General features: G+C 37.8%; 2 protein-coding genes across 2 annotated transcripts; both read right to left on the minus strand.

The window, feature by feature from the left end:
- Nucleotides 1-274: 274 nt before the first annotated feature.
- On the minus strand, nucleotides 275-59,412 carry LOC131547814 (rab GTPase-activating protein 1). Its single transcript, XM_058788495.1, has 17 exons — nucleotides 59,247-59,412; nucleotides 58,920-59,088; nucleotides 58,643-58,736; nucleotides 52,770-52,920; nucleotides 24,070-24,183; nucleotides 22,696-22,770; nucleotides 22,242-22,367; nucleotides 21,133-21,276; nucleotides 20,618-20,659; nucleotides 20,123-20,251; nucleotides 15,696-15,788; nucleotides 13,188-13,298; nucleotides 12,945-13,049; nucleotides 9,972-10,055; nucleotides 5,133-5,204; nucleotides 3,333-3,530; nucleotides 275-1,531 (listed from the first exon to the last, which is right to left on the minus strand). Exons 1-17 carry the CDS (start codon nucleotides 59,406-59,408, stop codon nucleotides 1,409-1,411), a joined length of 1,992 nt encoding a protein of 663 aa, XP_058644478.1. The 5' UTR covers nucleotides 59,409-59,412; the 3' UTR covers nucleotides 275-1,408.
- LOC131547817 (probable G-protein coupled receptor 21) lies at nucleotides 36,757-43,244 on the minus strand. The gene has a single exon (XM_058788501.1). The coding sequence runs from the start codon at nucleotides 42,533-42,535 to the stop codon at nucleotides 41,507-41,509; it is 1,029 nt and encodes a 342-aa protein (XP_058644484.1). The 5' UTR covers nucleotides 42,536-43,244; the 3' UTR covers nucleotides 36,757-41,506.
- Nucleotides 59,413-66,591: the final 7,179 nt, after the last annotated feature.

The following is a 66,591-nucleotide window of genomic DNA, read 5'->3' on the forward strand; positions in this document are numbered from 1 at the left end:
TAAGGTGATCAGACCACTGTAAATATCTGATGACAGTTGTTTAAATGTGATGACTAAAATAATTTAATCTTTTGTGAAAAGTCGCTGAAGTCTTGACATAAACTGACTTTTTAATGTTGATGTTTTGCAAAAGTACCATAAGCACAATGTTGTGAAATCATACATCAGTCCAAGAAACAATTAGTAATGCCAAAATGTAAGTCCTCAATGACTCTTATTTCAAAATGATCTTGTGAAAATGAAAACATAAAGAGCAGACACCAGACCAGAGGAGACGTGTTCATAGGTTTATACTGAAATTCATGGAGGTTTACACAATCCTACACTATTACCATGTCCACACGCATGAAATGCTGGGTAAAAGGTACATTTGGCATGTAATGATCAGACAGCAGTTTGAAATTCAGACAAAAGCAAAACATGAGTAATAATCTGTAGCACAGTACAATTAGGCAACATTAGTACAGTTACCAAAGTTGAAATATAAAATTAATCCAAAAAAAAACATATGCTATTTACAACCCAGTGCCTTTTAGAACGGCCTCATTTGTCTTCTTTAACAACGACAATAACTCTAGCAAGCCTGATATTAATATAAATATGTCTTTAAGGTGCAAACACCTTCCCCACAGAGAGTCCGTTACACAGTGACTGCCGCAGGTTTCTTTACCTCCAGATGTGCTTGCCAATCAAAGCGTGTGCTCACCGCGTAAGTGCTTCCTGTTAGTCATGATAAACAGCTACTGTAAAACCTTTCGCATACACAAGCAGACTTAAGATCTTCGCATATACACAATGCCTGTATCCCATCATATACCATTCACTTGTTTCGTTAATATCAGAAGGGCGCCAGCTAGTGGTTTGAGGAGGAATCTATTTAAAAGTTCACTGTACAGTCTATGTACAGTGTGCTACCTACTTCCTGTTTTTAGTTTTCCTCTGAGAACCACTACATTGGCCAACACATTCACACACACACTGTACAATAAAAGCAGACCTCAGTCGTACACATGCACACAATCAACACATTTGCCCTCTTATTACAATAACGAAAGTCACGCTAGAACGTAAGCTAGTTTTCTGGCAGCACTCGTACCGTCTGTTGACTTTGTGCAAGTAGTCTCGAGTAGGACAGCAGATAGAAATGTTAATATCCCCCAGAAGAGCGTTTTTGGTCAGCTACACGCCCCAGTCGTTTGTTTAACATCATCAGTAGTAGAAAGACTAGCGTTAAAGTCTTTTTCTTTCAGTAAGTACTCGTGTTTCAAATGGGGTAGCTGGTACCCTAGAAGGAAGGTTTTTGTTTATACAAAAGGAGAGGTGTTCGCACTGTTCCAGCTGTGGGGGGGCGAGCCGGACGGGGGGAGATGATGGGGCTGGAGTGTTTCGTCTCTGGAAGTGTGTCTTGTTAGACGCTCTCTTTGCCTTGAGCTCCTGTCACAGTCTTGATGGAGCTTAACGTCCTGTTGAACCACGTCTTTTTGGCGGCTTGGACTTCGTTCAGAGCCAGACCCAGATGATGCTCCAGATCCTAAAGACAGGAAGAGGTTTACATAAAAAGACTTTACCAAATAAGCCAGGCTTAATTCAGTTAGACTTATTGTCACTTGATTTGGTTTCCATAGCTCAAGCTCAGTCACTGTGGCAACTTATGCTGGGAAACTAACCTGGCAAGCTAATCGTCAGGCTAAGCTGAGTTCCTCTAACATTGACCAATAGGAACACAATGCTATTACCACTGACTCTCTCAACATACAATTATTTTACTTTATTATCAGTCCAAAAATAAAAGTATACAGAAAATGCAACTTAAATAAATCAAATATATATAATTTTTTTTTAAATTTAATTTTATTTTATTTTCTCTATAGCGCCAGATCACAACAGAAGTCACTTAAAGTTCCCTTTCCTATGGAACATAGGAACATATACCTTGTTCTTTTATTAAACAAACTAAATAGCCTTATGTTATTTATCTTAATTACACGACGGCATGTCATTTCTGTCTCTACATGGTCACGCGCTCTGCATCGCGCACAGCGGAGTTCCACCCCGATGCGCGCGCGCACACACACACAAACGTGCACACTCCCACTAGTATTTGTAAATATTAAGCAGCAAAACGACTATTAAAATATGAATTCTGCGTGTCTCTGTGTTAATGAAGGGCGCCGACATGCGGTTTTGTTTACTACTTGTACTGAAGCGCGTGATGCTTCCGGTGATATTTACATCTGCCGTCTCACTAATGAGGACATAAATACACGAACAACATCTCCAGAACTGCTCCGAGAGTCACTTCATGGGCATTTGACCGTTTCATTTTGAGTAAAAATATCATATACACGGCAACCCGTCAAAATAAAAGTTCGGTTTAACTTGAAGACATTGCAGCAGAAATATTACTATTGTTCAGTAGAATGTAGTCTACGTAATAGGCTACTACTGCTACTAAAATTATTAAAACCTTATTTTTAAGGAATGATCATACAATATTTCTTCAATGTTTTAATGGTAATATTAAATCCCCTTTATTTTCCAAAAAATAACATTTGTTTAATTTTCATTAAAAGATAAATCAAATGACTGTTTTATGCCTAAAAAACACAGAATTTCTGAGGAAAAAAATCTATTGAGGCTATTGTAAGAATAAATGAAACTTGTTTTTATGCTTTCAAATAATAAGACATGCTAAAACACAGAATTTGGTAACAATAAAACATAAGGTTGGAAAAAATAAAATATTTCATAGGGCCCAAAACATGTAATTTTTGTTAAACTTTGAATAAACTGATGTTAAATTGTTCAAATTTCATGATTTTAATTAATTAGACATGCATTTTGATTAATAAAATTTAATTTAACAATTAAAAAGGAGTCTAGAAGAATTTTAATGGGAAAAAAATGGAATTGGCTCTGTCTGTGTGTGGAATGAGGAAGCACCTCCCCGCTTATAATGTGCGTTTAAAAAAAAAGCAACACACGGCAAACATCTCTAATGACTTGCAATGAAAAGCTGTTGTCAATTACATTTTTACTCATAACATCAGTCGAATGAATGGCCAAAATGCATAAAGTTCTCCATTTTTAGTTGAAAATTGTGTTTTCTAAATAAAGCCAATGAACACATTGAAATTTGTTGTGTCTGTGAAAGAACTGAAAAGATGGAACATCCAAATACAGTAGACAACATTTGAAGTGGATCAAAAAAGTTCATCAAAGTTGTGCTAGGACAAGAACGCATTTTGGTTTTAGGACAACTTTGATCCACTTCAAATGTTGACTAGTGTGGTGATGTCTGGGATCAGGTAGGTGTCGAGTCGTTGTGGTACCTGGATCTTGCACTCGGCCTCCACCAGCTGTAGTTTGGTCTGCGCCAGCTCCAGCTCCATCTCTCTCAGCTGGTTCTTCAGTGCCTCCTTCTCCTCGTCTGTGTCCTCCTCACTGCCCTCCTTAGAAGCGCTGACTACCTTCAGACGGCCCTCCTTACTGAAGAGAATGCTGCACTTCTCACAGCCCTCCACCTTCATCTGTACAGAGGCACACGTTCACCTCGTAACCCTTCACCACAAGCCTGGAGATCACCACGTTAAGCTGCTTTGGCTGATTACAGGCGTAACTCTGCTCTCAATATCAGCTGCTTATTAACACTAAATAAAGCCCAGCAGGCTGATCAGGACCATCAGCAAAGCGCTAGTGATAAAGTGATAATGAGCAGCTTTTTTGTATATCAGCTTATAAGGCTAGGCTATCTACCAAATAAATAAATCTTGAAATGAAAGACATTAAACCGTATTGAAATTCTTACAGATGTTTTAGTTTCGTGCAGAATGACCAGCCAGAATGAGCACAAAATGTGTGTGTGTATTGAATTCTCTCACATGAGATCTGAACAGGATATTTTGAATGTCCATTTGAAACCTTGTTAGCAAACCCATTGTCAGAATAATCTTATAAGTCAAAAGCACTGAGGGAAAACTGAACATCAGTGACCATATCATTATGTGACAATAGTACACTTCGTATGAGTCTGATTAGGCTGATATTGGTAGCAGACATTGCTCTGGAAGTATTGATTCGGACTGGTCAATCGCAGCATGCGGTGGTCAAATATTACTGATTGTATAATTGATTGTCATTATGATTTACAACAACTGTGCAAGTTTCTGTGAGATCTTTCTCACATAAAATAATAGCTATATAATCGTTAATTTATAGCTGTGGAACATTATAATTTTTTAAGGCAAGATAATCCAGGTGAATGCTGTAAAAATTAACTTACAGACATCTTCCTCAGTTGATTAAGTAATTACATTCAACAACTGCATCTAATTAAATATGCACTAATTTGCATACATTTCAAGATCAGAAAGCTGAATAATGGATAAAACCTTCAGAAGACCGATATAGAATAAAAATGTAAAGTGTGGTGCATGCAAGTGCTACTGAAGTAAAGATTTCTGAGGTGGAGAATTCAGTAAAATAAACACTTAAAAGTGTATCTTGGGTTTTTTCCCAGTAGTCTATAGCATTATGAAAAACCAAATCGCCCAAAATCTCAAAATTGACCAGTGCATAAAAAAAGCATTGTTTTAGCTTGTAGTGTCTTGCCTTAAATGTTAGTTTAGGTTAAATGCTATTTCAAGTTTTATTTATTTATTTATTTTAAAACTATATTATAATGTTTTGATGCCCGACTTTAATAAAATTTGAGATTTAAATCTGTCTGTTAATGCTTTATATAAACACAAACATAATGTTACCATATATACGTATGGTAACAATTTATTGTAAGGACCAGTTCTCACTATTAACTTATTTGTATGCATATTACTAGCATATTGGCTACTTATAAAGCACATAATAATGTCTTATTAAGCATGACCATATTTTACATCCCTTAATATCGACCTAAACTTAACAACCACTTTACTAGTTATTAATAAGCAGCAAATTAGGAGTTTATTGGGGAAAACTCTTAGTATTGAGTAAATACGTGTTCCCTAATCTAAAGTGTTACCATATATATATATATATATATATATATATATATATATATTTTATTTATTTATTTTAAAGAATACATTTCTATATCAAGCCACAATCTGCTGTGTGTTTGAGTCATCACCCACCCGGATCTTCTCCAGCTCTCCTCTGTTGGCCGTCTGCTGTTTCTCCAGCCGCTCGCTGAGCTGAGAGCAGATCTGAGACGCAAACACACAGAGGTCAAGGGTCAGTAGTGCTCTGGCTCACACCAATAAAATACTGTTCCAGAGGAGGAGGGAGAACAAGGCTTACGGTAAAAGGTCAACCATCATGAGCAGAACATACAATCTTTCAATCAATCTCTCTTGTAACAGAATATCACATTCGCCCGGTCTCTATGTAATCCCATCACCCTCTTACAATAAGTGCACTAACAGCACCACAGAGCTCAGGTCAGTAGGAGATTTCTGACAGAGTGCTGACTTTTCACCCTTGATCAATGAGGTTCATGCGTTCTTTCCCAACCTGACATCAATCCTTTGGAGGTCGTTGTTAGATCAATATGGCCTGCATATCTTAATTTGGCGAAACACCCTCATTAGACATGCATTGATCAGCAGGGAGGATGTAGCCTCAAATGACCTAATGAATGAATGGGAAGGAATGATGCAGCCCCAGAATATTCCTAATGAAATATTCAGTTCTAAGCCATGGCACACTGGTTAAAGCCCAAAGTATAATTCAGTTTTGACATACACATGCAGCTGAATCCATAGCCTTAGGCACTTGACACAGAAAGTTTCACTCTTTTCCAGTGTTTCTCCAGAAGTTATGATCAATAAAAACGTCTTTGTATTCAAACTAGAGTTGCATGTTTGTCTAAACCTCCTCACACAAACAGTCATATACTTGGCCGGTTATTGTTGTTGCAGCTCCAGTAGTTTGTTGTTGTTGTTTCATCTCATTCCTTTCTTTTTTGCCTGTAAAACAACTGTAAAAGCAACGTGCATGCACTAAGCATTAAAGGGACAGTTTACCCAAAAACGAAAATTACCCCATGATTTGCTCACCCTCAAGCCATCCCAGTAGAATATGACTATTGCCATTCAGATGAATACAATCAGAGTTATATTAAAAAATGTCCTGACTCTTGAAAGCTTTATAATGGAAACTAATGGGGTAGAGATTTTGAAGCCCAAAAAAGTGCATCCATCCATCATAAAAAGTGCTCCACGTGGCTCGGGGGGTTAATAAAGGCCTTCTGAAACGAATCAATGCATTTGTGTTCGAATAATATCCATATTTAAAACTTTATAAACCGTAATCTCTAACTTCCGCTAACAGTCATACACGAGAGAGTGGCGTTCCAGTGGATGACGTAGGACGTCAGTGAAAATATGCTAATCTCGTGAGAACCAAATTTAGTTTCAAGCAAAGGAAAACCAGTCTTCTCTTGGCTTATCAAAATTTTCTGACATATTCCTTTACAAATCCTCGTTCTGTACTTCTAATTTGTGACCGATGTTTTGTTTTGCTCTCTCCTCTTCACTTCCGCATTCGTTACTTCTCACTGGAGCTTACGCTACGCCTACATCATCCGCTGGAACGCCTCTCTGTCATCAATGCGTGTACGACAGTTAGAAGTAGCTAGAGATTATGGTTTATAAAGTTTTAAATATGGATATTTTACTTACAAATGCATCGATTCACTTTAGAATGCCTTTATTCACCCCTGGACACATGTGGAGCACTTTTTATGATGGACGGACGCACTTTATTTTGCTTCAAAATCTGGACCTCCATTCACTGCCATTATAAAGCTTGGAAGAGCCAGGACATTTTTTAATATAACTCCAACTGTATTCATATGAAAGAAGAAAGTCATATACACCTTGGCTTTAGGGTGAGTAAATCATGGGGTAATTTTCATTTTTGGGTGAACTATTCCTTTAAGTGCTAAGCCCAATGTAGAGTTAAGTGTTATTTTTTTGTTTTTTTTTACTCGTACACTAGGGTATGTGAATAGTGCGCGACACAAATTTCATCAGTACATGCTTTGACATTTTTGCACTAATTAGTTTGTCCACAAGATGGCAACTCTGGCCTAGGCCATTGTTTCAGAGTCGGAAAAGAAACAGATGAGACAACAACAAGCTACTGAAGACAGAATCAACAACAGAGACCCACATTGACGCTTGTTAAACGAGTACAAACATTTTTATCCATCAAAACTTTTGAAGAGAAACAGCAGAGACACTGGACAAGGATAAGTTTTGCTAACGAGCATTTGTGGAACATAAAAACTGAAAGTATTTTTAGAGAAATCTGCTTGTGCGTGTTAAGAGCGTGCATATTATTCTAAAGTCACGGTCACAAGACATTGCAGGATTTTTAAAGTAATTTTTACGGCCACTGCAACGATCATAGGGCCAGATTTACTATCAGCTTGCGCAAACCCTCATTTGGCGTCAAAAAAAACTACTGTCAGGATTTACTAAAGACACGCAGTGGGAAATTAGCGACTCACCTTATTGAATATGTATTTGTAGGAGTTTCCCTTTCGATCGGTAAATTTATGAGAGGAGAGTATTTAAATGAATCACGCAATGCAATTTACTACGATTTGTGCTGGTCAATTTACTGGTATTTGCACCATTATTTAACACCCAAAAAAGCATGTCTTAAAACAGGTGTAATCTGCACTGCTCTTGGTAGATTGCGCTGGACATTATGGAAATGAGATGTTGCGTCTGTGTTCTTTAATGTGTACCTTGTCAGTAAATCACTTTTATGGAATTGTGCTCGAACACTAATTTGCCCTGTTTAGTAAATCTGGCCCATAATATTACGTAATACTCTGAGGTGCAGTTTTTAAAAACAATTTAAAGTTTGCAGATTTAAACAATGCAGATTTAAAGTTTGCATTCCTTTAATAAAGCTAAGAGGCTGTGTCATGACCTCTACCAAACAGATTCTTTATGCTGTACTGCAATGCCAGATGTGAATAATAATACAGGGCAGAGATTGAAAGGCCTTTTGAAATGAACATTTTATAGAAATACTCTTTTTCTCCCTTTTTACGTTCCAGCTTTGTGTTTTCTCAGCATAGTCTTCAGATGGCATATGTGTTAAACCATTCCTCGTCACACTAATGAGTGAATGTGTGTTCGTTTCACACCGGGAAGCCGTCCAGCATGATACCTGCAGGCCTCTGACGTTCATTGTGTGTCGTCTGGCTCATACAAGCAATAGGAGCGCGAGTGTGTGCGAGAGAGAGCTGGTTCAGCTCAGAGGACACCATTATCATGCTCCTCCATGAATCATGCTGTCAGCGGCCCCATTAAAATGAGCTCTGCAGGGACAGCAGCTCAACTATTTTTACAGAGAAGCTCTCATACTGCACTGAAAGTGCCACTTTCAGGCCAGCCTCTCCTCTACACTCAGATCAGCCCTTATCCATACATGAGCATGTTAAACTGCTCCAGTCTGGACATGAATGTTTACAGGAGCATATTGAGCCTTTTGGTCTACTTACTGTATTCTACTAACAGTTATTTGGGGTTATTTCTGAAAAAATCCTATGTAAGACAAAAAAAAGACAAAACGGTTGGAGCCATGCCTTAGTGGTTAGCTTGATTGACAGGCGATCTGACCAATCACAATGACGAATCTGCCATTTTGTCCAACAAACAAAGCAGACTGGAGAGTAGACTAACATCGGTGGACTTGAACTTGACATCTTTCCGCAGTTGAAACAACATACCCTCTGAAGTTCATTCATGTTTATTACATGCTATAAGTAGTAAAGAGAAAGAGATCGCTTCGCAGTTTAATGTGAGTGGAGACATTTTCTAGCATACAGTGAAATACATCTGAGTGAAACAGATTATTGTAAAAGAAAAAATGTAGGATGGGTTCTGGTTCATCCATTGATTAGATGGAGGCAGAATCTCGAGGCCAGCTTTTATTCAAAACCAAGAAAAATAGAGTTTAAGTGGACTACAGGACTAAATCTGGTATACGTCACCAGAGAGAAGACTGCCATTTCAACCAGAAGCTCAGTTATGATACTTTGATTAACAATTACTAGCCCTAAGGTTAAAAAAGGCAGCTTATGAAAAACATATGCATGGATGAATTGTTCACAATAAGACAATTGAGACGCATTTAAAAAATGGATAGGGTGAATTTCCATTTCATTCCATTTTAAAATGTTGGTAATGTAAGGCTGTTTGAGACAGAGATACCATAATTGCCAGCTGGGATACTGAAACCCACCCAAATCAGTGTGGCAAACTTTTAACTATATGGTTCAAAAGAGTTGCCATAGACTCCCACAAGAAAAAGATGAAAACTAAATACTGTATGTGGCCCCTTAAAACTAAAGATGTACCGTAGCGAGTCTGTTTTACGGGCTAATGGGCTCCTTTCCTTTAAGACGAACTTAAGTTACACTGTACAAAACAAAAGGAAAAGGAAAACAGAGGAACAAAAATAATGGTAGAGGGATGAAAAAAAAAAGAGCATAAAGTAAAAAGAAAAATATATGGAAAGGATTATTTGCTGTTCGAGTCCCAGGGAATGCATGAACTGATAAAATGTCTTTGGATACAAAAGCTGCCAAATGCATAAAAGTAAAGTAAGTAAAAAGTAAATTAAGCAAATATTTGGCAGAGCAGGAGAAAACTGTACAGTAAAACTGATGCACATTCATAGAGTGTCTCAGTTAAGAGTTTTATGAAGGTAATTTAATTGGACAATGGGGTGTTTTAAGATGAGACATGACAGAGACTGGGCCATTTAAACTGATTTAGGGTTTGATGCAGCCATAGTGACCTAATGGATGGATATTGGACTTCATTATAGTGATAGAAGGCCATTAGAATCAGAACGATCTCAAACAGAGACAGCAGACCATGCTTCACTGAAGACTTAAGGCGAGTGAGTCAGTGTGTGTGTGTGTGTGTGTGTGTGTGTGTGTTCACCTGTTTGTATTCTCCAATGATGGAGCCATTTTTCTTGATCTCAGACTCAGATTTATCCAGTTCTCTCCGACACATCTCCTTCAGCTGAAAACACAAATGCAGAGCCCAAGTTAAAAACTCTGCCACTTTTTCTCCTAAAAAGAAATCAGTCACATCACAACAATCCTATATTTAACCCAAGTGTCCCCTCCGGGAGACATCTCTCCTGTCTGTCTGAGGACTACTGTGTCCACAGGCCGTACTGTTGCAGTAATGTAAGAGCTGTCTCAGAGGAACCACAGCAATCGATTCAAACACACATCCAGAGTACCTTGGGTCTGCCTCCTCAGGGATCATTCCCTGATACCACTCCATCCAGAATACAGACACAAATACAGCACATGAACTTGAACTCATTACAGGGTTACTGGGAAATACACTTCGAATCATAAAACATAATGAATTTGTTTCCCATGCTTATATATATATATATATTATTTTATTTTTTTATTAATTTTTTTTAACTATTTGTTTTCTGCATAGGCATTTTTAAAACAAATCCAATAAAACTGAATTAATAATGGATTATATGTCTTGTTTAAAAGTAGTTTAAATTCAGAAAGCACCACACAAACCACAATTTTCATGGCAAATGTGACTTCTCTGATTGGTGGATCTTGTTTGAGGATTATGGGTAGTGTAGTCCTTCACTGGGAATTTGCAAACTTTTGTTGTTGTTAAACAAAGCTGAAATCATTGGAATTTAGTAGCTACTTCTGATGCACATGCATAGTTTAATTTTTATATATATATATACACACACACACACATAATATATATATGTGTGTGTGTGTGTCTATATATGTAATATATGTATGTGTGTCTATATATATATATATATATATATATATATATATATATATATATATATATATATATATATATATATATATATATATATATATATATATATATATATATATATATACACACACACACACAGTGGGTACGTAAAGTATTCAGACCTCCTTAAATTTTTCACTCTTTGTTATATTGCAGCCATTTGCTAAAATCATTTAAGTCATTTATCATTTTTTAAATCATTTATCATGTTTTTTCCCTCAATGTACACACAGCACCCCATATTGACAGAAAAACACAGAATTGTTGACATTTTTGCAGATTTATTAAAAAAGAAAAACTGAAATATCACATGGTCCTAAGTATTCAGACCCTTTGCTGTGACACTCATATATTTAACTCAGGTGCTGTCCATTTCTTCTGATCATCCTTGAGATGGTTCTACACCCTCATTTGAGTCCAGCTGTGTTTGATTATACTGATTGGACTTGATTAGGAAAGCCACACACCTGTCTATATAAGACCTTACAGCTCACAGTGCATGTCAGAGCAAATGAGAATCATGAGGTCAAAGGAACTGCCTGAAGAGCTCAGAGACAGAATTGTGGCAAGGCACAGATCTGGCCAAGGTTACAAAAAAAATTCTGCTGCACTTAAGGTTCCTAAGAGCACAGTGGCCTCCATAATCCTTAAATGGAAGGCGTTTGGGACGACCAGAACCCTTCCTAGAGCTGGCCGTCCGGCCAAACTGAGCTATCGGGGGAGAAGAGCCTTGGTGAGAGAGGTAAAGAAGAACCCAAAGATCACTGTGGCTGAGCTCCAGAGATGCAGTCGGGAGATGGGAGAAAGTTGTAGAAAGTCAACCATCACTGCAGCCCTCCACCAGTCGGGGCTTTATGGCAGAGTGGCCCGACGGAAGCCTCTCCTCAGTGCAAGACACATGAAAGCCCGCATGGAGGACTCCAAGATGGTGAGAAATAAGATTCTCTGGTCTGATGAGACCAAGATAGAACTTTTTGGCCTTAATTCTAAGCGGTATGTGTGGAAAACCAGGCACTGCTCATCACCTGTCCAATACAGTCCCAACAGTGAAGCATGGTGGTGGCAGCATCATGCTGTGGGGTGTTTTTCAGCTGCAGGGACAGGACGACTGGCTGCAATCGAGGGAAAGATGAATGCGGCCAAGTACAGGGATATCCTGGACGAAAACCTTCTCCAGAGTGCTCAGGACCTCAGACTGGGCCGAAGGTTTACCTTCCAACAAGACAATGACCCTAAGCACACAGCTAAAATAACGAAGGAGTGGCTTCACAACAACTCCGTGACTGTTCTTGAATGGCCCAGCCAGAGCCCTGACTTAAACCCAATTGAGTATCTCTGGAGAGACCTAAAAATGGCTGTCCACCAACATTTACCATCCAACCTGACAGAACTGGAGAGGATCTGCAAGGAGGAATGGCAGAGGATCCCCAAATCCAGGTGTGAAAAACTTGTTGCATCTTTCCCAAAAAGACTCATGGCTGTATTAGATCAAAAGGGTGCTTCTACTAAATACTGAGCAAAGGGTCTGAATACTTACTGAATTACTTTCAGTTTTTCTTTTTTAATAAATCTGCAAAAATGTCAACAATTCCGTGTTTTTCTGTCAATATAGGGTGCTGTGTGTACATTAATGAGGAAAAAAAATTAACTTAAATGATTTTAGCAAATGGCTGCAATATAACAAAGAGTGAAACATTTAAGGGGGTCTGAATACTTTCCGTACCCACTGTGTGTGTATATATATACTTTTTTTTAATACTAATTATTATAATTATCTAATGCATTGTTTTATGCGTTTAACATTTAAATGGGCGAGGATAGAAGAAAAAGAAACCAAGAATTGTTCAACTTCTGAACACCTTCAATATTGTTTAAAGAGCATCCCAGGATGCAACTCAAGAAAATTGGTTTAAAGAGCAGATCAGGAAACCAGGCAGAGGGTGACAACTACAAAAATACAAGACAGTCTCAATTTGTTGACAATTTGTTGTTCAGTACACAATGAGTGTTATGTCATAGCTTCATTTCTGAAAAATACTGTTTACTATTTTGAGCGTTAGTGAGTTTTGGGTGGTGTTGGAGGTGTCTGACCTGTGCAGACTCTTCCTCCAGTCGTCTCTTCTCATCTTCAGATTCCACCAGTTTCTGTTTAGTGATGAGAAGCTCTTTGTTGAGCGCGTCAGCTTTCTCCTCAGCCTAAGAGGAAAAGGAGACGCTGTGTTTTACTACACACACCAGAAGCCACAGGCATGCGTGAATGTCAGGAACCGCTAAAGCTAGACCTGCAATGAGGACAAATGTTTAAAATAGCTTCAAACTGCCTAAAAGACTCACGTTGTCCAGATCTTTCCTCAGGGCGATCTTACTGCTGACCAGCTCGTGAGCCAAATCGTCATTTTCTTGCTCCAGACGCATGTTAGCTTCCTGTAGCCGCCGGTTTTCTCTCTACAGAGCAGACACAGTGTGAGTGTGTGACTCTGTCACTGTCTCGTGACAGTCACTATAATGGTTAACTGTGCTGGGAATATGAGGAACCTTGGAGAAGAAACCTGATTAAAAATTGACCAGTTAGAGGGAAATATGTCAGAAAGCAATTAACACACTGACTGGACTCTCAGTCCTCCGGCTATTGTACTAAAAGACACTCAGCGTGTTAAAGAGAGTGTGTGTTTGTATTGTGTGCGTGTGTGTGTGTGTTAATGCTACACATACGCATAAACATTTATGACCTTCTGTATTTAAATGACACAAATGACCGAGTTTAGGTAATGTATCAAATGTCAATAAAGCAAATGTACATTTACAGAGCAAGACGAAATTCAAATGTAAATTAGTTATTATTAATAATACAATTAACATTACAGAGCTAAACAGCACCAGTCCATTTTCCAAAGCTGCGGGATATAAATTAACATTCACTCTAAATTTAAGATTCATGCATTTGAATAGCTGTCCATTTGACAGCTATTCATGTCTGTCCATTTGAATTACACACTTTTAATATAAACAATCTAATAAGCCTAAAGAGATAGTTCAAACAGTAATAAGTGTCTTTCTTCTGTTGAACACAAAAGAAGATATTTCAAAGAATGTTGGTAACAGTTGCTGGTGGCCATTGACTTCAATAGTATGGTTTGGTTACCAACATTCTTCAAGATATCTTCTATGTTCAACAGAAGAAAGAAACTCATACAGGTTTGGAACAACTCGAGGGTGAGTAAATGATTTTCATTTTTGGATGAGCTATCCATTTAATGCCATGCATATTTGTCACTTATTCATTAATGTCTGTACTCGAAAAATCATGGCATAATTTATAATTACATTTTTGCATCTATTTTATATTTTATAAAATAGTACTTTTTTCAAAATACATTTATTCAAATTCCTTAGAATCTGTTTATTATGAAAATAACATTACATGTATTCAGTTAAAAAGTTATGGCTAGCTGTGGAACAAGCAATATTCATTTAGTTAAAATGTGTGAGACTGAAACAAACTGGATTCATTGATGATAAATATACAAACCTGTTTATTGTGTATTTAATGTGATACTATTTGTCAGGCATAAATGAAGCAGGTAAGAAACTTTCTATGGATGCCCTTTAATGCAACGGAATTATATATATATATATATATATAAAGAATAAGAATAAAAAATAAAAAATGGTAATTGCAACTTTCCCTCAGAATTAAGTCTTGCCATTTTGTGTTTTGTTTCCACCAAAGAATAAAAATAAAAAGGTTGATTGATTGATTTTATATTTCAAAGTTCAGACTTTTCTTCTCAGAATTGTGAGTATATATCTCACAGGTCAGTGTTAATTATATCAAAATTCAGATTTTCTCAAAACAAAAAACATGAATTGTGAGATTAAAAGTCTCAATTTTTTTTTTTTTTTTTTGATTGGACTCGGGCTTCCATAGATTTCTGTAATAAACCAAATGTGTTTTAAAATTTTTGTTTGTTTGTTTATTAGTTAGTTGGTTAAGACTTTGTAATCTAAATGGATGAAAATTTTATATGCAATTCAAATAAATAACTTACATAAATAAAGACTATTTAAATTTTGGCCCAAATATTTTTGAGAATAGGTATTTAAAAAGTAAATAAGAAAAACAGCATCATTGTGAAGGACTAATAAGTCTAGAGATTTTATTTTCAGTGCATTTTCTCATCAAAATCCCCTGCCACAAATTGTTTGTGGAATATATTAGCAAGATCTGAGCAACTCTAGCAAACTATTTTTAATGTACTTTGATTTACGACACTCTAATTGTGATCTTGAATACGTCTGAGGACCTAATGTTTTCTTATAGAGACTTCAAATAGCATTTTAAGTGCTTAAGTGAACTATAGAACCCTATAGATGTGTGTGTGTGTGTGTGTGTGTGTGTAGATGTTGAACCCTGACTGACAGTTCCTGAACGATCAAGGTAATTCCTCGTGAGCTGGGCTCAGGCTAACAGTTGACTGGCAGGCCGCTGTTATCAGGAATCCATCTGGCCAGATTTTCATCATCTCTGAGCCCAGCGTTGACCTCGTCTCACATCACTGCTCATTATAAGCACCAAGCACATATGCTAATAGCACGAGATACAGGATAGGCACGGAGGAAAATGAGTTCGAGCTCAGCGCAGAGGAGAAAACTAGCTCTGATTGTGAGGGAGAACGAAATCTTAGCCAAGATTAAACGCATATGGGCAAACGCACGCACACGCGCCCTAATGGATCATGTAAATATTCATATGCACATAGTCATGAATGCAGATGTGTAAATCCCAGCAGAGACGCATCATGCTCTCACACACACACACAAACAGACGCAGGATAAATCTACCTCATATCTCTCGATGGGTGCCTCCTGCTGTTCCTGCTGCTCTCGAATGGTGTGGTATTCCTTCTCGTACTTCTTCAGCTTCTTCTGACTGATCTGTGACATACAGACATACAGAAGAAGGTATTGACACAGATGTGGACAAAGTACATCTCAAAAAAGTGCCAATCTCATTTCAGAACAGTAAATGATTTACGTAAAGGACATATGTTGACAGATGACTGGTGAGCTGAATATAAAATGCAAATCCACACTCTAACAGTAGGTGACGCTCACGGAAAAGCAGAAATACAGCAGTTACCACTGTTATACACAAAGAAGTGCTTTTGAACACTACTTTATTAGGCATCATACGGAAGTCAAATTAAAAGAAAATGGCATCAAAACTTTTCTGAAGATAGCCAGTTCCCTTCAGATACACATTCATATAACCGTAACAGCAAATGTAGTTGAAAGGTGATGAGTTTGCAGGTATGCAGGGACACAGGACAGTGTTTGGCAAGAGTATAGCCAATATTAGCGCTTATCTGTCTAAAGCTAGCCTAAGCTTCAGACAGTACACACATGGATCATCTGGTGCATTTTCAAAGTCAAATACAGTAAAGTCAAGAACTAGACGTGGGCAATATAACCAAAATCTAATATCACTATTTAAGTAAGATAGATTACTTATCATAAAATAGTTATTTTCCCTGGAAATACATTTTTTTTATAATGCATTGATATTTTGGATGACACTGACATTTCACATTTCTCAATACCAATGTTGATACAAAGGCAAAAACTACTACTAGTCCCACTGATATGAATACAGCGATATTAAACATTTTCTTACTGAAGACAATTAACAGTAATTATATAAGAAAAAAGAAATTAATACAAAATGATAGGACAAATAACTACTATAAAACAAAGCTACAAATTAAATGGTTTATTTTTTTTATAAATAAACAAACAAACAAACAAAAAAAACATTCCAAAGTCAAGTTATTTTTTAATAATATTAATGACATAGGCAATTCAGTTTTTATGATCAACGTGAGCACAAGCGCAATAGATATGATAATCCAAAATCTCTACTGGTTGTCAGATTTATGATAATGATTTATCAGGTAACAAGATTTTAAAGGGATAGTTCACCAAAAAATGAAAATTATTCAATGATATACTCACCCTCAAGCCATCTTAGGTGTATATGACTTTCAGACGAATGCAATCGGAGTTATATTTAAAAACGTGGGTAGGTGTTATTTTTTAATAGTCCAGAAAAAGTCCAATAAAGCACATCCATCCATAATAAAAAGTGCCTCACACAAAATAACACCCACCCCACAGCCATTATAAAGCTTGGAAGAGCCAGGACGTTTTTAAATATAACTCCGATTGTATTCGTCTGAAAGAAGAAGACTCATATACACCTAAAATGGCTTGAGGGTGAGTAAATCATTGGGTAATTTTAATTTTTTGGGGAACTATCTCTTTAACAAAATTGCAAGATCCAATCTTATTGGCTGACACGAAAGTGTTGGTTATTTCAAGAATCGTGCTCTTACACAACCAGCATGAATTACTCAAGGTTTTATGACTTCAAAACTGCGAAAGGACCTGACTCGATGTCAACAGCAATAAAGCTGCGTTTCAGATTTGCTGTGTACAATTTCACCTATCCAAATGCAACAAGCCTAACTGCTAATTCATTTAACAGGATTTCTGTTCATGCACTTCCCGCGCTCTGGACCCAAACACGCAAGCCGTGCCACATTTATCCACCTGCAGCTCAATACAACCCCATTTTCATCGAATGACCCAATTTCTGAGACTGAGTGTGTTTTGTGTGTACAGCACCAGTCATTTCTCACCAGAACACTGCGAGAGCCGCAGGTACGTGCGTGTTTGTAAATGAGCTCTATTTAGCGCTGCGCCATATCTGACTAGCTCTAGGACACAGAACCGGCTCTGTTCCATATTTAATCCGTAATGCTCCCACAGATGAAATGAAATCCATATAAAAGCCCTCAATGTCAAGAGTAGTTCATCAGTCAGTGTTTTCAGCGACACCCCGGGGAACAATTAGGCCTGGGTGCAGTGAAATGAAGTGTGTGTATGTGTGTGTCGTAGTGTGTAAAAGCTCTTTTGATCGTGACTGGTGTGTGGTGTCAGTTAAACTGAGGAAAGGGCCGTGGTGGGCTTCTGGTTTTCTGACGCTGGGCCTCTCGTATTGAAATAGCACACAAACACAGCCAGACTCAGTGGTGAAAGTGAGCTTTCAGTGTTGTGAATGAGAAGAAGAGAAATAAAGGTTAGTTTGTATTTGGAGGAAAGCGAGTGAGAGCCACACACTGTAAAAAATCACCGTGATTTTAACGGTAAAAAAACTGTGAAAATGCTACAGTAAAAACCTGTTAAATGGTTAACGGTAAGTTCCTGTAAAATATAAAGGGAAAAACCGTAAATTGACGTTCCCAGAATTCCCTGCGTTGCATTTCAAATTTTGTTTGAATTTGATGTTTTTTCTTTAAAATAACTATGCTGCTTCTCAGTTTTTTCTTATCAGTTATGTTTATTAGGGTTGTATGTTACATCTAATGTTGTTAAATGAATGTTTATTGCATATTTCAGTTTAATGAGTCTCACCATGATGGTGTTTAGTGTTTGTGTGAATGACACTGTGCACCTTCTATATATGTTATTATTTAAAAGCTGCTTGTGATGGGCTTTGGTTCGTCATGTGACTTTCTCATCACCACCTGCATTTGGTGGTTATCAGTGTATTTCAAAGACACAAAACAGATTTCAGTACTTTAATAGGTTGGTATATCAGTTAATGAAATTACGTTATTTAACTGTAAATTTAAGTTAAAACCGTAAAACCTAAAATGTTGTGACCGTATTTTTTACGGTAGAATTCCGGCAACCACAGCTGCCGTTTTTTTTACTGTAAATTTTACGGAATTTTTTTTACAGTGCAGGAAACTCAATCTGTCATGTTTTGACGGCGATGAGGAACTGATGCAATCAAACAAACAAGTGCACAGGCTGACAGACTGATACAGTGGTGTTCAAAAGTCTCAGTCCACATTGAAAATATGGAGATCGATATTTAATTGTAAGAGTCTATTCACCAAAAAAATCAATGGTTGTCATTACATTTGAGTTGTGCTCAAGCCTCTAAGGCTCAAGCCTTAGAAGCCTCGGATTAAACCGCTTGATTAAGGATTTTTATTTTTATGATGGCTTTATATACTTTTTGATGTAAGAATATTCAAAATATCTTTATTTGTGTTTGAAAGATGAATTAAGTTTGTATGGGTTTGAAACAACATGAGTACACGACGACAGAATTTTTTATTTTTTGGTGAACCAGGGTTAAACTATTAAAAAATTAAGCTGAAATAAAACTGAATATAAATATTAGATGAAAATGAGAAATGTTGTCCTGGCTACTAACTAAAATAAGTTGAAGCATTAAAATACTGATTGGAAATAAATAACTAAAACTGAAATAAAAATAGATTGAACAAAGTAATATTTAAAAACGACAAACTAATAAGAATGACAAAAGCACATAGTAAAATGACTTAATCTAACAACAATTTCAATTAAATCAAAATATAAATCTAAAAGTTAATTCAAAACATTAACAAAAACAATATTATTAATTTTAATTATTTTAATCCAACTTTTCACTGATTTGTTATGCTCATACATAATGTTATGGGGGGAAAACAACTATATTTAATAAAAAAGCGATTAAATGTAGACGTATAAATAACATTCAGTAGATATGAACAACACATGAGGACAGATGCTGTAAATGATCAAAACTGGAGCCAAGAACTCTATAGTATCACGGGTGTTTCTTACTCCGGCAGTGTCCTCTGCTGGCCCATCCAGATAATTACATCAAGACTCTTTATGTCCCTTTAAACGTGAAAAATAGTGAGTCGCAGATAAATGGTCTGTTCAGTCTAAATGAAAATCACATTCACACCAACACAATTGCTGGTACAGGTACAAACACACCACTCAGCTGCTCTGCCGCCCAGAAGTAGTGCATTTAAGAGTTCAACTCGCATCAGTTCCTGGTCCTACTGCGCCATCTCCTGTATCATTTTCTGTGAACTGTCATACTATCGTAATTGTTGCATTTGTCATTTTTGATAAACATGAAAATGTTGTCAAATGTCTCACTTTTTGCACTCATGAACTCATATTTTAGCCAGAGGCATTGATTTGAAGTTACTTCATTTTAATGACAGATTTGTTTCTTGACATTCTTTGATGTTTTTATCAGCTGTTTGGACTCTCATTCTGGCCTGAGAGTGAGTACATTTTCAGCAAATTTTCATTTTTGAGTGAACTATTCCTTTCTCCGTTATGAAATTTCCTGATCGTCACATTAAACACTCCACAGTTTGAACACAGGTTACCTTCATGCTGCATGCTAGCTCCATGAGCTTCTTGGCGTTCTCCTCAGAGCGATAGCGTTTGGGCACTGGCACTCGAAAAAACTTCAGCGCGCCCTCAAAGTCCGTCTGCAGCAGGTCATCTTTAGATGTCTGTGGATAGACAGAGAGCTTTTAAGAAAGTTTCAAGAGGCAGACAATACTGCTCCCTCATGTTGTGATCTTCAGTTAATGATGCTCATTTCTACTGTTGAGGTGTGATAGTGCTACACCAGTCTCTCTTCCTACGGGGTTGAACAGCAGAGATTCACTAAGTAACATCTGATCACGCTGTAGTGTAGCTGCCGAGCTTATTAGGTGTGCCAATTATGTCTAACATCCTTGTAATAGCTGTAACCATGGTGATGAGGCATGGGTGATTTGCAGGTTAATTTTCAGGAAACAACACCAGCTTGCATATTTATATTTCCTTGGTGAAACATGAAAAAGATGAAATGATGCAACTGAGCACTTCCTTACCTTCAATAATGCAAGAGCCACGTTGAAAATGACACTGATGCCCTGAAAGGAGAGAAAAAAAATTTTTGAATTTTAAACCATTTTTTGTTTGACTGAATGTTGCTGTATTTATTTATTTCTACTTTGACAAACTGGCAATTTATTAAATGCATTAAATATTGCAGGTGTTTCATGAATTTTTCAACCTGCTGCCATCAAGTTTATTCTTTTGTCCTCAATATTTACATCCTGTTACATTCGCCATATCCTTAATGAAATCATTCTGCAGGAAGTGACATCTTTTTGATGGGAAAACATCAACACAATAATCAGTGATTTTTTTTCTGTGATATGAGTTGGTCTTTCAATTACATTGGACCATGAGAAATTAGTATGATTTCAAAATGACAAAAGATGGTTTATAGATATCAAAATAAAATGTATTACACAAGTTAAACTATGAATTAACAGGTAAACTAGGCAAAGAAAACATTAGAAAAATATATTTGAAAAAGCAGGTAAGAATGAAATGATACCTCACACAGCAGAAGGTCTATGATGTGAAAGACCATGTAAAGAGGGAATTTGGCTGTGAAGAGCGTGAGGAACCACTGGGAGGCGTACATGTGCGCTTCCAGACCCAGATTCAGGAAGTGTGCGTACAGGTCTGGAATGCATTCCTGCAACACACAGAGGCAGAAGACAGTTGTGATCATATAAAATGTTTCTTAAGCAGCAAATCTGCTTATTAGAATGATTTCTGAAGAGTAATGATGCTGAAAATTTACCTTGGCATCACAAGAATAAATTACATTTGAAAAAATATTCACATAGAAAACAGTTCTTTCAAGTTGTAATAATATTTTGCAATATTACTATTTTTACTGTATTTTTTTTATTAAAGAAATGCAGCTTTGGTGACCATTAAGAAAATTCTTTCAAAAGCATTAACAAATCTCCCAGAATCCAGACTTTTGAATGATAGTGTGAGTATTTTGTCATGTAAGACCAGCAGACTTCTCCACAAGATAAAATACACTTGCATTCCAGATATATTAATAACACATTGGTATTCTAGAGGGCAATTTATTTTAATTTATATGACAAAATATATGTGTCAGAGATTATTTCTTCAAGGGAAAGAGCAGCCTATTTAGTTATTTAAAGGGATAGTTCACCCAAAAATGAAAATTACCCCATGATTTATTCACTCTCAAGCCATCCTAAGTGTATATAACTTTCTTCTTTCAGACAAATACAATGGTATTATATTGGTGGTGACTGGGGTTTGAGATTTTGAAGCCCAAAAAAGTGCATCCATCCATCATAAAAAGTGTTCCACACGGCTCCAGGGGGTTAATAAAGGCCCTCTGAAGTGAATCGATGCATTTGTTGTAATAAATATATGTTTTTGGGCTTCAAAATCTCGACCACCATTCACTGTAATTGTAAAGCTTGGAAGAGCCAGGACAATTTTTTTTAATATAACTCCAACTGTACAACTAGGATGAGTAAATCATGGGGTAATTTCATTTTTTGGTGAACTATCCCTTTAAATGGAACAATTGCTTATTTAATATGTGCATAATCTGTCATTATTTGTAATCAAACATGTGAACTAATATTCTTATTATCCAACACTAACCTGCATGAGTCTCTCCAGCTGGAAGAACTTGCAGTGCAGGTCTTCAAAGTTCTGCTTGAAGAGCTCCCTGAGACCGTATTCAAACATGATCTTGACCAGCACGCTGAACGCCTGCTCCTCTGGCATCTACACCACAATTGCAGCACAAACATCGATCTACTAACACCACAGAGCTTGATTACAATCACATCAAGCTGACAATATCACACAACGGAGAATCTCCACTAGATGGCACCGTCTCAAATCTCAAAGGAGGATGTCATATTAGTTCAAACCAAGTGGAGTTCAAACAGCCTGTGTTTCCATCAACGGCCATTCAAATACAACAGTGTACCTGTTTTGACTATTTTGCAAGCGCAAATATGCACATACTCATTATATTAAATGTTAAATGTTGTAGCCATCATTGGTTCAAACCGTTTTGCTTCAGGGGTCTGTGACATGTGACACTCACGTGTAGTAGCAGCACGGCAGCAAGGAAAGACTGTCCTTGACAGTAACCAATTTCTTCATCATACACAGAATATGCCTGCAGGATGGAAGATACAGAATGTTTCAGTGAAATTATAAATGATTTATTAAAAAAAAAAAAAAAACAGTCTAACCAAGAATCATTCTTGGTAGAATCATTCTCTTAGCTCTTTTAATCTCATTTGTCCTTTCACATATTCAAACATGCATGTGATTGGTTACGAGAGAAATGTCTTTAGTGGCACATTTGAATATGCAGAAGCACGAATCGGATTTGAAGGCTTGATGGAATACTGACCTACATACCTCAGAAAACTGTGTTAAAATGTCAGCTAATATTGTGACAATTACAAACTGTGGTGCTAATAAACTTTGTGAACTGTGGGTTGAGAGAACTGAATCACACTGTGTGGTCAATATGAGAAATCTACAGTGCTGTATGAATGATGGCGGTAACAGTCGGAGAGAGGGCTGGTGAATTATTAAGAGACGCCCAAAGATGGAAACCCAACCATCAATCTCATTTCCCTCATCATTTGTGACTTTCACTTTAAACCCACTGACCTCATTATTTTAGGATGACAATTTGAGATGATTTGAGAGTGTTTTGTATTTATTAAACTGATCTTCCACCGTGAAAGTACTGGACTGGACTGTAGTACAGTATGAGAGACTATGTACAAACACTTATATGGTTTAAAGCCAACTCATTGCAGATTGCTGATATACATCCAATCAATCCAATATGTCCATCCATGCATCTATATGTCCATTCAACCATATCCATCCATTCACCTATCTATAAATCTATAATTCATCCAGCTATATCCATTCATCCATCCATCAATATAACTACAGAACTACTGATACATCCATATTTATCACCCATCTATATATATATACCACTCATCCATCCAACTATATACTGTATCTATCATATCACTGTCCATTCAGTCTTTATCCATCCATCAACCTATATTCATCCAGTCATCTATACATCCATCCTATCACCTATCCACATATCTAGATATTCATCCATCCATATCATCGCATCCATCCATCTATCTATCAATGTAGCCATCTATACATCATTTTACATACATCCATCTACGTATCAATCATCGAAATCCATCAAGCTACTGTATCTATCTATCTTTATACATATATAACATTTCTTAAATGAAGTTCAAATAAAAGTTTATGAAGAAACTGGAGCAGTCCAAAAGTGCACATTTAACTTTTCTTAATGGTAGGAAACTGATTTTGCAGAGCTGAAGATGATAAATGAACAGAAGCAGAGCAGAAGTGTAGAATCTGAGCTGAGCAGATGAATTGAAAGCAAAGGTCATCTGCTCACCTTACAGATCTTATAGAGAGAGTCCTGCCCGTCACCGCCCGTATCTTTGAAGTAGTCGTGTGCAGGAAACGTACGGTTAATGTCACGAGTGATGGCACTGTCCTGTGGGGATTCCTAATAAAAGACAAGAGAGAGAGAGAAAAAGAGAAATTTTGGCATGAGGCACAGCTAATAGTGTTTAATGACAAAATGTAAAGTTACATTGCAATTGGGTACAACGGGGCTAAAGGCACACCTTAAGAAAAAATGTGCTATTCATTGTGCCTAAAATGTATAACTGCAGAAAAAATATATACGTTTGTATTGAACATTAATGGAGCAACAGATTTTGTGTGAAGATAAATCATTCAAGTTGTTTATTTTGTTTAAAAATGTTATAAATGTATGAGGGGGCAAGGGGGGCATTTTACCCCACACACGGTATTGATACAAATACTTCAGCTAAAATAATGTTTAAAAAAAAAAAAAAAAAAAGTTAATACTTGTTCAAAACAATCACTTTAGCAAAGTTTGTACTATTTTCTGCTTATTTTGAAAAATAAAAGAATTAATTTCTGTTCAATAAATATACTGTCATTAAAATATGTTAATATAAAAAATATATTTTAAAATACAGACTGAAAGCACTGAAGGAGATCCAATAATAATTGAATATACAGTAGATATAAAAAGTCTACACACCCCTGTTAACATGACAGGTTTCGGTGATGTAAAAAAAAATGAGACCAAGATAAATAATTTCAGAACTTTTTCCAGCTTTAATGTAAACTATAACCTGTAAAACTCAATTAAAAAACAAACTGAAATCTTTTAGGAAAGAGGGAGTAAAAATAAAAAACTAAAATAATGTGGTTGCATAAGTGTGCACACCCTTAAACTGATACTTTGTTGAAGCACCTTTTGATTTTATTACACCACTCAGTCTTTTTGGGTATGAGTCTATCAGCATGGCACATCTTGACTCTTCTTTGCAAAAATACTCCAAATCCATCAGATTGCGAGGGCATCTCCTGTGCACAGCCCTCTTCAGATCAACCCACAGATTTTCAATCGGATTCAGGTCTGGGCTCTGGCTGGGCCATTCCAAAACTTCAATCTTCTTCTGGTGAAGCCATTCTTTTGTTGATTTGGATGTATGCTTTGGGTTATCATCGTGCTGAAAGATGAAGTTCCTCTTCATCTTCAGCTTTCTAGTAGAAGCCTGAAGGTTTTGTACCAATATTGACTGGTATTTGGAACTGTTCATAATTCCCTCAACCTTGACTAAGTCCCCAGTTCCAGCTGAAGAAAAACAGCCCCAAAGCGTGATGCTGCTACCACCACCATGCTTCACTGTGGGTATGGTGTTCTTTTGGTGATGTGCAGTGTTGTTTTTGCACCAAACATACCTTTTGGAATTATGACCAAAAGTTCAACCTTGGTTTCATCAGACCATAACACATTTTTCCACATGCTTTTTGGGAGACTTAAAATGTGATTTTGGAAAATTTAACCGGGCTTGGAAGTTTTCTTGCCACCCTACCCCATAGCCCAGACACATGAAGAATATGTCACATGTACTACACTACTGTCTTCACTGTGTTCCATGGTATATCTAATGCCTTGGAAATTCTTTTGCACCCTTCTCCTGACTGATACCTTTTAACAATGAGATCCCTCTGATGCTTTGGAAGCTCTTTGCGGACCATGGCTTTTGCTGTAAGATGCAGCTAAGAAAATGTCAGGAAAAGCCTACTGGAACAGCTAAACTTTATTTGGGTTTAATCAGAGGCACTTTACATTATGGCAGGTGTGTACTGACTCCTATTTATTTAACATGAGTTTGAATGTGATTGCTTAATTCTGAACACAGCCACATACTTAGTTATAAGAGGGTGTGCACACTTATGCAACCACATCATTTTAGTTTATTTTCACTCTCCCTTTCCTAAAAGATTTCAATTTTAGTTTTTTTTAATTTAGTTATACAGGTTATAGTTTACATCAAAGGTGGAAAAAGTTCTGAAATGATTTATTTTGGTCTCATTTTTTTACATCACAGAAACCTGTCATTTTAACAGGGGTGTGTAGACTTTTTATATCCACTGTATATTTACAGTAGTAACAACAAATGATATCTTATATGATATGATTAATATCATGTTTTTAAATATGATGCTTTCATTCTAAACATGGTTATTATCTCTAATATGGACACCCAACATAATATATGATATTTACCATCTGAATCTAACCATGTCATGTCAACAAATGGAAAAGTCAGCCATCTATTAATTATCATGTTAATTACTATGCGCCTTTAGCCCCAACAGCAGGGGAGCTTTTTAACCCAAATAACAAAAGAATATGTAAAAGTATGGTATTTAAAAACTGTTGCTTTAATTATCTTAAACAAAACTGAAAATTGTTAAGAAGACCTCAAAATATATGCATTCATTTTAACGATTCTAATTTGCTACTTAAATCTTTTTTAAAAACATAAAATATTAGATCAAGTAAGCACAGAATCAACTTTGCACTGCTGCGCGCGATCGTGTCAAGGATCAGACAAATATACACGTGCATCTTGAAAAGCGAATGTTTTGGAAAGTGCTACGCCGCGTTTTTGTGCCATCTAGTGGTTTAGATGAAAATAATATCAAAGGCGCCTTTTACCCCGGGGCACCTTTAGCCCTGCTGTACCCTATATAATGCAAAATGTGTGATATCCATCCCACTATGAACACAAAATTAAAGTGCAAAAATAATGAAAACCCCTTTTGTCTTTGCACAAAAGGACCATCCAATCCTAAACTCTAGCCAATCGTTGAGCCAATGTTGTTGTGTCAAGCTGATCCCCATTCGCTTTCATTGTATATTGACAAATAAAGCACATTTGACTCCTGTCCACTAGGGGGCAGTGGATCGGATGTAGATCAGACAAAACAAACACACATAGTGCAACAAGATCAGTTCACTGGAACAGGATGTTCTCACTCCCACAAAGCAATGTGGACAACCTGGGGTGGACATGGTGTGCTCAAGAGTGTGTCCTTCGGCGTCACAGACACGCAGAGTATGTTGAATGTCCCACAGGCTCAGCCTATGTGTATGTTCGAGTGTCAGAGGTATTAGTCTCTTTGGTTCCATGTGCATGGTGGAGGCCATCTAACAAACACCAAAGATACTAAAGCTTCCTCAAGAGTGTTTTTCTTGATGGACCAAAGCTGTACTGAGATCTTTTCTCCTCAATGCACAGTTCAGATGTCTTCTTTTTTTTCCCCGAAGCTTGATAGACTATAGTCACTGTATGTTTTCATTATATGGAAAAGAACAGCATAAAAATTTCCTTTTGTGCCCCACAGAAGAAAGTCATTCCAGCAGGACTTCAGATTACCCATGTCTTTCAGAAACACAGATGAAAATCACAAATTTGTCCAAGCATTTGGAACAAACATCTAAACTGTAAGCTGGTAGATGTGACTCCACAGAAGAACTGAAGACTGTTATCTTTCACTGGCTTACTTAATCACCCAATTAAGCCACTCAGAAAAGGACACAAGTCTGAAAGAACGTAAAATGTCATGACAAATCCTGTGGGGGGTGCCGTGGGGATGATACTGAAAGCAAAAGAGAGACAGGGAGCCACATGCTCTGGAGGAGATGTTACATTACCACTCCACTGGAGTTCATTGCGATCCAATTTCAATCTATTTAATTTAAACAGGCTACTTGGGATTGTACTGTAAGTTCCTGTGGATTTGAATTATTTAAGATGTTGCTAAAAGGATGATGTGTAACTGAAGAAAGCAAATGTTCTAATTCTATTAAAGGGAGAGTTTGGTAACCGAACTGTTGATGTCCATAGTATGGAAAAAAAAATACTATGGGAGTCAATGGCTACTGTACCAACATTCTCCAAAATATCTTCTTATGTGTTCTACAGAATAAAGAAATTCATACAAGTTTGGAACAAATTCAGGGAGAGTAAATCTTGACAGAATTTTCACTTTTGTGTGAACTGTCCTTTTAAGATTTATGTCATTGTAACCACAGTTTGGCTGACGAAACAGTTTATTGCAAACAACATAAATTTCACAGAAGAAAGCTTTGTTTGGGTTGGTAACTAACTCTGCATGACTCCTCAAACCTACTGGTCAGAAATCAGTATCTGCTAACCTTTGTAGTCTGTATCAGGTCCTCACCATGTAAAGTTTTCAGAGGAACAACTCTCTAGATAGACAGACACAAAAAACTAGATCAAATTAAACTAGATCGCTCCCTTAATAAACAAAGTGTGAGCGCCTGGAGCTGTAGACTGTTGATGGACAGCCGCTATTTCCGTCACACTGCAAAACCAGCCACTTTATTTTTCACATCCATTATTGCACCCAGTACATCAAAGCCAGCTCATGATAGCACAAAAATGCTGAATTCAATTACTCTGGATGCTAAATTTTGCTCTCAAAACTAAGAGTCATAAACAAAGCGCAATGCAATGCTCTGTGTTTATTTCTGGCTGGGTTATATAGTAAGTCAGTTCAACTCGAGCCATCCTTAAACTAGTTTTATATAAAAAAATAAAAAATAAAAAAAAGCCCTTCAGCAGAGTTGTGGATATTTGGGTTAACAGGGAATCAATTCAATTTACAACTCGAATTTTGGATTTAAAAGATTGATGTTTTTGCTCATTCAGAATGGCACAGTTAATTATCAGTGATTCTGTTGATCAATGGTTCCTTATTTTAATGCATTTTTGGATTATTTAAATATTTTTTGTAATGTATATTAGAAAAGAAAAAGATGCAGAGAAACTAGCAAAAGAAAACATTTTCTACATTCATACTGTATATAGGCTGATTTTTAATACAATATACTTCTACATATACTACTTTAAAAACTCATTTAAATTTCAGCATTTTTAATTCAAATAAAGGTTAGCAAAAAAAATTCACAATTTAAAAGTCACATCGTAACCATTTTATTTGGATAATGCCTTTTTAAAATAAAAACTCCATCAAAGCAGCATTACATATAATAGAAAAATAAAAACTAATGAAACTAAAGAACATGGGGCCGTAAGTGTACCCCCTTTAAAGCATATAAATACAGAAAGAAAAAAAAAAAACTATAAACAAAAATCTAGATGAACTAGTCCACCTTACTTATCGACTAGTCAGATGATGTGGCTCATCCTTATAATGTACCAAATCCACAAAAAAATGTTAGAGTTACTTTGCAGCATATGTCACAACACTCTAATAATAGATTGTACTTTAATAACAGATTATACAAACATCTATTTGGAAGCTTGAGGGCAAACGGCTGCCTCTTTCTTTTGCAATTTCAAAAGACAATAATGCAAAATATTACATCATGCCCATCAGTTAAGTAACTCACAGAGTACAGCAAAGGCACTGCGTGAATTTCTGGAATAGTGAGTATGATTAGTGGAACAGTGAGATTTGGAACAACTTGAGGGTAAGTAAATTTGGGTGAGCTATCCCTTCAAGTGAGAAGCATTCTATCATAATTTAAGTTATTATTAAATGTGCTCTCTAATATCAGAGATACAAGAGAAGAGTAATGACTCATTACTGCACATCTAACACACACACACACACACATACATGCCTAAGCATGGGAAAAATCTTGGTCTTTCAGAATTCTGTTTTTCTCAACACATCGAACATAACTCAGAATCAGAAAGAGCTTTATTGCCAAGTATGCTTGTGCATACAAGGAATTTGTTTTAGTGACATTAGCTTCCAGTACACAGAGACAAGAACACACAGACAATAAAAATAAGATGAGAATTAAAAAAATACACATATGTAAATATAAATAGACAAAAATTGAAAAGTAAATAAATTGCATGTACATTGCATGTACAGTTGTGCTATAGATGATAGAATGGAATAGAAGAGATGCAGGGATGTGCTAGGATGGAGGTGGTAACAAATAAATATAAGGTTATTGCACATTTTTATTGCATAATGTGGGGAACATTTAACTGTTCATAAGGTAGATTGCCTGGGGGAAGAAACTGTTCTTGTGCCTGGTTGTCCTGGTATTTGGGGCTCTGTAGCGCCGGCCAAATGGCAAAAGTTCAAAAAGGGGATGACTTGGATGTTTCTGAGCCCTTTTCCGGATGTATACAGTTCTTGGAGGGAGGGAAGGGGAGCACCGATAATCCTTTCAGCAGTCCGAACCGTTCTCTGTAGTCTTTTGATATCTGATTTTGTAGCTGAGCCAAACCAGACAGTGGTTTGCATTATATGCACCAGACTCATAATTGCATTATATGCATGAACACCATTATATTAACATATACATGCATTCAAAAATGAATGGCATCAATATAATTGATGTCACTATGTATTCAAAAAAAAATATATATACAGTGCCCTCCAAAAGTATTGGAACGGTAAAGACAAAATTGTTCTGTTGGCTGTGGAGTCAAGACATTTGCAAATATGATTAAAAGATGAATATGAGACAAAACTACAGGATGTCACATTTTATTATTAGACGTTTCAACACATATATGTTTTACCAAATAGAAAGAACAGCACTTTTAGAGTTCATCCCACTCATTGATGTGAGCATTAGTATTGGGACAGTTGAACATAAGGCAGATATAAAAGATTAAAAGCTATTATTTAGTTGCAGATCCCTTGCGCACAATCACAGCAGTGAGTCTGTGACCCATAGACATCACCAGACTCTTGCTCTCATCCTTTGAAATACTTTCCCCAGCCTTTAATGCAGTCAATTCCAATTGTTGCTTGTTTTGGGGAGTTTCTGCCTTTACGCTCCTCTTCAGCTGGTGAAATTCATGTTCAATCGGATTTAAATCTGGAGATTGACTTGGGCAATCTAAGACTTTCCATTTCTTTGCCCTTTCCTTGACTGAATATGAAGCACTTCCCAATTAATCTGGTGGCATTTTCTTGAATATTGGTAGGCAAGATGATTTTGTACCCTTCCAAATTCATTCTGCTACTGTCATCACACATTAAGTCATCAGTAGAGTTGAGAGGGTCTGTTCCAGAGGCAGCCATACATGCCCATGCCATGACACCACCTCCACCATGCTTTACAGATGAGGCTGTATGCTTGGGATCATTGCAGTTCCCTTTTTTTCTCCACATTTTTGCTTTCCCATCACTTTGATAAAGGTTCATATTTGTCTCATCGGTCCATAAACACAGTTCCAAAACTCTTCTGGCTCACCTTTGTGCTTTTTTGCAAACTCTAATCTTGCCTTTCTATTTCTGGAGCTGGTCAGAGGTTTGTATCTTGCTGTGTAGCATCTGTAATTTTGTGTCAAAGTCTCCTGAGGACAGTAGATTGTCAGAGCATCACCTCAGGTTTCTGGAAGTTGTTGGTGATTTTACAGACACGTCTTTTAGGATTCATCTTCACAGCTTTTATGATTTGTCTGTCATCAACTACTGTTGTTTTCTCAGCCGATCAGGTAGTTGTTGGTTGCTGGTGTCGCAAACTCTTGATTTCTCCATGCTCTTTGTTTTTGCTAGAGCTCTAACTGACTTCCTCTTTTCTTTTAGCATCCAAATTGCTTGCTTTTCTCTCAAAGTCAGCTCCCTCATCTTCATCCTGGTTTGTGTGTGTCATCATCGAATGTAAGATTCAGAATGCAGAAGTAATGGATATAACTGATACGACACATTCCCTGCTTTTAATATCTGAAGAATTAATGCAACAGAACACAGCTGATCATTTAAGACCTGCGAGGCAACTGTCCCAATACTTATGCTCACATCAGATAGAGGGATGAAAGGGATGAAAAGTGCTGAACTTCTTAGCTGGTAAAACATCTATGTGTTGAATCACCCAATAATAAAATGTGATATTCTGTAGTTTTGTCTCATATTCATCTTTTAATCATATTTGTAAATGTCTTGACTCCACAGACAACAACATATATATAAAATGAGAAAATACACTACTTTGCAAAAGTCTGGGGTTTTAAAGATTTTTCTGTTTTTTAAAGAAGTATCTTATGTTCACCAAGGCTGTATTTTTCATAAAAAAAATACAATATAAACAGGAATATTCTGAAATATTATTACCATTTCAAACAACTATTTTCTATTCAAATATATTTTAAAATTTAATTTATACTGGTGATGGCAGCGCTGAATTTTCAGCATTATTACTCCAGTCTTCAGTGTCACATGATCCTTCAGAACTCATTCTAATATGCTGATTTGCTTTTCAAGAAAATTTTCAAATTATTATCAGCACTGAAAAATGTTTTGCTGCTTAATGTTCTGGTGGAAACCATATTTTTTTCAAGATTTTATGATGGATAGAACGTTCAAAAGAACAGCATTTATTTTAAATAGAAATCTGTTGTACCATTACATGTCTTTGCTATCACTTTTAATCAATTTAATGTGTCCTTACTGAAAAAATAATAATTAATTTCTTTAAAAAAAATAAAAAATTACTGACCCTAAACTTTCGAATGGTAGTGTAGATGGGACAGACCTTAATAAATAAATTATTACAATAATAAATAAAATGTAATAAATCAATTTATTGTAAAACTCTGTTATTTAAAGTCAATCTGTGAACAAAAAACATATTTCACTTAATTTAAACATCTGACTACACGCACACCAGACAAAGCATTTACCCTGGTAGAGATGGGGAGTCTCCTCTGGTTTTCCCAACTCTCTTCGGGTTATGTATGTCTGGGCGGCAGGGTTCAGTCTGAATTCAGGACACCATGTTTTATTCATCCTCTTTCCAGCACAAGACTACAATCTTCTCCAAAAAGCATGATTAATATCAGTCGCCGTGCTCTAGCTTTCTTCCATCACATTGAAAAATGGTGACAGAAGGAATGGAACAAGGCGATGAAAGCAAAGGAATATGTATTTTGCTTTCATCGCATCATTCCATTCCTTCTGTCATCAATTCACCAGTCTCTCTTTTGACGCTCACAGAAAAGTCGCCATAGGCATTGTAGATTTGGGCCTCCAACCTACCTACTTCACACCATCCCACATATAATACAAGTCAATCACCACCTGCTATCAACAGTACCAAGACTAAATCCCAGGAAATAACCTTCGGGGAACATTTGTTTTCCAAAGAAACGCCAAACAGACCGGCGTGCGTGAGTGCAGGGCGCTCGAAAGCACTCCCACACATTTGCACTAACAGCGGATTCCTGCCTTAGTAAGCATACCCCTTTTCAAAGATTAATTACCCTCTCTTTCTATAATTGATGCTATGTTTATGTGGAAGAGAGGAGCCACTAAATAATGCATCTGCAGCCAGCAGCTCAGCTGACGTGCTCAGCAACTACACAAACTCAGGCCGAACATGAGGCAAACTGACCCACCGCTCACACCAGCACCGGCCAGCAAGATGAGAAGACAATGGAAAAGGGTCTGAGAAGTAACTAGCAGAGGGCTATGTTGAATCCAGTGGACTAGAAGCAGCTAAAAACAGGTCAATCTGAGATGAGAGCATAATCGAACCAGTCTGACTAGACTGCACCTGACCTGAAGCTCGTCTCTGAGGAAGATCAGATCGGGCTCAGGATACAAGGTGATACAAAGTGTTTAGCCTTAGATTAGAGAAACTAACCACTGGGAAGGAAAGCAGGTAAAAAAAAAAAAAGCTTTAATAAATATCCAGTTTAAAATGCAAAGAAGTGTACTTTCAAATGGTCTCGATAACGTGTTTAAAAATTAGAAAAAATTAATAAATTAAATAAACATGACGACTCTGAAAATGTCATGTGGTTTAAGGATTAAAAGAAAAGAAACATTTTTCCTGCACCTTAAATAGATGTACACATCAAGGTATTCATTTCAAATGTTTTGGGGTTTCAAGTGTCATGAATTTTTTGTTTATAAATATCAGTTAATATCATTTTTGGGTTACAGTAGTCAATATAATAGACAATATAATAGTCAGTTGTAGCATATAATACAATATAATAGTCAGTTATAATAGACTACAGACAGTAGTTTTTCAAATATTTATAATATTTTAACAGCACTGTTTCAATGCTTATTTTTTCACCGTAATAAATAATAATAATAAAATATGCCAAAATACCCCCAAAAAATATTTACAAAGCATTTCATCCTTTTAATGAGCTTTTTTCTTTTTTTTTTAATTAATAAATGTATTTATTTCGCATCAAGCCAGTTCTTCAAACTCTAAATATTATCAAAACACATTTGAATTTAGCAATCAAAAATAATACATACCAAACATATAAGTGGTGCATTTAAATCGCTGTATGTATGAATTGTATTTTAAATAAATACACTAAGAAAATCTGTAAAAACAGGGCACAATGTACTATATAATTTAAAGGAATATTTCCGTATTTAATTGTTTTTACAGGTATTTCATCAGCTTTTTGAATTTTACACTGTATTGCATTGTGTTTTAGGGTTAATGGAGATGTCCGCAAAATTAATAATGTCCCGTGTAATAGGCTGCAAGTACTTTTTCTGTTATTTTACGGATTAATTTTTTACAATGCAAGTAAAGGACCAAAAAAATAAATAAAGCAGCATTATGTCATTGACCCAAAGGTGGTCCTGAAAAGGTGATGCATGAGGAAATGAGCAGGAACCAAGCATCAGGTCTTCAGTTTAAGAGGCACAAATTTCTTCCTCTCAAGCATTTCCATGAAAACGAACAAGAGGAATTAAAGAAAAGCAAGAATGCAAAGAATGGCAGGAAAAGATGAATAATAAACAAAGAATTAATGGATGAAGCCAAAGAAAATGCCTTTTTTTTCCCAAACTCTCCTTCTCACCCTCCGTCCTGAAACTCCTGAACAGGTTCAGGGCTTGCTGGGAAGACACAGTACCTGATGTCTCAGATAAGGAGCCATATTTATGTTCTGCCAATATTAGGGAAAGTCATCCTAGACTCCGAGAAGTGCTAATAAAATCATGGTGATGTAAGACTGTTTAAAAGTAGATCTGTGTGAACCTCTTGCGTGAGCGCAGAGCACTCGGCTGTGTTTCGACTGTGATGGTGAGATTGTGTGTGTGCTGGGGGAAGGCTGCTTCCGCAGGAAGCACTGTACCTTGTTTTTCCTGACCATTGTTTACGGTCGTTTTTTCTGATAGGCAACAATAGGCGAAAATGGCATTTTGTTTTTCTTGGGGGAGGCTGATTATAAAAAGTATAGTGAGCTTGATGAAAGAGAGCTAGAAACTGAGATTGGGTGAGTTGGTGGGTTCACTGTAGTCCAATCACTCCCTCACTAAGAGGGAGGCAGGGAGGGTCCACATCCTCTTCCCCTCAACATATCACCCACTGGGCACATGTCAGGGAGAGCCAGCGCTCTCCAGGGTCTGTTACAATACATTATTGACTAAAGAAAGCTTTAATGAGACTCAATTGTACACTATATTATGTGAACAATCATTGTGGAAACTAAGTTAGGACACAGTGTTACACTGACCATACAGTATTTTTTTTAGCCTTTTTTGCTTTGTACCATACCATGTTTTTAAAATCTGAGTAGCCAGATTAATCATTTCAATCATTTCAAGCTCTTATAGCCAAGTAGACTCAAAATGTTTAATGCAAGAAGTAAAACACTAAATACGTTTTTCACTGAACGATCAGAATGATAATTAATCATATTCATTTAAATACACTAAATGATCAGAAATTATCTATACGATCTACATGGTCTTTCTTCAAGAAACAAAAATGCTAATAATAAGTATATTAAAATCATGAATTATTCATGACTTCACAAAAAATTATGACTGCCAGAAAACCATTGCTAATTCACAATTTAACAGCAATTTATTCAAATATGAAATGAAATACTATGACCCTATGAAATACTTTTTTTACCCATTTCATTTCCATTAATTCCATTAATTTTCTGGATTCCATTTTAGTTATTGCATTAAATTTTCATAATCAAAAGCATCTCTGATTAACTGATTATATAAAAAAAAAAAAAAAAAAATATATATATATATATATATATATACATATATATATATATACATATACATATATATATACATATACATATATATATATATATATATATATATATATATATATATATATATATATATATATTATTTTTTCAGAAATACTGTGTTGTATGCTTTGCATTTTCCTGGGAAATAAATACTGGTAAATAATTTTAGGTAAATATTCCTTAAAACAATTTTTAATAATAATTTTATTATTAGTAGTAGTACTATCATGACATTAAGTAATATATTTTTGTCACAGTTTCTTCAAGTTAAAGCGAACCTTCATTTTAACAAGTTGCTTTAAGTTTCTGTTTGTATAACATATGACAATATTTTTTTCTCAAATGAAACGGTCAAATGCTCATGAAGTGACTCTCAGAGCAGTTCTAGATAGCATGTTCATGTGTTCATATACTCGTACATTAAGGCAGCAGAGGCTGAAAACACCGCGAGCGTCACGTCACGCATGCTTCATTACGAGTGTAGTAAACAAAACCATGCGTCTGCTCCATTCATTCAAAGAAACACGCAGAACATGCAGGATTCATATTTAAATGGCATTTTTGCAGCTTCCCATTTTGATTTAAGCATTCTGACATACTTTAGATTTATCCATCCAAAATTTGGCAAATTCCATGACATTCCGCGTTATACAGCAAATTCCACTTTTATGACTGGATTCTGCGATTCTGTCTGCGTTTTCTGTATCGCGTAAATCATAGGGCCCTACTGTGAAATCTCACGGTTTCGAAATTCAGCTCCGCATAATCATATATTAAACATTAACTATGTATTTTTGCATCACACAGCAGGTTGGACAGACAAATTGCTTGTCGCTGGAACCTTGTTGCATTGCTTCTGGCTAGGAAATTTTCAAAATTAATACTACTGCATAGTAAAAGCCTCTTAATGATTTGTTTTCTTATATGATTTTTTGTTTTAAACCCATTCAAATTGATGCTTCTGCAATGGTTAGTCTTGGACGGTCTTCTAGCTTGATAAAACCTTGTGTAGACATGTAAAAACGTAAATGTTAAATTTGGTGAGATCTAAAACAGAAAAATTATGCAACATCAAATAAGGTCATGAGAAACTTACAGTACTTATGAAAACAAAGACAATTCTGACTTTCAATACGTCACAGAAAACCAAATGTTTAATTTGGCACAACTTAAAAACACATGTACTTGACCAATAAATGTATAATGTTTTTCCATTTTTACAGTGACGTTTACTTTTGATGTTAATTTGCCAACGAGATGAACAAGTGCTAATGCAAGTAATAACCTACCAAAGATGATTATTAATGTACTGTCAGAAACGCAAACTAGCACATACATCTACATTAAAAAAACATGAATACAGTCACCATACACACACACACACACACACACGCACACACACGCACAATAACAGGAATTCAAACATGATAGGATAAGATCACATTTATTTCCTCAGTGCAGATATACCAGAATATAAATATATTATTGACAATTATTTTCTAAAACTTGACATCATTACAAAATTTGCGGTACACCACATTAGTACCTCAGCTACAGCCCTAAACACCAGACAACTTGTTGATATGCTGAAGAAAATATGGTGAAGCAGATCAACTTCAGCCAAGCAATTTCAGTCAAAAACATTGTTAATCCCAAAGACTTTGCAGTGCTTTCATATTCTCTCGCGATAAGAACTGAAATACAATTTGGAATGCATTAAAGTGAAAGGCGAAAAACAATTCTCTCCAGTTAATCAAATAAAAACCAGACCCACTTACAGGAGGGCAAGATCATGAGCAATTCATTAAAGAGCCTGGTTCAGCAATTTAACGGACTTTTAAAATATACATGATTAAACTCAAAGACGCCTAGCACAATCAACACAAAGTTACGGAGAGGAGTGTGTGTTTTTGTGCACGGAGGGGTGTGTTCCTCAGGGAGAAAACACACTGTTCCAGCTCAACCCTCCATTTTCTGCGATGGCAGGGGCCGACTGGGTCCTGCGTCCTAATATGGCACAGCGGAGAGCAAGTCATCTTGGGAGATTTTCTCCCTTGAGAGCGCTAGCCCTTGACTTTGATTTCAAGAACAGAGCAGTTTTCCCACAGGAAAGAAAAAAAAAATGCTTTGGCATCATAAGGAGAACAAAAACAAACAAAAGCTCTCTGGCATCAAAATGTCCCAAAAGTTGAAATGCTTCCTCCAGCTTTTACCCATGACAGAAGTACCATCATCTATGAAGCAAAACATGCAGTGTTGACACCCGTTTAGGCAACATTAGAGCCTCATTCTCATTTCAAAACATACAATTCCATTCGTAGTACATAAAACCAACATACAATCTTACTTACAATATCCTTCAGACAGCAGAAATAACCAATATCTACAGTATCTGAAAATACAGATACGCATGCTTCAAGATTTGGATTCTCACAGCAATTTAAGCAGAAAAACCAACTTCAATTTCATTTTTATAGAAAGAATTAACTGGCGACCAGTGGAAAAAGACATCAGAATCAGAGCAACAAATGGATGGTTTCATAAAATTCAACCAATCCAAATGGTGAATACACAACCGAGGCAGTTTCACAAGCATGACCATCAAATCCTGGCCATTTAATTTAATCTGATTCCTTTAAATGAATACGGGGAAAGTTTCTTAGGACAAGAGGGAGGAAGCAGTCTTGGGTGAGTCCATTGCTCCAGGGGCATTAAAAAGTCCAAAAAGCAATCAAGACGAATGCTAAAAACAAGTTCTTCCATTAGACATGCGTCTTTGTTCTGTTTAACGCACATACACATCCATGCATGTGTGCACGCACACATGGTCATGTGCGATCAATAAAGCGGCGGATGGGTAAATGGCGAACAAATTCTTTCAGCTCTGGTTCAAAAACAGCACTTTGCCAGAGGCCGCAAGATCAAGATCTACATTTGAACAAACAAGCTGGGACACTTGAAAAAAATAAAAGCCCTTTTTCTATTGTGTGTGATATGTTTTCTATCAATCTCTATCTCTATCTAGTGAATGGAAGTATTGCACAGCGCCCTGCCATGACACGGCAGTTCAGATTTTATGCGTCTCCTATCAAAATCTTGACCAAACACTTAAAAGACACATAGTCATAAGACACTTCTTCACGTCACAGTATTACAATTATGAAAGCAAGTCTTCAGTCATTAACTGAAGTGACGTGGCATATAAACAAGATCCATTTCTGACAGTCATAAAACTTGTTTTGGTGATATAAATGACAGCATTTATCCATGGTGTCATACAAAAAAAGTATTTGGGAATATGCCACAATACATAACCCTCTCCAATGGAAAACATTCTCTTAAAACAATTTAAGAGAAGGTAAAGGTCATAAATACTATTAGATTAAATACAAAGAGGAATGCAGACTGTTTTTATAATAAACATCTTACTACAAACAATCAATCCATTCGACAACAATTAATTAATACATTTTGTGGTTCCTCTATATATATATTAAAAAAATAAAAATAACAATTCCATCAGAGAACACCAATAAATATTGATACTTTGGTCAGCTATGAGGACAAAGCTATCTGCATAAGAAATCATTTTTTAACAGTACCATCCAAATGAGCAAATTTATGATCACAGCATGAAAAAAAAAAAAAAAGACAAAGGGCATGCTTTTCAATGCCCTCAATTTTCTTGGCACCTCCACATATGAATTATGTACATGTATCTATGTCATAAAGATAAATAGCACAGCGCAGTAAGATGCAGTTCATTGTTGCTCTGCTTTTTTTGTGTGTAAGCACATGCAGGACTCTTCAGAAACATCTGCTATAAAACTTTGACCGCTGCATCCCGATATATCAGTTTCAGCAACTTTTCTTCTGATGTCCATTTTATCCATCAAGTGTCCTAATTTGAATACTACATTTTTGGTTCTTGCACACATCAGCAACCTTTACCACTGCGGCCTTGTTCATCTTAAGGATCCTGTGATGGAATTAAGCAACTAACATCTGTTATGGTCACGTGTTTCTGTGTTGTGCTTAACTGCATTATACAATATCTGAAGTGTGATTGTGCGTTTAGACAATGCATTTTGACAGATGTTCCCCATTCCCCTTAACCATTCATTCCTACCACTAAAACACATTGTAACCAGTGGAAGCGAACCAAGCATGGCAAGAGAGTTGCACACGACTGACACTTCAGGGCAGAGGGCAAGTCCAAGAGTCATTCTGTCCAGCAGATACTCCAGCAATACTCCAAGTAGTCAAACAGATTTTCTTTTTTTTTTTTCAAAATGATTTGCAGGACAGCCTTTAAAAAACTGATGCTATGAGTGGGTTCCAGCTAAAAAGTTCATCTCCAGTGTGATCAAGGTTTAGAAATGAGTCAGGCAGAATAAGTCATCTGTTTGCTGTTGTATTAATGCGTTTTTTAAGGATGGTGTCCTCTGACTGGAGGCGTGGTTATGTAATCCCTTCATGGCTTTAAATAAGCAGAAAATGGGAAGTCCATGTAATCATGGCATTGCTTGGGGGCTGTAGTCGACTTCTGCTCTTTGGGAAAACGGCTTTTTAAAAAATCCAATTGTGATTGCTGAAGGTCAAGAGTTGTCATGGATCCAAAGACAAAAAAACACTAGCAAACACATTCTTCCACTGAGAGCAAGGTAGTGATCAGATTATCCTCAGAAATTCTGAGGCAAGACTCCGATATTACTAGTAAAAACATAAATAAGATCACGAGTCCAAAACCAGGTAAGCCCTTAGAAATGCTTTAAAGTCTTTATCCAGAAGTAATTTTAACATCTATATTATTTAAGGTTTTAGATCAGTCTAACAGGGATCTTTCTTTTTTTTCCCTACATATGAACAAATGTGAGCCAGTTAACAGGAGAAACAGAGACTACTTGTTCTCAGTCTTCCTGCCACATGATCAGAACTAAAAGTCAACAGTCCACAAAGGCCAGTAAATTTGCCACAAAGTCACTGAAAGACATGAGTTTGCCTTCAAGAAGACATTTGCTGAGCAGACAGCTCAACTCAGTCTTTGCTTTAATGTCACTAATAAAAACTGTTTTTTGCATACAGACAATATTTAATGCAATCTAAAGACTTCACAATCACAAGAATGAGATTTTTTTCCCCTCATTGCTTAATTTATCCTTGCAGCAAAAACTGCTGAGAATGGTATATCTGCAAATACCGTTGAGATCAGCCCACTCTCGCATAGCTGTCCACTTCATCTTTAATGACCAAAGTCAAGGGTCCATTTCTTGCTACCAGGTAAATTCTGCAACTATACACATGACCTTTGTCAACTTGCCCCACCTGGCTTGAACTGGAACAGTGCACAGATGCCGAGACAAATCTTCTGCATCTGCTTTTAACTTGACATGACCCTTGCCATCAAAATCGAGCTCACTATCTCGCCAAAAGATGGCGTTACACATGGCAAGCAGGGCGCGGAGGAGTTGGTGGATCTCCTAGGGACTTCTTGGTGTCGCTACGTTGCAGACAAAGCAGGCAGAGGCGCTTGAGGCCTTTGCGGAAGGCGCTGTTTGACAGGCTGTAGATGAGACAGTTGCAAAAACTATTGCTAATTGCCAGCCATGTGGTCAGGAATGAGGCAATGGCATGGTGGTATATCCCTGCGCTCTCTAGTAAAAAGTAAATGATGTAGGGTAGCCAAAGCAGGTAGAACACACTGGTGATACGAAAGAGCACGGTGGCATAGCGTTTGTCCGTGCAGGCTTGCTCACCCGGCTCGGGATCCTGTGGGCCGAAGCGAGCTCTCCGCTCGCTGATCTGCCGAGTGTGCTGTCGACAGATCCGAAAAATATGGGCGTAGGTGAAACAAACGGTGAAAGCAGCTGGTGCGTAGAGGGCCGCAACAATAAACGCGGTAAAAAGGGGCTGGGTGTCCCAGGAGGAGCACCATTTAAATACATCACCGTGGTATCCTGGCTTGCCCCAACCAAAGAAAGAGGGCAAAAAGATGAGTGCCGAGTAAAGCCAAATAAGGGCAATGCAAGTGCGAAGACGGCAGGGTGTGACCAGAGCAGTGTAGGAAAGAGGTCGGGTGATGGCAACATAACGGTCAATACTGACACATGCCAGAGAGGCCATGGAGACGCTCTTCAACACACAGACCATGTAGCTAAAGACCATGCAGGTGAGTTTCTCGTTCACATCCTCCAGATGGTGCAGGAGGGACAGAGAGGGAATAAGACAGCTGACCCCAACCAGAAAGTCCGCATACGCCATAGTCTGTATAAAGGAGCTAGTGGTATGGTGGCTGAGTAGCGGGGCACAGTGGAAAACAAAGATAACCACCAGGTTCCCGGAGATGATGAGCACTGTCAAGAAGAGAATAACAGCTACTTCCAGCAGGCAGGTGTTGAAGATCTGAGAGTAGCCAATGTCCAGCAGGCAGAAGGTTTCTGTGCTATGGTTTAACTCAGTTGCGTTCATCTTGTTTAGGGTGCGCTTGGGCGCACAATTAGGGTGTTAGTTCCTTGGGGGCCCAGCTCAGCAAAGGCTGCCCACAGTACGGCTGACATGGGGGAGGTGTCCGTGCCAGGTGCCTTCCATTTCAGCAGCAACATGAGCCGCAAGTCTACAGCAATCCTTTCACCAAAGCACACACATGCAGCGACAGTATCCTGAGGACAGTCACTTACTACAAGCTGTTGTGGAGGGTAGCTTAAATTCAAGTCCCAGCAGCAGAGGACATAAACACCCCCCTATTTTATCAGTCCCCCACCTTTCCGGGGAGAAGCACAGCTGTGCCTGAACGGGGCAGGCAGCTGCCGGCACAGGAAAAAAGCAAAGGAAGCGGAGTCCTTGCCACTCTGATCATAAAAGTCCCAGTTGCTCTCACACAGTTATTAGTCCGGAGGATCACACACACAACAAAGCAGTGCTGGAGATTCCTCAAAATAACAGTCAAATTATTTATTCCTTCAAATCCCAAAAAATGGGATTGTATGATGTAATCCAGAGTCTGATGTCTTTGCAGCAACTTCAGTCGTCCGTCAAACGAAGACTGGGGAATCTCTTCAGCGTGTGCCGGGCACCCAGCTCCCTCACATCAACGTGGAGGAAGTGTGTGTGATCGAGGATGAAGGAACAGCAAGTGGTGATTGGCATTTCAAACGGAGAAGGGGCTCTCCAGAGAGAAGCCAGCGTCTGGAATGTAAATGAAGGATAGAGTGGTGTGATGCAGAAAGCAGTCTCCCTCTCTCTCCTCTGTGGCACTGATGCATCCTCTCTCCCTCCCTCTCTCCGCTGCAGCAGGAGCACTCAAACTCCTCCCACCCTTGGCTCTAGCCAGTGAGCAGCTGTCGGAGCACGATCGGAGAAGAGGCATCCCCCTTCCCTTGTCAATCCATACACTCCTTCACCCGCTCATACCCACCTTTTCGTCTCTCACAAATTATAATAAAACTCATATCATGTGCTTTATCCTTCCTTTTCATTCTATTCCCATCACAATTCCAATGCAACATCCCTCCCACGTACTCGCTCTCTTCTCCCCCTCATATACAGACACATGCAAAAAAACAAAAGGAGGCCAGAGTGTAGCCATTTCCAAGGTCCCAGAAATAAACCAAGTACATACATTTCTTATTAGATAAACTAAAACTTTTCATGACATCATAATTCTAATTCTACCCCTGCTTTATGCAGTATTGTGGCTCCTATGTTAAAGGAATAGTTCAACCCAAAATGAAAAGTCTGTCATTAATGACTCACCCTCATGTCGATTCAAAGCCATAAGACTTTCGTTCACCTTCAGAACAGAAATTAAGATATTTGTGATGAAATCTGAGAGCTTTCTGACCCTACATAGACAGCAATGCAACTCTCAGAAGCTCTCAGAGCAAGGCAATATCGCGTTCATAATCGCAGACAAATCGCATTCGATTATGAACGTGATATTGCCTAGCTTGTCAGTGAACTATGGCTCAGTGTAGTAATTGACGCTCCATCTGAAAGCAGGTGATGGCAATTAACTACTAATCAAGAAACCGGCTTTACTGACGAGATGCGCATGATAATCGAATTCGATTAATTGCACAGCCCTAATCAAAAATATCTTAATATGTGTTCTGAAGATGAATGAAGGTCTTACGGGTTTGGAACGACATGAGGGTGAGTAATTAATGACAGAGTTTTCGCTGAACTATCCCTTTAAGTAACACACCAATTTTTACCAACAAAGGTCCTTCTATAGCATTAAATCAGATGCACTCATTTTTCTTGTGCATTTGTTTCATGTATCAACATGTTCTCAGATGGATTAAGTTCAAAGGAGACATCGGAGATTAGCATTTAGTTAGAATCCATGCATGTGGGCAACTGAATTACCAAGGTTATTGTGGTATGATTTGTGCCAGTCTAGCTTTAGTAAACGTTGACCATACAGATTTACTGAACTCTCGAGTCTTTGTGTCCATTTATATCATCTTTATTAATCCCTGTTCCCTGTCACCACGGTAATATTAAAACTATAGCACCCCTTCAGTCTCCTTTCATTCTTTCACTGCCAGAATCTGCAAACACTCACACACAGTCCCCACTTTCACGCATTCCCTCAGCCAGGCACACGAGGGGCTAAAAATAGGCCCAACTTGAAAGGTGGGGAGCAGACGACACTGGGCTCATCCATTAGGAGGAGGACAATGAGGAGGAAAGGAAGAAATAAAGAGGAATGGAAGGGCTGAATGCATGAGATTGAATGAGGCGACAACGATAAAGAAACACAGACCTTAGAGTAAACGGCATATTTAATTTGACAAAAATGAGGCTGTGAAGGATGGAAATACAGTTTCTTCAATGACACCATTTCGTACCTGCGTGTCAATCATTCTCATAAACCACTGAAGCACTCATTATCCGCAGACTGTCAACGCCAAAACACAGGTCTGTGATGTAATTTAGATATGACCCATGGCCATATAATCCACAGTTTGATTGGTACACGAAATTTTAAATTAAATAATAAATAAATACAAATAATTTTTTTTTCTCATAATCCTCCACTTGCTCTGCCTCTACAGCAACTCTCATTAATGGCTGATGTTGCAAACCCTCATATTTATCAACCAATTTTCACAACAGATAAAATCACATCCTACATTTCTTTCTAGTTCAATATGCTGCTTCTCTTACACGATCAATCACAATACATAACACCAGAGGTCAAATGCATTTCAAATACTTTCGTATTGACAAGAATGAACAGAACTTCAATCTCTCACAGCCTACATGGCAAATGAAACCGTCTATTCTGACTAAGGTCTATAGGAGAAGATAAGAGAAAGCTGTCCCTATAGTGATGGGAAGGTGTTAGCCAAGTCCAGCCTGACTCAGCTGCTCTGTGAAAACACAGCAAACACAAACAGCACATACACATCCCTTCATATAGTGAGACAGCAGCTCTACATCAGTAGTCAGCCAAACTCTCAGCGTCACAAACCTGGACATCACTGCTGCGGCAGACACCAGCCAGAATTCTGCTGTATAGACCACCCACAGGCTTCCTCCATAAACCCTGCACAATCCCCTGGGTCTAGACCATTCAGCGTGACATTAACCCCACAGAGCAGTGAAGCTATTTTTGTACAGACAAGTAAGCTACTATTTGCCATATTAAAAGGTCTTCTATTGAACACAATGAAGCTCGAGAGTATCTGTTCCCTATTTTGTTAAGTCACGCCTGGCGCAGAGACGGATATTTATTGCGGTGTGTTTAGAATGCCGGGACTTGAAGTGAGAAGAGGCGCAGGCTGCCGCAGACTAACAGGCCAGGCTTTGTGTTAGCCGTTTGTTTTTATTCACCGCATGGGGTGGTGTGTGAGGAGTGTCTAGAGAAATCTGTGTGTATGTCTGACCTCTGCGTCTGTGTTTGTGGACACTGGAACATCTGGTAATAGTATGAGCCAAAGAAATGCAGCCCGACAAACATGCTCGGGTGAGCAGATGGGTGCAGAGTGAACCAAGGATCCAAAATCTGATGCTTGTTACCATGTCAATGGCAGACAATTTAATATTCGATTAACAATAACAGGAACTACAGCCATATGAATGGGGACTGCCTGCGAGTTTGAGGTGCATTACTGAGTTGATTGCATTTGCAAAGTCACCACTTAAAACACTTAAAGCCCCATCAACACTGCATATTTTGCATGTTCTATTGTCCCATTTTTTTGTCCATTGTCTCAAATTTGTCCCATTTAAGGTCTTGAAGTTTCGACTAATGCACTGATGACCTGAATCAGGCGTGTCAGATTAAGGACACATGTAAAATGTGCAGTGTTGTTGGGGCTCCAGGCACGTGGTTGGGAATGGGAATCACTGGTATAAAGCATGTTGGGACCAACTTAAAGCTGATCTACCTTAGCCTAAATCTTCAACTGGTCTGTCCAGCAGCAAAATCAACCATGCATGAATATTGGACGTGCCACGGTTTATAGTTCCGTGCAGCGCAGGATTTCTTATATGTTATTGACTATTTTAAATTGAATACGAAACATGCATGAATGAGAAAATAAAAGACATGCTAGATGTTAAACAGTTTTTAAGCGCAATAAACCTTGACAAAGAACTCTTGAAAATTCAGACCTCTTTCACAAGTTATTTCGCATCAACTGTCTTGGCTTATGATTGAAGTGAACACAAACAGCTGAGAAAGAAAACACATGTGTATCAATATATTGGATCCGCGCATCTCTTAAAGTGACAACAGACTAATATTCCTGCTGCTGTCTGTATCTATCTAATGATAAATCAAACAACAAAAAATGAAAATCACTCACTGATCTTGACTAACTTTAGTAGCTTTATTAAGGATAAATGTATGAATGTTTAATTCATACAGTGCTTCACTTTTATATTTTGATTACTTTATTCAGTTTCTGTATTACTTGAACCAATAGACCTACTGTACCTAAAAACAATTTCATTTGTGTCTTAGTTTTATTGTAGATAAAATAACAAAAATCACTACATGATAGAAATTATCGTGAAAATCCAATCATGAAATAAGATTTTGGCCAAATTTGGCCCTCTTATCATTTTAGCTTATTCAGTTACTTTTCCTGTTGTTTTATGTTTTTGTCTTGGCATCGGTTTAGTAGTAGTATTGAGACATTATTTAGTCAGGTATTGTATCGAAGTTAAAATTTTGGTATCCTGACAACACTACCCTAAATTTTTAAAGGGAGGTTCTCTCACAAATCCAAGTTCTGTCATCTTTTACTCCTTATTTTATGACTTCATGTCATTCCAAACCTGTTCTCTTAATTAGTGGAACACAAAAGAAGATATTGTGAAGAGCGTTTCAAGTGTTTTTGTCCATACAATGAACACCAGTGGGGTCCAAAGCAACGCTGAACCACAATGACTTTCAGTGTATGGACAAAAACAACACTGAGATTTTTCCAAACATCATCTTTTGAGTAATTTCACACCCAACCATCTGTCATTTTTATAAACCTCACATTTTAACAGCACTGGTACTGTACATGTCACTTCCATGGCAACAAGTGTAAATAAATGAAAAGTCATTGGGGTTTGAAAGAGTGGTAGTACTTGAGTAATACATGGAAAAGGTGAAGGCGCTCAGTAAAACTAGTCATCACTCAAGTCCTGATGTTAAGACGTGTCCTGTATTTATGACCCAGCACCGGTGAAAATCAACACTCATCTTAATCCAGCCATTTGGCCCAGATATTTCAGAGGGAGGCCTGTCTCTCAAAACACTGGAAATTCTATATTTCTCACTAAAATGTTTATTGGAAGCGGAGACAGACTGTTTCATCAATGTCACTTTGTTGCTTAACTTGCCGTAAGCATTGAACTATAGAGCAGCCTGCCAGTTCCGTGATAACAACTCAAAATAGAAATGTGGGCCGTCAATGCATCCATTGAATTAAACACAATGGCAAAACTCTGAGAGCATGGCTATTCTTTGTGCGACGCTTTTAAGAAATGAATCACCATGGTTCCCAGGCATCAACCACAAACACGCACGTACAAAGCAAAGCATAAGGAAAATAGAGAGCATTTGTTGTTACAAAAAAACACCTGGTTCAACATCTGTCATTATTGAAATATATACATATATATATATTAGTGACAGCTGCAACTTCTGAATTGGCTATAAGGTCAAGAAAACTAATTAATTACTAATTACGCAATGTGAGAGGAACGTGTGGTTTGCGGTGTAGCTTTCACTCAAAGCCTATGAGGGATCATTTTTAGCCCTCTTCTATCAGAGTTTAGAGCGCTAGGAGGGCAGACGGTGAAAAGTGCAGGTCTGTGATAACTAGATGAGTGGAAACAAGACCTTTCTTCGAGGCCTCGCAATAAAGGCTGTCTGTGAGTCACCTTAGCGAAGGTTGCAGTAAGGTCTGTCCTGTATAATCTCCTTTCATAATAGAGCATGTGTAAGGAAATGTAGCAATACTAAAAACAATACAATGCATGTAAAAATTGTGTTTTTCATGAGAAGATTAACTAAAATACCAATGCAATCTCACGACCAATTCATACATATTTTACGAGATGGATAATTAGTACGAATTCGTACAACCTCGCTCGTACGATTTTGTACGATTTGTCTAGACCCCTATGATGGGTAGGTTAAGGGGCGGGGTTAGGTGTAGGTCAATCGCACAAATTCATACGAACTGTGCAACTGAGGTGGCTAATTCGTACGAATTTGTACATTCAAACAATTTCTGCTAAATCGTACGTATATGAATTTGTAAGAGTGAGGTCGTACAAATTCGTACGAATTAGCCACCTCGTAAAATATGTACGTATTGCCGTGAGATCAGGTTGAAAATATTAGTATGCAATAAATAATACATGCTAAATTTGTAAATAAATACTGCTTTATTATTCATTTAATATATTTATTTTAATTATTTTTAAAATTTTAAATGTAAAATTTGAGAAAATATGAATGGCAAAAAGGCTAAATGTTTTTTCTTATTCTGTTGAAGATGAGTTTAAAGAGTTTTGCTTGATAAAGCACTCAGTTTTGAGCATTATATAGATATTATAACCAATCCATAGTTGCATGCTCTTCCAGGCAGACGGGAAAAGTTTTAGGATAGGCTATAAAATGGCATATACACTCTGTTGCACCCCCCTCCCTGTTGTTTGTTTGAATGGATGTTGTTTTGTTGATTTAAAGTAAATAAAAAGTTGATCACAAAAAAAGGCATATACAATATAATATAAAACCCAGGTTATTTCTAGGAAGCTGGTGATGGTTTCTAAGTAATGTACTCCTCACTTAATCGGTGCCACACTGTGGATTTGACCATCCAGAGAAAACTACAGACCATCTTTTTTTATTTTTTTATTTAACAAGCGTTTTTTCCTAAATCCTGAACAAAGAAATCTTTGAGTATTCACAGTATTCATTCAACTCCATGTGTCGCAAGAGCTGGCAAAACCTGCTCTTGTCATGAGCAATTCTTCTTAAACACAAATGATAACTCTGGATCACTACATAAACATGTGCCGGTTTCAGCGTTGCCAGTATTGGATATGGATATTTTCATGGATATTATTTACTGTTACACCATACTGTTCTGTTTTCATGTAATGAAACTTTGTGTACAAGACATACAGAACTTTGACATAATAGAGATGAATGTTGGAAAAGGAACGAGTTTAAGTTTTGGCAGCATTCTCTAAAGAAGGACTTTGGTTATACAAAAGTGCGTTTTGTTTAGCTCTGTATGGCTTAAGAAACAAACCTATACGTGCAAGAGCTGCTCAGCATGGCTGTTGTCCTAACAATCTCACACACACTCAGTGTGTACATCAAGTTTATTTGGACTTTGGGGCGGGTGGGAGAGAGGAACATCTTGTAGCCACCTGGGACCTCAGTGCTGCAGGATGTTTTCTTTACATAATGACAGCTGACATGGCCGTGCCCAGTGAAATCACTGTGAGCATGTAGCTTAACTAACAAAAAAAGCCTTTTCCCCAATACGGTTATGGATTTTGCATAGATATTTCAGGTAAATGAACCTGTTAGTGTTATTAATGTCCACGTTTTTGCCACACCTGCCAATTACCAGTATTAAATATGTCTTGCCAGTCATATTTACTTTATTTTTAATTTATTTCATAATTATATATTTTTTAATTTTAATTAGAGATGCACCACTATTGAAATTCTGGCAGATAGTGATAACCCAATATTAACTTTGATATTTTTTTAATTACATAACTATTTAAAATTTTAAAATTACGTTACAATTTTGTATAAAAATACCCTGAAATAAAATCAATAGTTGCTAAATCAAAGTAAAATTAGCCATCACATCATTGTAACAAAATATGAAAGACAGATCTCTTCTCACTTACATAAACTTCAGATGCTAATTTTTCCACATAAACCGTTTCCATTTTGCGGTTTGTAAAGCTTTGTTTTGAATCACTTTGATAGTTGCCTCACTTATTCCGCTCCAAATCACCATCTCTCTCTAGAAATGCATGAATTACAGTCACGTCTGTCATTGCAAATCATTGCTGGTGTGAATGTCCCTTGACTTACCCCCAGTGGGTGAATTTCAAGCCTTTTCTAGTCACACAGGATAAAGAAAGCCACAATAAACATTGTAAAGTGCAGTGAAGAGCAAGTCCTTAACGAGGGACAACCAGCTTTCACATTAGAGACAAATCACATTAAGGCACAGACTACTTTCTGAGAATAGTGCTCTTGAATGTTGTTTAGGAAAAGGCCGAGACTTCAGCACAGTAAAAGCTCCCGTTTTCATGAAAATATCCCAACCACTGTGAGGAACCTTGGGGACATGGTGAAATGACTGACAAGATACAGTACACTGACATGCCTCCCTCGGGTTAAAACAAGGGGTCAAGTAGCACAACTGTACAGAGTTTGCACGCAGAATTGCTAAACGGGAAGCTATAGCGAATATATGATGCTGCTGCTGCTGCTGGTTTATTTATGTTCTCTAAAGTGAAGGATGCAGAGAATCAGTACTCCAGAATGAAAAACACCAAGCTACAAAACTGAAAGTTCACAACGCACAAAAGATGTCGTAGACTAACATCTGCATGAATTCCTAATAAAAAATAAATCAATAAATGCTATTAAAAAAGTCACATTACTTTACATTTACATGTCCATGCTCTGAATAGACAATGAGGTCTGAGAAAGAAAACAACTCTTTGTAGTCGAGTCCTGCTTTGTAATACACTTTACCTAGCCATTAGCAATCCAACGCTACTGCTAATCATATAAAATGCCTCTGCCATTACTAGACTATCGAGCGGCTCTCAGGAACTCTGGGCCGTTTCTATCCAAACAGAGTAAGTATTACGATAGTGTGTAATATGCACTCTCTCCAGCCTTGTTCAGGAGAGACATAATTACAGCCTTTTCCAAGAAACTCTGTTTTGACGTCCAAACCAAATTCTTTAGAATCTCGAAAGATGGCCTTTCATATCTGAATGGGCATTTGTTGGTCATATTAAGCAAAAATATGTACTAAATGTGAGGTTAAAAAAAATTTGTTCTGTGAAGAGAATTGTGCAAAAATGTTTGTTGGAGCCATGATGCATTGAGCTGTGGAGTTCATTTGGATTAGGTTTGAGTTTGGCTTGCAACATGCACTGATCCCACCCCTAGCCTCTTTTTTCAAAATTTCCTGTGCCCTCTGGACTACATGAGACTAATACCAAGTGGCTCCTAAAAGGTCAATATTCCGTTTCAGCCTTTATTCTGAAAAAGACATTGCTACTGGAATATTTCTAAAAGTGATCAGCATATTGTGAATACACAAAGACATGCTTATTCTTGGTAAACTCTTCTAAAAATATTGGTGATAATCTTGCCATTTATTACAAAGTACTTTCTAGCAGGAATTTAATCACCACACTTCTTCTCAACCAAAGATTTAAAAGTCAGACACCAGAATATTACAAGTTATGCATAAATGTTTAGAGGGATAGTTCACCTAAAAAATGAAAAATTGCTGTTAATTTACTCACCCTCAGGCCATCCAAGATGTAGCTAACTTTATTCTTCAGTAGAATGCTTAGAGAAGATTTTTAGCTGATACCATGTCTAAAGCATATAATGTAGTGCTGGGAAACAATTAATCGCATCCAAAATAAAGGTTTTTGTTTATATAATATATGTGTGTACTGTGTATATGTTTTATGTATATATAAAGACACCCACATACAGTATATACATATTTAGAAAGTATTTACATGTACTTATATATATATATATATATAAAACAAAATTTTTCTTAAACACACATATATACATAACAAATATACACAGTACACACACAAATTTTTTATTTTGGATGTGATTAATCGCGATTAATCATTTGACAGCACTAATATAAAGTGAATAAAGTGGTCTTCATCAGCTCACATTTTTACATATGCAGCACTCCCATTGAAAACAACTGAAAAAATATGCTAGTCTCAGGGGGGAAAAAACGCTTTGGTGGACAGACGGCCTAAGGCCTACTTAAGGTTAGAGATTGAAAAAACAATTATATGAATAATTAATTGAGATATATGATCAAAACTTTTGATCCATTGATAATGCATTAGAGTCAATCCTTTGCTTTGCCTTATGTTATCAAATGTGCCTCTGGTGCACTGAAGTGGAAGATGGGAACTGTACACCTACCTTAGTGATGAGTGTACGGTACTCCTCCACCAGATGGTCATTGTTATGACATCCGGCCAGTAGCTGCCACACCTCCCCTCTCAAGGCCTCTGGGACACCACTGCGCACCAGCGCCGGGAGCTGCTTGGGTCGCACAGCCAGGTTCAGATGCCTGATGAAACATTACAACTCATGGTTATAAATTAATTACAGTACTTCCATTTAAGACAGTCCATGTGACATCATGTGGTCCATGTGGTTTAACCATACTTTTATGAAACTACGAGAATACTTTTTGTATGCAGAGAAAACAAAAATAATGATTTTATTCAACGATTTCATCTCTTTCAGGTCAGTCCGCCGCCATTCATGAGTGCTATGACGTATGCGTGTGCATTTTTCTGCTTGTAAACAAGGCGCAGTGCATCTGGGTTCGGTTGAACCACTGATGTCACATAGACTATTTTAACGATGTCCTTGCTACCTTTCTGTGCCTTAAACATGGTAGTTGTGTTTCGTACATCAAGTTAAAGTAAATTAAAATTAGAAATGGAGAAATGTTGAAATAAAACATTTTTCATAAATTTTATTTTATATTTATTTTATTTTTATTTTTTTATTTTAACTTTTTTTTTTTTTTGGTTGTTTGTATTATACTTTCAGTTTTTGTTTACTACGGTAATCCTGCTAATGACTTTCCTTGTGTGAGCAAGCCTGATGGGCTTCCCCAAGACTTCCTCGAGACTATATATACTCTATGGCATTAGTGATACTCAGCCTGCCATACAGACAAAAGTGACCTTCTGGTGTGTAATTTATTCCATAGGACCTTTTACTAAAGGAGAGGCTTATATAAGACAATGTTAACCTGCTAGAGGCATAATCTCTGAATGCGGTCAGTACGTTTACCAGCATTTATTTGTATTTGTTTATGGAATGTCTTAAATGTCACTGGTGCCCATTTTCCTTCCTGATTAAAAGGAAAGTGCATAATTCCACTGTGTTGTAATATGCACAAACTGTTTCCCTCAGGGATTTTTACCATTGATATTATCCTGCCAATCACTCAAAACTGACAAACACAATTGGGATTATTACTGCAAACTGTTTCCTCCAATAAGAACTTTGTTCAGTGCAACACATTGCTTTTTATGACATGACATTATACTGTCATAAGCGTGAGACATGTGTTTTGCAAATACAAAGTCTGTAGAGTCAGTTTTTGCTGTAGGAAACATCAAATGTGTTTATTAATGCAATCTGCATCGGACCCTTAAACCCAATGTTCTTGAACCAGGAAGCGCTAACATCAAACAACGGGGGCTCCAGCCAGTGAGCAGTCACTCATTTGACCTATTCATCAAAAATACAGTGATTTTGTTTGCAAATGTCATGTGTGTGAATCGATATGAATTTGACAAGGATACTCAAAATTTGATGATCCTCTTGTGAGAGGCCCCACTCCAAAAAAAAAAAAAAAAAATAATAATAATAAAGACATCTGTACATTTTCATGCATAGGGTTGGTTCAATTTTTTTTTTTAAAGAAGTCATGTAACATTCAACAACAGTACAGTAAAAACAGTAAAAATTGAGCGGTAAGAAAGTATACATACCCCTTCATTTATTTCACGTTTTGCTATGTTGCAGACTTATGTTAAACTGCTTTAAATTACTTTTTTTTCCCACATCAATCTACACTCCATACACCATAATGACAAAGCAAAAACAAAACTGTCACAACTTTGTAAATTTATTAAAAATAAAAAACTGAAATAAGTGCATTGCATAAGTATTCAAACCCTTAACTCATTACTTAGCTGAAGCACCTTAACAGCCTCAAGTCTTTTTGGATATGATGCGACAAGCTTTGCACATCAGCATTTGGCAATTATCTGTCATTCTTCTCCTCGCCTCTTCACCTCCCAAGCTGTCAGGTTGGATGGGGGCAGACGCACATTTTCAGGTTTCTCCAGAAATATTTGATTGGGTTCAATCCCAGGCTGTGGCTGGGCCACTCAAGGACATTCACAGAGTTGTCTATAAGCCACTCTTGCTGTGTGTTTAGGGTCTGAGGTTCTGAATACTCAGGACCGGGTTTTCATTAAGGCTATCTCAATATTTTGGTGCATTGAGCTTTTCTTGAGCTTTTTCCCTCAGTCCCTGCCGCTAAAAAACAGCCCCACAGCATGAGGCCGCTACCAGCACACTTTACTTTTTGGATGGTACTCTGCAGGTGATGAGCAGTGCCTGGTTTCCTTCAAACATTATGCTTGGAATTGAGGTTCATCAAACCAGAGAATCTTGTTTCTCACAGTCTAAGGGTCCTTTAGGTGCTTTTTTGCAAATTTCAAGTGTGTTTTCATGCATCTTCACTGAGGAGAAGATTGAGTTTGGCCACACCGACATAAAGCCCAGATCGGTGGAGTGTTAGAATCTTGTTTCTCACAGTCTAAGGGTCCTTTAGGTGCTTTTTTGCAAATTTCAAGTGTGTTTTCATGCATCTTCACTGAGGAGAAGATTGAGTTTGGCCACACCGACATAAAGCCCAGATCGGTGGAGTGTTGCAGTGATGTTTGTCCTTCTGTAGGTTTCTCCTATCTGCATATATGATCATGGAGCTCAACTAGAGTGACCATCAGGTTCTTGGTCACCAGTCGAGACAAGGCCCTTCTCCATCAGCTGCTCAGTTTGGCCAGGAGGCCAGCTCTAGGAAGAGTTCTAGTTGTTAAAAACGTCTTCCATTATGGATAATGAAGGCTACATGATTCTGTGAACCTTCAATGAAGCAGAATTTTTTCTCTACTCTTCCCCAGATGTGTGGCTTGACGCAAACCTGTTTCTGAGCTCTACAGGCAATTCTTTTGACCTCAGGGCTTGGCTTTTGCTCTGATATGCGTTTTCAGCTGTTAGACCTTTTATTAAGATGTGTGAGCCATTCCAAATCATACCCATTCAATTGAATTTGCCACACTCACTTGTGGTGTAGTAACATCTACAAGCAATATGAATGCTCCCGAGCTAAATTTCAACTGTCCCAGATAAGGGTTTGAATACTTATGCATATAGCATTTTATTTAATATATAAAGTAAAATAAAATGTAAGCATGTTAACTTTGACAGCCCAAAAATATATTATAAAATCTTATCCTCTTCTCAAATGTCCCATAGACTCTCTAGTACTTTTTGGCCCAATTTGTAAGTTTCTGGATTACATTATCATCTTCTTTTGACTTAGGACCACAAGCAACCACCCAGAACACCCTAGAAATGTGCTATAAAAACACTTTAGCAACCACACATTTGATTTACACCGCCAGTAGTTTTCATATTTATTGTCCATTTTGCAAAGAAAAGAAGGAAATCACAGCAGTTCTGCAGAGAGGATGTTCAAATGTGTCAATTACTCAGCATAAACTCAATTATGAAGGACACTTACAGAGCCAAAAGGCACAAACTACCAAAATATGAACAAAAACTAAAGCTAAAAAGTTAAGTGGTTTGAAGAATACCTGGTCTTTAAATCAAGGGTCTTCGATGCACAGCACATTAAGTCACTTAATGTAAAAACAGACCAACTGTAAATCTCAGCTTCTGAACAAGGAAAGCCAAGGGTTTAAAGAGGAGGAAAACTAGGGACTAGATGCAGATGTGAGCACAACTCACACACAAAGACACAGCTGTGTTCTTCAGGGTGCAGAGACAGTCGCAAGCCTGTAATTAAATTCCTGGGATTTTTAATTGAATTCATCTCGAGGTTTTGATTAACAACAATAAGAGTAATAGGAGCGGGAAATAATCTTAATAAGACCCTTATCTGAATTTGACCATTTCCCCATCCCCCCAGTCTCTCTAGCACTCTCTACTAGTGCTCCACATTAAAATATCTCTCTCATTTCCCTCCCATGAATGAGTTCTTAAATTAGAAATGGTGTGTGTGTGTGTGTGTGTGTGTGTGTGGGGAGATATTTTTTGGTGGGAGATAGAAAAAAAAAAGAAGAATGTGTGGGATGGGAAGCTCATGATTTTCGGCATGTTTTTAGCGCTTCCCTGCATAGAAAGGCATACAGCAGCAGTTCAACAGTGTCAGGAAGAAAGAGGCGGACAAGACAACCTCTAATCTAAATGCGCATATGCTAATGTGAAACAATTAATCTCTACAGGAATCTGCACAATCTTCGCATCCAACCCACAGCTTGTTAACAACAGGATTGCAGCTCAAAGTCTAATTTTTCCTGCAAAAAGCTGCATAAATTTACACCTGTCGCTTGTCAGGGTCTAAAATTAACACTCTATAGATGAGAGCAAATAATGATACATTAAACTGATCAAAAGTGACAGCAAAGACTGGTAATGATACGAAAGATTTCTATTTCAAATGAATGCGTTCGTTCGAACTGCTCTCTCACTTTCCCTATGTTAGTAGCCTGATCTCATGAAAATGTGTTTCAGTAGAACGATTTTCTGTTTCTATTTGGCGTACTATTTATTTGCAGAAATTGGCTTTGCCGTGCATATACACACGTGTTTGGCGTGCATATAATACGCAATTTTCACGTACATAAAATACGCACCCACCCCACACCCCTAATCCTACCTATTGCGTAGCCTATCATATGCACACCACAGTCAATTTATGTGTATAAATATTCCACCAAATAGAAATAATTTTTAATAAGTTTTTTTTCAAGCTGTTTTTAAAGCATTTCATTTCATAAATTAAAAGCATTTCATAAAGCATTTCCGCTTCATGGATTAAAAAATAATAATAATAAATAATTCTGTTATATACACATATAAGACAAAATTACATTGCAGCAAATCCTTTACATTTTACAGTATTCAGAATGAGCAACATCAAAATCTGAAAATATAAGCAGCTATACAATTATAAAACAAAGTACATATATACCATTTTTTAATTATAAAATAAAACAAAATTATAATGGATTTTGTTATAAACAACTAGGGCTGTGCAATTAATCGCATGCGATTGTCATTCGCATCTCGTCAGTAAAGCCGGTTCTGTGATTAGTAGTAAATCTCCTTCACATGCTTTCAGATGGAGCAGCATTTACTACACAGAGGCCGAGAGACATATTTGGCCGAGACACAACTATTTGAAAATCTTCAATCTGAGGATGCCAAAAAATCTAAATATTGAGAAAATCGCCTTTAAAGTTGTCCAAATTAAGTCCTTAGCAATGAATATTACTAATCAAAAATTAAGTTTTGATATACTTACGGTAGGAATTTTACAAAATATCTGCATGGAACATGATCTTTACTTAATATCCTAATGATTTTTGGCATTTTGGGTACTTATGGTTTTGTGGTCCAGTGTCACATTTTCGGTCATATAGATAAGAATAAGACAGTATTAAACTATAAAGGGTTCACTTTTATTTTTGTATACTTATAATAAAAACAAAACATTGTGCTTTTGTAAAAAAGAAAAAATGAGGGTGCGCTTTCTGCCTTCTCGGTTTCCTTGAACTTCTGACGCGGTCACAAAAATGAAACGGAACTCGGTGTAGATTGTTGCGCAGTTTGTTATTTTTGTTTTTGTTAATATGTTCATTATTTAAGTGAAATATATTTAGTTTAGGACTATTTATTTTGTTCCTTTTATATATGTTGTTTTATTCAGTTTTTCTCCCTACAAAGAAGCGCTGCAGGTGCGTGATGTAACGATGTGTGAATCCTTATAGTTCTGATGTTTGTGCTGCTATTTGCGCATGCACTAAGTTCTAATTTAACGTTCTAATTGATCAGTTAATGATCAGTAAACGAGCGTTGGTTGTCAGTCAGGAAAATTAACAAAAATAAACATCCCTAACTTTTTCTGGTTCAAACCCTGAGCCTTCATTTCCACTTGTTTTCAATGTACTCACCATTTAGACAGTAAGTCTCCCCAAGTTTCCAGAATTTTTTCACCACATTCCTTAGACACGTCTCCAGATCCACTCAATAACGGCTCGTCATTATCTGGGTGGATAGTGAGAGAGAAAGAATGAGAGAAATGTTACCAGCTTCTAGGGTTCAGTAAAATCTCCATATCTACATAATATCTCAAAAATCTCCACATATACTTATATACACAGGACTTTCAAAGAAGAACTCCTGAGGTCATGTACATGATGATATGAATGAGAGCTGAGGGCCGCTCACCTTCCTCCTCATCATCCTCAGGAGGTGAGGGCACCATAGAGCTGTGAGAGGTGGACGACAAGATGCCGGGGCTCGCTGTGGTCTTCCTCCTCTCTCTCTCGGTCTCACTCTCTAAACTCACCACTTCATACAGTGTGTCTGAGTTGCTCTTTCTCTCTTTGTTCTCCATCTGAGAGCAGAATGAAGGTATTGTGAAATACCGAGCGAATGTGAATGCTGTCTCAAAAGCGAAAATGTGACATTGTGGCCAAAACATGAGGATTTTGAAGCACAGACTTTTGGTTCTCTCGGTTGAAAATTGAGGCCCTGCATTGAGCTCGTCCTCACCGGTCTGAGTTTGAGATAGAAGGTCTCTGTGTAACTGCGTTTGCTGAAGGGCCAGAAGAGCCTATCGTTGGGCGAGCACACTCGAACCCGTGTCTCCAGCAGGAACCGCACAGGCTCTTCCACCTCCGTGATCACCAGGTCCACCGCCGTCGTCATGTACATGAACTTATCTGCGTGATACAAGTAAAAATAGCAGACGCTTCAAACAGGTCATCACAGCGTTCTCATATTAGTGGAGGTAATGCATGATGTCATTCACAATCATTTCTTGAATTTCAAGTTTGTCTAAGAACAAGAATTATAAAAAAAAATTCAATTTTTATTTTATTTGTATAGCACATCATATATCGGATCCAATTGCCTAAGTATTAAATAAATATTAGGGATGCACCGATGTATCAGCCGCCGATTTTTGATTATTTTAAAGCTATCGTCATATCGGAAATAGCATGAAAAGGGCCGATACCGATGGTTTATTAATTAACTGCATGGAGACAATGGCTGTTTCTCAAAACACGTTCTTCAGAAATCTTGCATCCTTGTGTTCTCGTTCTACGTCATCATCAACCGTCGGAGTTCAGTTCCAATTCTCAAGAATGCAAGTACAGAGGACGCATGAAAGTTCCCGGATGTGTTCTTGATATCGAGGATGCATCGACTGCAGACTTGAGAGAACCAAGCCGTTAGAAATCCCAGAAGACGCTGCGGGTGGCCGTTGTACGAAAACCTATAAGCTTTAAACTCGATCTCGCAAATACTTGACGGCTCTTGAAAATAAACATTTATCGTTTTGTTTTGTTTAATTTTAATAAAGTGGTAAGACCCGGAGAAAGTCTGCAGTATTTTTATTGGCATATTAAAATGAATCTTAACTAAGCTGTAAAATAAAACGTTATACAATTACAGGTGCTGGTCATATAATTAGAATATCATCAAAAAGTTTATTTATTTCACTAATTCCATTGAAACAGTGAAACTTGTATACTATATTCATTCATTACACACAGACTGATATATTTCAAATGTTTATTTCTTTTAATTTTGATGATTATAACTGACAACTAAGGAAAAGTGGAGTGGATCAGTCTGTGACACTGCTCAGGTGTTATGAGAGCCCAGGTTGCTCTGATAGTGGCCTTCAGCTCTTCTGCATTGTTGGGTCTGGCATATCGCATCTTCCTTATCACAATACCCCATAGATTTTCTATGGGCTTACGGTCAGGCGAGTTTGCTGGCCAATTAAGAACAGGGATACCATGGTCCTTAAAGCAGATACTGGTTGCTTTGGCACTGTGTGCAGGTGCCAAGTCCTATTGTGAAATACCGGCGAATGTGAATGCTGTCTCAAAAGCGAAAATGTGACATTGTGGCCAAAACATGAGGATTTTGAAGCACAGACTTTTGGTTCTCTCGGTTGAAAATTGAGGCCCTGCATTGAGCTCGTCCTCACCGGTCTGAGTTTGAGATAGAAGGTCTCTGTGTAACTGCGTTTGCTGAAGGGCCAGAAGAGCCTATCGTTGCGAGCACACTCGAACCCGTGTCTCCAGCAGGAACCGCACAGGCTCTTCCACCTCCGTGATCACCAGGTCCACCGCCGTCGTCATGTACATGATGATATGAATGAGAGCTGAGGGCCGCTCACCTTCCTCCTCATCATCCTCAGGAGGTGAGGGCACCATAGAGCTGTGAGAGGTGGGACGACAAGATGCCGGGGCTCGCTGTGGTCTTCCTCCTCTCTCTCGGTCTCACTCTCTAAACTCACCACTTCATACAGTGTGTCTGAGTTGCTCTTTCTCTCTTTGTTCTCCATCTGAGAGCAGAATGAAGGTATTGTGAAATACCGGCGAATGTGAATGCTGTCTCAAAAGCGAAAATGTGACATTGTGGCCAAAACATGAGGATTTTGAAGCACAGACTTTTGGTTCTCTCGGTTGAAAATTGAGGCCCTGCATTGAGCTCGTCCTCACCGGTCTGAGTTTGAGATAGAAGGTCTCTGTGTAACTGCGTTTGCTGAAGGGCCAGAAGAGCCTATCGTTGCGAGCACACTCGAACCCGTGTCTCCAGCAGGAACCGCACAGGCTCTTCCACCTCCGTGATCACCAGGTCCACCGCCGTCGTCATGTACATGATGATATGAATGAGAGCTGAGGGCCGCTCACCTTCCTCCTCATCATCCTCAGGAGGTGAGGGCACCATAGAGCTGTGAGAGGTGGGACGACAAGATGCCGGGGCTCGCTGTGGTCTTCCTCCTCTCTCTCGGTCTCACTCTCTAAACTCACCACTTCATACAGTGTGTCTGAGTTGCTCTTTCTCTCTTTGTTCTCCATCTGAGAGCAGAATGAAGGTATTGTGAAATACCGAGCGAATGTGAATGCTGTCTCAAAAGCGAAAATGTGACATTGTGGCCAAAACATGAGGATTTTGAAGCACAGACTTTTGGTTCTCTCGGTTGAAAATTGAGGCCCTGCATTGAGCTCGTCCTCACCGGTCTGAGTTTGAGATAGAAGGTCTCTGTGTAACTGCGTTTGCTGAAGGGCCAGAAGAGCCTATCGTTGCGAGCACACTCGAACCCGTGTCTCCAGCAGGAACCGCACAGGCTCTTCCACCTCCGTGATCACCAGGTCCACCGCCGTCGTCATGTACATGAACTTATCTGCGTGATACAAGTAAAAATAGCAGACGTTCAAACAGGTCATCACAGCGTTCTCATATTAGTGGAGGTAATGCATGATGTCATTCACAATCATTTCTTGAATTTCAAGTTTGTCTAAGAACAAGAATTATAAAAAAAAATTCAATTTTTATTTTATTTGTATAGCACATCATATATCGGATCCAATTGCCTAAGTATTAAATAAATATTAGGGATGCACCGATGTATCAGCCGCCGATTTTTGATTATTTTAAAGCTATCGTCATATCGGAAATAGCATGAAAAGGGCCGATACCGATGGTTTATTAATTAACTGCATGGAGACAATGGCTGTTTCTCAAAACACGTTCTTCAGAAATCTTGCATCCTTGTGTTCTCGTTCTACGTCATCATCAACCGTCGGAGTTCAGTTCCAATTCTCAAGAATGCAAGTACAGAGGACGCATGAAAGTTCCCGGATGTGTTCTTGATATCGAGGATGCATCGACTGCAGACTTGAGAGAACCAAGCCGTTAGAAATCCCAGAAGACGCTGCGGGTGGCCGTTGTACGAAAACCTATAAGCTTTAAACTCGATCTCGCAAATACTTGACGGCTCTTGAAAATAAACATTTATCGTTTTGTTTTGTTTAATTTTAATAAAGTGGTAAGACCCGGAGAAAGTCTGCAGTATTTTTATTGGCATATTAAAATGAATCTTAACTAAGCTGTAAAATAAAACGTTATACAATTACAGGTGCTGGTCATATAATTATGTGTGTGTGTGTGTGTGTGTGTGTGTGTGTGTGTGTGTGTGTGTGTGTGTGTGTGTGTGTGTGTGTGTGTGTGTGTGTGTGTGTGTGTGTGTGTGTGTGTGTGTGTGTGTGTGTGTGTGTGTGTGTGTGTGTGTGTGTGTGTGTGTGTGTGTGTGTGTGTGTGTGTGTGTGTGTGTGTGTGTGTGTGTGTGTGTGTGTGTGTGTGTGTGTGTGTGTGTGTGTGTGTGTGTGTGTGTGTGTGTGTGTGTGTGTGTGTGTGTGTGTGTGTGTGTGTGTGTGTGTGTGTGTGTGTGTGTGTGTGTGTGTGTGTGTGTGTGTGTGTGTGTGTGTGTGTGTGTGTGTGTGTGTGTGTGTGTGTGTGTGTGTGTGTGTGTGTGTGTGTGTGTGTGTGTGTGTGTGTGTGTGTGTGTGTGTGTGTGTGTGTGTGTGTGTGTGTGTGTGTGTGTGTGTGTGTGTGTGTGTGTGTGTGTGTGTGTGTGTGTGTGTGTGTGTGTGTGTGTGTGTGTGTGTGTGTGTGTGTGTGTGTGTGTGTGTGTGTGTGTGTGTGTGTGTGTGTGTGTGTGTGTGTGTGTGTGTGTGTGTGTGTGTGTGTGTGTGTGTGTGTGTGTGTGTGTGTGTGTGTGTGTGTGTGTGTGTGTGTGTGTGTGTGTGTGTGTGTGTGTGTGTGTGTGTGTGTGTGTGTGTGTGTGTGTGTGTGTGTGTGTGTGTGTGTGTGTGTGTGTGTGTGTGTGTGTGTGTGTGTGTGTGTGTGTGTGTGTGTGTGTGTGTGTGTGTGTGTGTGTGTGTGTGTGTGTGTGTGTGTGTGTGTGTGTGTGTGTGTGTGTGTGTGTGTGTGTGTGTGTGTGTGTGTGTGTGTGTGTGTGTGTGTGTGTGTGTGTGTGTGTGTGTGTGTGTGTGTGTGTGTGTGTGTGTGTGTGTGTGTGTGTGTGTGTGTGTGTGTGTGTGTGTGTGTGTGTGTGTGTGTGTGTGTGTGTGTGTGTGTGTGTGTGTGTGTGTGTGTGTGTGTGTGTGTGTGTGTGTGTGTGTGTGTGTGTGTGTGTGTGTGTGTGTGTGTGTGTGTGTGTGTGTGTGTGTGTGTGTGTGTGTGTGTGTGTGTGTGTGTGTGTGTGTGTGTGTGTGTGTGTGTGTGTGTGTGTGTGTGTGTGTGTGTGTGTGTGTGTGTGTGTGTGTGTGTGTGTGTGTGTGTGTGTGTGTGTGTGTGTGTGTGTGTGTGTGTGTGTGTGTGTGTGTGTGTGTGTGTGTGTGTGTGTGTGTGTGTGTGTGTGTGTGTGTGTGTGTGTGTGTGTGTGTGTGTGTGTGTGTGTGTGTGTGTGTGTGTGTGTGTGTGTGTGTGTGTGTGTGTGTGTGTGTGTGTGTGTGTGTGTGTGTGTGTGTGTGTGTGTGTGTGTGTGTGTGTGTGTGTGTGTGTGTGCGTGCATTTCATATATATTTGTTTGAGCTATACGTGTGACTGTTTCATGTGTGTATGCAAGTGTCTTATGTTTTCGTGAGTGAAGTTTGATTTAAGCCCTATATGGCGCCTCATATAATTGTGTTGTTTGTAAATATTTTGCTTTATTTACTGGTATTTTAGCCTACATTATTTCCGAATTAAATAAAATGTGACATACAGACTACTAATTAACCTCTTAACTGTCACCGTCCCCTCTGTGGGACGCCTACGTCTACTTCACTATTTTACAATTAAATCCTAATCTAATCATGACAAACTACAGGTGCTGGTCATATAATTAGAATATCATCAAAAAGTTGATTTATTTCACTAATTCCATTCAAAAAGTGAAACTTGTATATTATATTCATTCATTACACACAGACTCAAATGTTTATTTCTTTTAATTTTGATGATTATAACTGACAACTAAGGAAAATCCCAAATTCAGTATCTCAGAAAATTAGAATATTGTGAAAAGGTTCAATATTGAAGACACCTGGGACCACACTCTAATCAGCTAATTAACTCAAAACACCTGCAAAGGCCTTTAAATGGTCTCTCAGTCTAGTTCTGTAGGCTACACAATCATGGGGAAGACTGCTGACTTGACAGTTGTCCAAAAGACGACCATTGACATGTTGCACAAAGAGGGCAAGACACAAAAGGTCATTGCAAAAGAGGCTGGCTGTTCACAGAGCTCTGTGTCCAAGCACATTAATAGAGAGGCGAAGGGAAGGAAAAGATGTGGTAGAAAAAAGTGTACAAGCAATAGGGATAACCGCACCCTGGAGAGGATTGTGAAACAAAAGCCATTCAAAAATGTGGGGGAGATTCACAAAGAGTGGACTGCAGCTGGAGTCGGTGCTTCAAGAACCACTGCGCACAGACGTATGCAAGACATGGGTTTCAGCTGTCGCATTCCTTGTGTCAAGCCACTTTTGAACGACAGCGTCAGAAGCGTCTCGCCTGGGCTAAAGACAAAAAGGACTGGACTGCTGCTGAGTGGTCCAAAGTTATGTTCTCTGATGAAAGTAAATTTTGCATTTCCTTTGGAAATCAGGGTCCCAGAGTCTGGAGGAAGAGAGAGGCACACAATCCACGTTGCTTGAGGTCCAGTGTAAAGTTTCCACAGTCAGTGATGGTTTGGGGTGCCATGTCATCTGCTGGTGTTGGTCCACTGTGTTTTCTGAGGTCCAAGGTCAACGCAGCCGTATACCAGGAAGTTTTAGAGCACTTCATGCTTCCTGCTGCTGACCAACTTTATGGAGATGCAGATTTCATTTTCCAACAGGACTTGGCACCTGCACACAGTGCCAAAGCAACCAGTATCTGGTTTAAGGACGATGGTATCCCTGTTCTTAATAGGCCAGCAAACTCGCCTGACCTTTAGCCCATAGAAAATCTATGGGGTATTGTGAAGAGGAAGATGCGATATGCCAGACCCAACAATGCAGAAGAGCTGAAGGCCACTATCAGAGCAACCTGGGCTCTCATAACACCTGAGCAGTGCCACAGACTGATCGACTCCATGCCACGCCGCATTGCTGCAATAATTCAAGCAAAAGGAGCCCCAACTAAGTATTGAGTGCTGCACATGCTCATACTTTTCAGTTGGCCAAGATTTCTAAAAATCCTTTCTTTGTATTGGTCTTAAGTAATATTCTAATTTTCTGAGATACTGAATTTGGGATTTTCCTTAGTTGTCAGTTATAATCATCAAAATTAAAAGAAATAAACATTTGAAATATATCAGTCTGTGTGTAATGAATGAATATAATATACAAGTTTCACTTTTTGAATGGAATTAGTGAAAGAAATCAACTTTTTGATGATATTCTAATTATATGACCAGCACCTGTATATATCGTTGGAAAGGTCTAAGACTCCTAAATAGGTATTTTACCACTTTTTCTGTTAATAAAATAATGTAGGAAAAGTAATAGATTAATTTATGACAAGAGTGGACCTGAAAAATCTACATCATAACAGTTGTTCTGACCTTTGTCACAGAAAGTCTTCTTAGTTGCCTTTTTCTCTATCACGCTTTAGAAATCATAAGAAATTATATATCAGTTGAAAACTTAAAATCTCAAAATTTATCCTTTGAAACCCATTTTAAAATCAGAAATTGCATTACCATGGAAATGGTACATCAAAATCATGTTACAAAATATTTTCATTCATGAATTATAAAAATTTAAGTTTGGATAGTGCACTATAATGTCTATGTTAGTGACAGTTAAGGGGTTAAGGCTGTTTTTTCCTCTCAAAACGCTTATAGGAGTAGCGTTTTTTTATCCATGCTGCAAACATCAAGACTCTTTGTGGGTTTTTTTTCTTTTTGAGTAAAGAAACCGCTGTACTTTATTATTATTATTATCATTATTTTATCATTATTATTATTATTGGCAAAGAAAAGGTAAAAAAAATAGAAAAAAATAAATAATGTTATTAACCGGTATTTTTTCTACTCAAAATGGTTTTGGAACGGCAATAATACAGA

Source organism: Onychostoma macrolepis, chromosome 10, assembly GCF_012432095.1.
Source record: "Onychostoma macrolepis isolate SWU-2019 chromosome 10, ASM1243209v1, whole genome shotgun sequence".
Classification (NCBI taxonomy): Eukaryota; Metazoa; Chordata; class Actinopteri; order Cypriniformes; family Cyprinidae; genus Onychostoma; species Onychostoma macrolepis.

What these genes read in the sequence shown, in the direction of transcription:
- LOC131547814 (XM_058788495.1), bottom strand. Translation starts at nt 59,408, where the DNA reads ATGTACATGACGACGGCGGTGGACCTGGTGATCACGGAGGTGGAAGAG. An exon ending in TGAGGATGATGAGGAGGAAG is followed by an intron (nt 58,737 to 58,919) that starts GTGAGCGGCCCT and finishes CTATCCACCCAG; the next exon opens with ATAATGACGAGCCGTTATTG. An exon ending in TGAGGAAAGATCTGGACAAC is followed by an intron (nt 13,050 to 13,187) that starts GTGAGTCTTTTA and finishes TTTTCCTCTTAG; the next exon opens with GCTGAGGAGAAAGCTGACGC.
- LOC131547817 (XM_058788501.1), bottom strand. Translation starts at nt 42,535, where the DNA reads ATGAACGCAACTGAGTTAAACCATAGCACAGAAACCTTCTGCCTGCTG.